Here is a 72,089-nt window from a genome sequence, read left to right on the forward strand (position 1 = left end):
CATTCGAAACTCCTCAGATACTGAAGCAGTCCATATCCAAATAGAGGAAGACCTGGACAATATCCAGACTTGGCTGGCAAGTGGCAAGGAACATTTGCACCATACAAGTGCATGGCAATGACTATCTTCAACAAGAGGGAATCTAACCATTGCCCCTTGACACTCAATGGCATTACCATCACTGAATCCCCCACTATCAACATCCGGGGGGGTTACCATTGAGCAGAAACTGAACTGGGCTAGCCATATAAATACTGTGACTACAAGAGCAGGTCAGAAACTAGGAATCCTATGGTAGTAATACACCTTCTCTCTCCCCAAAACCTGTCCATAATCTACAAGGCACAGGTCAGGACTATGATGGAATACTCTCCCCTTGCCTGGGTGAGTGCAGATCCAACAACACTTAAGAAGCTTGACAACATCCAAAGCAAAGCAGCCTGCTTGATTGGCACCACATCTACAAATATTCACTCCCTCCAGCACTGACAAACAGTAACACCAGTGTGTACTATCTGAAAGATGCACTGCAGGAACTCACCAAGGCTCCTTAGACAGCACCTTCCAAACACACAACCACTACCATCTCAAAGGACAAGGGCAGCAGATACATGGGAACACTACTACCTGGTAGTTCCCCTCCAAGCCACTCACTATCCTGACTTGGAAATATATCACCGTTCATTCACTGTCACTGGGTCAAAATCCTGGAACTCCCTCTCTAACAGCACTGTGGGTGTACCTGCAGCACATGGACTGCAGCGGTTCAAGAAGGCAGCTCACCATCACCTTCTCAAGGGCAATTAGGGATGGGCAATAAATGCTGGCCTAGCCAGCAAAGCCCAATTCCCATGAATGAATATATTAAAAAAGTCCTCCTTACTAATATCTGGGGGCTAGCGCCAAAATTGAGAACTGTCCCACAGACTAGTCAAGCAACAGTCTGATATAGACAAAAATCACTGAAAATGTCCCAAAAATCATCATCACCATCCTTGGGTATGTCCACCAGAGATGATGGCACAGTAGTATACAGTCAGGAGGGAGTTCCCCTGGGAGAGCTCATCATCAACTCTGGACCCCGCGAGGTATCATGGCATCAGGTCAAACATGAGCAATGAAACTTCCTGCTGATTACTACTTACTGCCCTAGCTCATCTGATGAATCAGTACTCCTCCATGTTGACAGCACTTGGAAGAAGCACTCAGGGTGGATAGGGCACAGAATTTACTCTGGGTGGGGGACTTCAACGTCCATCACCAAGCGTGACTCGGTAGCACCACTACTGACTGAGTTGGCTGTGTTCTAAAGGACATAGCTGCTAGACTGGGTCTGCGGCAGGTGGTGAGGGAATTACCAAGTGGGAAGAACATACTTGACTTCGTCCTCACCAATCTACCTGCCCATTACAGTATCAGTAGGAGTGACCATTGCACAGTTCTTGTGGAGACGAAGTCCCATCTTCATATTGAGGATACCCTCCATTGTGTTGTGTGGTACTGCCAGTGTGCTAAATGGGATAGATTTCAAACAGCAACTCAAAACTGGGCATCCATGAGGCTCTGTGGGCCTTCAGCAACAGCAGCATAATTGTATACAACCACAAACTGTAACCTCATGCTCCAGAATATCCCCACTCTACCATTACCATCAAGTTGGGGATCAACCCTGGTTCAAGGAAGGGTGCAGGAAAGCATGCCAGGAGCAGCACCAGGCATACCTAAAAATGAAGTTTCGAGCCAGTGAAACTACAACACAGGACTACTTGCATGCCAAAACAGTGAAAGCAGCATGCGATAGACAGCTAAGCAATCCCACAACCAATGGATCAGATCTAATCTCTGCTGTCCTGCCACACCCATCACGACCTTCCTTCCATCATAAGGTCAGAAGTGGGGATGTTTGCTGATGATTGAACAATGTTCAGCACCATTCGAAATTCCTCAGATACTGAAGCAGCCCATATCCAAATACAGGAAGACCTGGACAATATCCAGACTTGGCTGGCAAATGGCAAGGAACATGATGGTGGACAATTAAACAACTAACTGGAGGAGGAAGCTCTACAATTTTCCCCATCATCAATGAGTGGGGGCAGCATATCAATGCAAAAGATAAGGCTGAAGCATTTGCAACAATCTTCAGCCAGAAGTGCCATATGGTTGATCCATCTCGGCCTCCTCCTAAAGTCCCCAGCATCGCAGATTCCAGTCTCCAGCCAATTTGCTTCATTCCACGTGATATCAAGAAATAGCTGAAGGCACTGGGCACTGCAAAGACTATGGAACCTGACATCATTCCGGCAATAGCACTGAAGACTTTGCTCCAGACCCAGTTGCACTTAGCTAAGCTGTTCCAGTGCAGCTACAACACTAGCATCAACCCAGCTATGTGGAAAATTGCCCAGGTATCTCCTGTCCACAAAAAGCAGGATAAATTACCAACCATCAGTCTACTCTTGATCATCAACAAAGTGATAGAAAGTGTTGTCGACAGTGTTATCAAGTGGCACTTACTCAGCAATAACCTGCCCATGGACACTCAGCTTGGGTTCCACTAGGGCCATTCAGTTCCTGTCCTCATTACAGCCTTAATCCCAATATTGACAAAAGAGCTGAACTCAAGAGCTGAGGTGAGGTGAGAGTGACTGCCCTTGACAACAAGGCATACCAGACACAAGACGCACTGTAGCAACTCACTGAGACTCTTGAGACAGCACCTTTCAAACTCTCGACCATTACCATGTGGAAAGACAAAGGCAGTAGATGCATGGGACACCATGCAGGTTCCTTTCCAAGCCACACACCATCCTGATTTGGAACTATGGGCAGAATATTGCCGCCAGCATGCGGGGGCGGGCCCAACATGCCGATGAGTAAAATGACGAGAGATGACGTCGGGCGTATGTCCCGATGTCATCGCGTGTCATTTCGATAGTTTGTTCGGCGGGCGCACGCCAGAGTCAACTACAAACCCGCCAAACTGTTAACAGCCTATTAAGGCCATTAAAAAAGTAATTTATCATATTCACAATGCTGCCTGTCCAACCTTAAAGTTGGCAGGCAGGCGATGCTCACAAGTGGCCTTCATGTTTTTAAGGAAACCTCATCCACGGGTGGTTTTACAAAATAATTAAATAAATTTTGCTTGTGGACACTGTCACATAAGGGGACATGATTAAATAATTTTTAATTTTATTTAGAAAAAAGTTTTATTATCAACTTTATCTCCCCGAGGCAGCTCCGTGCAGGCCCCGACTCTCCCTCCTCCCCCCGCCGGCTGCTCAGGTGGCGCTGAGCGCTACCAGGCGCATGTTATGCTGGGCGAGCCTTAATTGGCCTCCCTGCGTAAAATGGGGGTGCACAGCCGATTGCGGGCGGTGATCAGCTCCGCGCCCGCCCACGCCCATTCCCAAACAGCCCGCCCGCCATAGGAAAAATTGACCCCTATGTCGCTGTCCCTTCATTGTCACTGGGTCAAAATGCTAGAACTCCCTCCTCACAGCACCTACACCACATGGACTGCAGCAGTTCAAGAAGACAGCTCGCCACCACCTTCTGAAGTGGAAATTAGGGACAGACAACAAAAATGCTGGCCTAGCAGTGATGCCCATGCACCGTGAAAGAATAAAAACAACATTCACCTTGCCAAACTTAATGAAGCCATTAAACCTTTTATGCACTGTATCGAGGTCCTGGCCACAATACTCCTGCTGCTCTTATTAATCAACTAATCATAGCCAGAGAATCACTTGCAATGGCTTCTCTTCCTGTTCCCACAAAGTTACCTCTGGTGAACCTCGAGGATCTATCCTTGGCTCCGTCCTATTTCTCACTTACATACTGTTCCTTGGCAGCATCATCCAAAAACATTGCATTACTTTTCATACGTACGCTAAAGACACCCAACTCCACCTCACCAACACAAAAACAAAATTACCTGGAAAAACTCAGCAGGTCTGGCAGCATCGGCGGAGAAGAAAAGAGTTGACGTTTTGAGTCCTCATGGCCCTTCGACAGACAACTGTTATGACTCCTCCACTGCTGCTAAATTATCAAACTGCTTATAGACATATAGTACTGGATGATCAGAAACTTCCTCCAATTAAATACTGGGAAGACTGAAGCCATTGTTTTTGGTCACTGTTCTGAACTCTGTTTCCTAGCTACAAATTCCATCCCTCTCCCTGGCAACAGTCTGAGATGAAGTCTGTCTGTTTGCAACTGTTATGGTCCCAGTTGATGTTACTCCTGAACAAACCAGATCCCAGAGTGGAACCCAGATCGATAGATCCTAACTTTTATTTTTCGTTAAGAAACGTGGAGAATGGCTACTGAACAGAGTCAGAGGAGTCAGCTGATGAACTTTTAACAAAAGATTAAAACATTTATTAAAGAGGAAAAGATGAACTATATTACAATACTCCTTCACCCACAACTATACGTTTACAGATATATACAGATTTGTAAGGATAACACAAGTTACAAAAGCTATCTTATATCTTATATTCACAATAACTACATGGTTCATGTAAACCAATAGACCTCCTGTGGTTAGGCACACCACACTCTGAAACCAAGTGACAGATGCCACCCCAAACAGATGCAGTGGATCTCTCATCAACTCCCTCCAGGCGCTTTTCACATCGTGAGCTAACTAATCTCACTGACCTCTGTCTTTCACACAAAGGTTTCCAATCTCTGCTCTCAATGAAGCCACTTTGGAATCTTCTCCCAAATGATGCTTTCTCTCAGACACCCTCCACAAGGGTCCACTTTCAGGGTTTTGAACTCTCCTTCCTATGTTCCTCTCCTCTGGATCACCACGCGCATTCAAGCTTTCTTCCACGCACTCTCTCTCATATGCTCATTTGTACCAAGAGAACACCACTGCTTCACATGCCCGTAGTAAATAGTTACAGACCTCCAGCTGTCTCCTTGGATCTTCTGGCTTCTCGCAAGCATGTATTGCTTTAAACCTGAGTCCCGCAGCTTCTCTCTTTAAGCTTGGAGCTTTTCCCTGCTCCTCACTCTTAACTTCACTTAAAAGAACCTGTCCCAGATTCCTGTTTGTTCCCTTTGACTAGAAGGTCTTCTTGGGGCCTTCCTTCTTCTGTTCTTTGGAGAAACCTGTTTCCTCTGCATTTCCCTCTGCTGAGTCCAGCCTCTTTTGGCACCTTCTTCCAACTGAACTCAAACTTCTTTCAGTTTCTCTGTCTCTGTGTGTGTGGGGGTGAGGGGGGGTGGGGTTGTCTCTCTGGACACTGTTGTTAGACAACAGCAGTTTTTTTCTACCTTGTTTTCCCTCCCCTTCAAGAGCCATAAAATCTCATTAAAAGGCAGGCATCTTTTAAAGTGAAACTAAAACTCAGGTTTCATCCTTTTAACCCACAAATACAGAAATACAAATTAAACTTAAAGATATACCTTATTCCTAACACTCATATAAATTACTTAAACTATCTCCATTTCCTAACAGCAACCTTGCTGTCACATTTGATCCCGAGGTGCGCTTCTCACCTTATATTTGTGCCATCCCTAAGCCTGCCTATTTTCACCTCTGTAACATTGCACAACTTCATGCCTGTCTCAACTCTTCTGCTAAAAACCTCACTCATGTTTGTTGTCTCTAGACTCAACTATTCCGATGCGCTCCTGGCTGGCCTCCCACATTCTACTCCATAAATTTGAGCTCATCCAAAACTCTGCTGCCTGTGTTTTAACTTGCAGATGTTCTGTTCCCCTATCACCCCTATACTTGATGACTTACATTGGCTCTTGTTCAAGCAATATCCTGACTTTAAAATTCTTATCCTTGTTTTCAAATTCCTCCATGATATTACTCCTCCCCATCTCTGTAATCTCCTACAGCCCTACAGCTCTTCAATATATCTGTGCTCCTTTAAACCTGGCCTCCGGTGTATTCCCAATTATAATTGCTCTGCCATTGGTGGCCATGCCTTCAGTTGCCTGGGTCCCAGGCTCTGGGATTCCCTCCCTATCATGTTTTCCTTATTTAAAACACTCCTTAAAACCAAGCTTTTTGACCAAGCTTTTGGTCATGTGACCTGATATCTTTTAATGTGAGTAAATGTCATTTGTTTTATAATCATCTTGCGAAGCATCTTGGCAGATTTCATTATGTTAAAGGCACTATCTACATATAGGTTGGGTCAAAACTGGATTAAAACTGCACTGTGGTTGTACCAACACCACATGGAATGTAGTGGTTCAAGAAGTCAGATGACCACCACCTTCTCAAAGGAAGTTGGGGATGCGCAATAAAAGTGCTGGCCTAACCAGCGATGCCTACATCCCATGAAAGAATTAGGTAAATAAATTGTTGTTATTGTTGATGCTCACCGTCTCTGCTAACTGTAGCCAAGCCTGCTTGAGGTCAACAATAGAAGCTGAAGTGACAAGACAAACTGGCCTTATTAAGTAAGAGAATGTGCACAAATACCACAGCCTCATCTGTACCTGAGAAGGGTAAAGAATGCCTTGGTGAAAGCATAGAAGGGTTTCGCAAATCTTTTTATCACCAGATGGATTCAAATCGGTGGTTTACCTAACGCGTGAACACTATTTGAAGATGGAAACACAGGGCAGGACTTCACGTCCCGCAGGAGGGCGCACGCCTGAACTGATCGGGCGTAAAATAGCGCATAATGATGTCGGGCGAGCGCCCCAATGTCATCGCGCACTTGTGAGATATTTCGGTTGACAGGCACACAAGAGAGTTGGCAGCACGCCCGCTGACAATTAAGAGGCCTATTAAGGCCCTTAATCAATTAATTAAAAGCAATTTTTTGCAGCCCGTCCAACCTTAAGGGTGGTAGGCAGGCGAATCAGCCAGGCAACAGGCGGGTTGAAGTTTCCAACAGTAATTTGAAAAAAAGCTAAAATTTTTAGACGTAATTTTTACATATGTCCCTGCTAACGTGAGTGAGCCATTATATGGGGACATGTTTCTCTCATTTTTAAAAATATTTATTTCTTTTTCTACAATCTTCAGCTCCCTGAGACAGCTCCTGGCTTTCAGGGAACTTTCAGCGATTATGCGCAGACTTCTCTGCTTGCCCTCCTCCCACCCTCACCCCAGCAGCGCTGAGGTTCTCAATGCATGTTTCACGCTGGCTGGCCGTTAATTGACCAGCCGGTGTGAAAGCGCGGTCGGGGGCCGATCGCGGGAGGCGGTCCATTTCCCTGCCTCTCTCGGGCCCGCCTGCCCGACAACCGGAAATCCTGCCCACAGTGTAGGAAACCACGGGCCAGCTTAACTTTAGCTGTAGGGAATCTCGGAGATGATAGTAAGGGATGAAGTTTACAGACATTTGTCACAACTGACTTTGATAAAGAGGCAAAATGAATTTAAGAAAGGTTAATCATTGCTGCTGTCTTATCAAATGTAAGTAAAGGGCAGACTTGATGAATAGTATAGCAGTAATAGATAGTTATACTTATAAAACATTTGATGACAGTCCTTTCTGGAGTGGTGCCAAATACTGTATAAAATATGATTGAAAAGGGGAAACTTCTGTCATAAGAAATTGTTGAGTTGGAAGTTACCAATAGCCTACCTTGGAATTTGTCTAAGAATCTCTTCCTCTTCCAGTCCAACAATAAATTTATATTTTCTACATGCACTGGCCCTTCCACTTGGAATCTAGTTTAGTTAATAGCAATTGGACTAAAGTTGAGAAAATGGGGTATACCAGTGAATCCAATGGTGTGGTTCAAAATGGGTGAGAAGACTCAATAACCTCTTAATTGTAAATATCTTTTATCCTTTGCATCATAGTTGCTCATTCTAATTAAAAATAATCTAATATAGAGGAGTGGCATAATTTGCGCATGTTGCTCAGGTGGGGTATATAGAAATTACCTCCAAGCAACACATCCATCCAACCTTTCAAGCGCCATGTGCCCCAAATGTGGCAGAGCCTGCAGATCACACATTGGGTTTATCGACCATTGCAGAAACCATGGAACTGGAGTGGAAACAAGTCACCCTCAATCCCAAGGGGCAGCCTAGGAAGGAGGATAGAATCGGGGTTTGAGCATTTAATATAGTATAAGGTTGAGTGTCATTTGAAAGTTTAACTTTCCAAGTCCAGTTTCGGCACAAGGCAAGCCATGTATAATATTATTGTTCGACATATAATGAACCTCGCTCAAAATTTATTCAAATTGCCTTTGGTGTTTACTTCTTACATGATTGGCTTTCTTGGACCTGTGGCAGGTCTAGTAGATGGGAGTATTGGGTAGGTGTCTGTTTAAAGCATTAGAACACAATAGTAATGAGCAGGAAATGTAGCTAAATGTAGCTAAAGAAAACAGCAGCAATTAAGAAAGGACTGAAGTGCAAATGCTCCTTTTATTCTATCCATGAGGAGCTGAGTTGCATTTTACAAGGGGATGTATTCTTTGCTCCCCTTCGATAGAAAAGTCAACTTCAAGCCTGTTGACTCAGAATCCAGCTGCCCTGCGGTGATAACACTTTGGGAGCAGCCTTAATTGATCCATCTGGAAAGAAGTCCCGCCCTTGAGACCTGTCCACCAATCTGATTGGCTAGCAGTGCCATAGTCCCAGCAGCGTCAGGATCAAGCAGTGGACACGACCAGCACTTTAGGCAGTGCCTGTGGAAGAAGTCATGGAGACTGGACTCAGAGATAAGTTGGTATTTTGGAGGGGCCTGACAGGGAGGCCCCAGCAAGGGTGAGTTAAGGACTTCATTAGAGAGGCTGGGGGAGGGTTAAAGGGGCGACTCTGATCTTGGGGGGCGGGTGGGGTGGTGCCTCTGATGGGCACAGGGGAGACCCTACAGAAGGCATCCCCCTTCTTGCCCTATTGTAGCCCACACAGTGAAGTTGCTGGGCAACCCACTTGCTTCTGCCTTCCCCTGCTGCATATAAAATAGCACCGGGGAGAGAATGAGGCCCTTAAATGGCCATTAATTGGCTGCTTAAGGGCCTCAATAGGCCTAAGGGCAGGCAAGGCTGCTGACTTTTTCCCTGCCAACTGTAACATGGGATAGAGTCAGGGGTGGGTGGGAAGGTGGTAGGAAGGCCTGCTTTATTTTATGAGAATCCCCATCTTCAAATACGTTGGCCAAGGGCCATAAAATCCAGTCCATTGGGTTGCTCCAATGTCATCATCCCAAAGAAATCTAACAAATGTTCCCCATTTTTTTTAGAGGAGCACAACTAATAAAACCCAAGTCATACAAAAGGAAGCTTAATAAATGAAACCACCCACCTGTTTCCAGCACTGACCATGTACTTCAACCTCTACAGCACCCACTGGTCATAGATGACCTCGTGTGTACAGGTGTGCTCCTTCTCCATGGAAGAGACAGAGTGAGCCACAGCCTTTGTGGATTGCTTCCAACCTAGTCTATTGAATGCCCACCTTGGCCAGGCTAAAGAGCTGACCCTCAAGGCCCTGGTTGGGGATGATTCAGGTCTTTTTATGTTGCAATGCATGTAATTGATATTTCTATATTGAACTCAAATAGCATTAATCATATGATTAACAGTAGCGTTTAGGAAAAAACCTGAGTAAAATCCTGATTTGTTTGAGTCAATTGTTTAAAAATTCATTTAAGTCTTGTTAACATAAGTGCAGTTGCAGAGATATTTAGTAATGAGGAAAATTAGTTGACCTTTAATTTTAAGATGTATTTATCTGCAGACTAAAGTATGCATACATGTACATGTAAAAATAATTGTTCAATATATAACACCCAGTAGAGTTCAGTAAATGATCTGTATTTATTGTCAGCCTTACAAGGATGAAACATTTGACAGCAAAAGTACTGAAAGTAATAATTTCCTTGTCCATATCAATCATAAACTAATTAGATTTTTGAAATGTGCACAATACTCTACTTAGATAAAATGTATAAAAACGTGTTATACAGTCAGTAAATTGAAGATCAATAACAGGAGTCATATTGCAACGTTCAAATCACTTTATCAGTTAATGCATTTTCTAAAACTAATCATCTCTTTTTAGTTCTTAGCAGTTACAGTTTATCATATGATTGAATTATGGTAGCAATTAGGCACCATATTTTGCATAATTAAAAAAATACATTTGCCATATCATTCATCACCTGTAACCCAAGAGAACACATATTTTAACTCAATATTTTGTCATCATGTCATTTTAGTTGATAGAAAGTTCTTTCCATGGTTTAATATTTCTAGCAAATTACTGGGAAATCAATTCCACCAGTTACACAAACTGACTCTGTAATATTTGCCATTGATTTAATGGCAAATTTGGTTTGTATAATTTTCAATTGGCTAATAAATATTCAGAATAAACTATTAGGCATGAAGTAAGAATCATATAATTAAGTGATTTTTTTAAAATGAAAATGATCGTTAATGGAGAATAACTATCTTAATTTATTTTGAGGTATTTTGTGTACAAATTGAGATAATGTCTACCATTTACAGAGTGATTCTCCATTGCACCTCAACTTAAAGGTTTGTGAGTCAATAGTAAACATCTTGTCATCTAGTTTGCTTTATAGTTTAGCTCTCAGATAATAATTGCTAAAGACTGTGTCAAAGTTACATTTTTATTCACAACATATTTTACAACAGCGTCTCAAAGGTAATTACATGTGTATTCTTTTGGATATGCAAAACATTAGCATTGTTAAAATAACCTTTCTACTGTGTAATATACATGTCAAATGCTGTTCGATCCTTTTTTCCCATTAACCATCTATGTATATTTCTGTGTAGAGATTGGAAGCCTTGATTTTTAATATATATTTATAGATTATAGATGAATGAATTCATCTTGTTTTTAAAAAGGCAAAATATTTTAAAAGTTCTATAACAAAAAAGGAACAGACTACTTTCTTTAGTACAGTATAACATTAAAATACTCAAAGCAAAAGTGAAATATCTGTCCATCGAAAGAAGCAATATTTCAACATAACACACAATAATTTCTGTTCACACTTTCCCTTTAAATTATTAAGTTATTCAGCCTAACAGGATCAGTCATTACTGCTGATCTAATGAAATTAATTGCACTCACAAATAGTTCACAAGAAGTCACTTTGAAAGAATGGTTTTGATTTCATTCACGTTTGAGATGAACAGTATATGTTTCACTTGATCGCTTGTTGCCAGGGATGTTGAAATTTACTGATTCACAAATAAAGCTTGTACCCAGATCCGGAATCAAGAGTTTTTTGCTGGGATGGTTAGGTAACTGAGCTTTTGTGGCATTTCACCAATTAGAAATATGCAATACAAATATGTGGGCTCAAGTTATTTCTTTCAACCCCTTTGGGTATCTGGATAGTCCACTCAATGACAAAGCAGAAAAGTTGGACCAAAAATTGTAAGACCATACTTTATGCCAGGGCCAAGGCACACCAAGAGTCTTGTCTGAGTGGAACATTAACTCCAGTCTGTGGGATTGCAGTGGCTGAGGTATAAGAATAATCTTCAGGTACGTATTTCAACTGTGAAGGACCACGATTCAAGTCTTCTCGGCTTATCATAGCTGTGGGTGGTGCCTACAGAAATAAAAATCATTATATTTGTTCCAGTAGTGATACAAGAAATAATTTACAATATGTACACATCCCTTACCAACTAAGTTGTGTCCTTTGAATTTTGAAATGTAAGTGCCACCTATTTTATAATTTTAAAAAATTATTCTGTAATCACATACTAGGAGCAGGAGTAGGCCATTTGGCCCTTTAAGCCTGCTGCACCGTTCAATATGATCATGGCTGATCCTCTACCTCAAAGCCATATTGCTGCTTTCTCTCCATACCCCTTGATGCCCCTAATATCCAAAAATGTATTAATTTCTTCCTTGAATATACTCAGTGACCCGGCCTCCACAGATTGACCACCCCCTGAGTGAAGAAATTTTTCCTCATCTCAGTCCTAAATGGCCTGCCCCATATCCTGAGACTGTGGCCCCTGGTTCTAGATTCCCCAACCAGGGGAAATATCCTCCCTGCATCCAGTCTATCTAGCCCTGTTAGAATTTTATACAGTTTTATCACGTTTTCATATTTGTTTTTCTCATTTTCATTAAATCCATAAATGAAATAAAAATCAGTAATTATTTAAGATTTTTAAATTATGCATAAAGAAGCAATGATTACTTATTTTACTGCAACTTCTAAATTACCAATGTACCTGCTTTATGTCTCTGTGTTCTTAGGTTACATGCTTGATTACATTTAATACTAAAACCTTGTTACTTTACCTGAGAAACAGACACTACTGTTTGCCCTGCATATGGAGATGAGGCCAAATCAGATTCAGTTTTGATAGTTGATGCATTTTCAGAGTTTGACATAGAAGATGGGGAGTTGGTTCCTGAAGCTGTGCCTTGAAAATAACAGAATTTGGTAATAATTAAACTTATTTGATGATTGAGATATTGTTTCAATTAATGTAGAGAGAACCGCAGCAACTTCATTAGAAACTTATTGGGTGATCAAATCTGTCAATGCCTGTAGTGCAAAATGGCCTTATAGCGAATTGGCAGTCTGTTTTACACCACATCTTATCCATTGTGGAAAAGCCCTTTCCAGCCAGTGAGTTATTTCTGAATTACACACAGGCAATCAATCTTGCATATAGCAAGACATGACAAACAGCAAATGAGATGAATGATTAACTTAGTGGCATCAGTTGAAGCAGGAATCTTGGACAAGACACCAGCAGAATCCCATGTTTTCATTCAAATAGCGCCCGGGAAGGGAATAATTTCAACAATTCAGCACTCCTATTGGTAATTGCACTGAAGCCTTAGCATAGATTATGTGCTCAACTAGGACTTGCTAGGGATTGGCACAACTTGCTGATTCAAGATACAAAAGTGCTAGCAATTAAGCCAATCTGGTAATGCAACAATTAATCTGTAGAAATGTTTAACTTTTTCTTACCCATCTAAAAGAGTTAACAGTAAAATGTTCTCTGAAGCAGTAGCATGACAATCTTGACCCTATCATAATGTTCGTGAGATTTTTAAACTAATTGCACATAGTGATGGGCTGCTATAGTATTAAACAATCTTGTCACCTCAAGCAAGAAAAGACATTTTACTCATGCCCACCAACAAGGATGAGGGATTCACCTATCTACAAATCCAGGTGTTCAAAATTTACTTGAGGAAATTTGGAACAGTATAACTATGGAGGGGATTATGTGAATCCCACACAAGCGAGAAACATAATACGACTTAATTAGATGGTTTGCAGAATCTCAATTTCCCCTATGGCAAGTTGAGACGCCAAGGTGTGTTTGTGGCATGTCAAGCCTCACGTAGGCCTGTGGCATATTCATACTTGTAATACTTTTGCAAGCCATGAACACTCAGCATGAAATCGTTCTTAATAAAGTCCTCCCCACGTGATAAAGTCAATGGCGCACGAGAATCTTGTGGCATCCAATTCGTGATTGCTTAAAGGTGGCATACAGCATTTGGCTTTGTGTAGCTGTGTGTAAGGTCAGTGGTATTCGTTATCGAACTCTACAGCACAAGGGAGGGGAGCAGAAGAATGGCAGCTTGCATGGAAGTTTGGGACCGGCAAGGATGAGTCAGTGGAGTGGGGTCGGAGACACGGGGCAGAATCTTGCCCTTGTTGGGTGGGCTCGGCGGGCGGGGGTGGTCAGGAAGCCAACCGCTGCCCATGATCGAGGCAGGAACGCGATTTTATGCGGGCAGGCCAATTAAGGCCTGCCCAGTGTGAAACATGAGTGGCAGCGCTCAGCTCTGCCTATGTGGGCGGGGGGAGGAGGGCGAGCGGGGCAAGCGCAAACTTCACACACGCATGCATGTGTGCGCCTGATAAGCTCTCTGAAGCACAGTGCTACCTCAGGGAGATGAAGAGATATATAAAAGAAAATAAAGACATTAGAAATATAATAAAACATGTCCTCTCATGTGACTCTGTTATTAATTAAGTTTTAAAATGTTTATTTCATTGTTATTTGCTTTAGGAAACCTCATCCTGCCCATGGACGATGTTTCCTAAAATGTGCAAAGGCCACTTGACCTTTTCGCCTCCCCGCCAACTGTGAGGTTGGACGGGCAGCGAAAAATTCTATTTAATTGATAATTTAGTGACCTTAATTGTCGGCGGGCACGCTACTGACTCCGGCGTGCGCCCACCGAATGAAACGTTGCATGACTGCATGTTGATGTTAGGAAGCCCGCCTGATGTCAACGCGTCATATTTTATGCTCAAGTGGGTTGGTCGCACGCCTGCCTACCGAGTTAAATATTTCACCCATGGAGGATTGGAAGAAGAATCCGGGGGAAGGAGAGGGAGGGGCAGGAATAGAAAAATGAAATGGGAGGGCCTGGCATCCAGGGGGTGGTGGGAACAGTCAGTCAAGGTAAGAAAATGAGGGGCTTAAAGGGTGGTGTCAGTACTGTTGAAATGTGTGTCTATCTTAGGGTGTTGGCTGACAGAGTTCTTACAGGGCTTTGAAATTCCTACAACATTTCAGTTATCTCTGCTGAGAGTGATCTTGGACATAATCCTTTACAATGGATAGAAGGGAGGCCCAGCTGAGTCTGCAGGTTCAGCCATGTCTTAGAGTGGTGAGTACAACATTGGACACTAACATGAACATTTCATAAAAAATGGACAAAAAAAACACAATATTGTTTCTACCACAATAAAGGAAACTTCTCTAGAAACACAACATTGTTTCTTCCACAATAAAGGAAATGTCTCTAACTCCCCTGTAACCATCAATCTGTGCCAATTATGAAATGTGCCAGTACATTTAGCTCTCTGACTAAGCTAGTCTCAACAAATAACAATGATGCACATATGATAAAAGCAAAACTAATGTAATGTGTAATATTTACAAGTGAAATTTGAGTTTGGAAAACACCCATGCCACCTTTGTGCTTGCAATTCTTATGTTAATTGTAATGTAACTGGGGAGGAAAGTTGTGACAAGTGATGCAGCACTTCCCTGTTTGACCAAGAGGTTCTTTTATAGGCCACCCATACCTGCTGCATTATCAGCTGATGGCGGGCTTCACCAATGAAAAGCTTCCTCGGCCGCTGACCTGGACGTGTTCCCATGCGCACGGCCTGCACTCTAAATCTTAATTATAATTGCGCGGGAAACAGGAAAAAGCAAGAGAGTAGAAGTGGCACACAGCTCTGACTCCGTCATCGGGAATGGTATGCTATTGACAAAACTCCAGGCTATAGCTGGCATGATTGTAATAGAGTTTAGATCACAAGGCCTATCAAAAACAAATTTAATTGCCAGTGGTATACATTGGGCTTTAGATAGGATCTGCTTCCTCATTGTAGTTTGTTACTATCTCTCTAGTCATATCAAAAGATATGAAAATATCCATCCTTGGTTTACTAAATTATCAGATTTGATTTTTTTGAGGCATGTCTGTACCTAGCCCCTTTCTGCATGTTTTATTTAATTTTTCATCTTATAAAAATATTTTATATAATACGCAAACATCTACTTAAATGCTTGACATAGAAATGCAAGTGTTTTTCTCTTTAGTTTATCAAAAGTTCCCAATCCCAACTCTCTTTTCAACACATTAACAAATAGCCGACTGTCTTAGACTCTTTAGTATGATCCAGGAAGATGATGCGAGCCTTAAGGGAAACATGATTCCAGCTGCTTTGCACACATACGAGGTTAGAGGCAACATTAACGTGGAAGCAGGTTCAACTACGTTTATTTTATGACACATTGAATAAAATTGCAAGCAGCCTGAGAACACAAGAGGAATGGAGATTTTGAGACCATTAAGAACAATTAATTTTGGAGCAGGATAAGTATGGCAGAACACTTGGGGGTGGGGGGACACAATTCTGAAAAAAAATGTTGTGGTACAATTTTATTTTATCAGGAGAGAGCCATACAGCAGTGTGGTGGTACAGTGCATGCTGCACCAACATTTGTTACTAGGCACTGCAAAGGCACAATTATCTGGCTACAATCCCCGACATGTCTAAGGAAGCAAGGCACTTTCCCAGTACACAGATCCTGCTGTCCAGCACCATCGGTCTGGTATGGGACTTCAGGCCTTTCCCCTAGTGATAGACTTGATGGGATAGAACAGAGAAATTATTAAAAATAGGAGTATGAGTGACCCTTGTACCTGAGGAAGCTTTGGATTTGGTAACATTCTTAGGTTTTCTTTTTCTTGTCTGGATACTTTCTTTCTTCATGGCCAATGGGCGTGGCACCTGCAGGATATGAACACAACATAACTGGTACTCCAATCCCACATCAAGCACATTACAGGATTTTGTTTTGAATGCTGTGACAACATTAGAAATGCAGGTCCCTTTAAGAATAAATCAGGACAAGCCTCAGAGTGAATCGAAAGCAGGCAATGCTCATTGAAGCCTGTACTTCAGGGCTGGGTTTTTCCCCAGTAGGGGTTTTTTTGCTTCTGTACAGGGGAAGGATCCAGAAGGGAAGTCTGTACTGAACTATAGCAATAGAACAATTGTGATTCACAGAATGTCTTCCGCTGCCGGATTCGGTGAATGGATGTCCACCTATTAGAAATGCTGCACCAAGTACAACATTGAATCAAGATTAAAACTAAATATGCTGTGCTTTTCTTTTAGTTTCAGTGGAATGTGCTCAAAATTGTCACTCCTGGATTGTTTTCTTTTGTGTCCTGAAGATGCCAGGATTTTCAGGCATATTAATGCCACTATCAACACAGATGAGTGACAACTATCATAGTATAGAACTGGTAAATGTAAAATACCTTTAAAATCAAGAAGTGTTAAATTTACAATATATGTTTGCTCACATTCTGAGATGTATTACTGTGTTGAAAATGTTTTATCGATTCTGGGTATAAGCAAGAATGGTTAATGGGTACAGTTGAGGCTCAGTTCTTCCAGCTATAACTATGTCCAACACCTCTTCAAATGCATCAAAATGCAGCAACTTTCATAGCACACTTTGTGTCATTTCCACTTGCGATATTAATAGTTATTGCTACAGTTACTGGACTACAGTAACACATTCTATTAATGTAACAAAGTTTTGAGGAGCTGTTTATTACAATTTTGTATAATTTATGTGGGACAATGACACAATTATACTTGAATAATATTAGCAGATCTAACTAACAAAAGTGCATTCATTTTCAATGCCACTTGAGCAAGGTTTGCCAATAAGAGCATGTGTGTATGAGAAAGGTCAATGTTTGGACAATTTGTTGGAATTACTGGTTGATTTTCTGCCTTCCACTGTAAGTGCTCAATGATTCTACTTTGAGTATAAAATTTCTTAATACTTGATATTAATCTATTTTGAGAATTACATATTGAAATATTCTGTTTTCAACATAAGGCTTAGAGAATAAAGGATATATTTTCTGTGTTATGTCTTCATAATAAGGATGCATATTATTCGATTCAAACATCAAAATAAACCAAGTTGAGATTACATAACACCTTATATACAATGAAACACATAAACCAATTTGTCACCTTCAAAAGAACATGCTTTAAATCTACATTGAAGTCAATTTAAAATTATGGCATTAAGTCTTGCTCTGGGTGACCTGTAGTGAATATGCTCCCTTAGGGAATGAACTCACAGACCTTAGTCAGTGGCAGCACTCTCATCTTTGAGTCATGTGGTTACAGGTTAAAGCTCTGCTTCAAAGTGCGAAGACATCACTTCAATACTGCATTGCCTGTAGTGCTATCTTACAAATGAGATGTTAAGCCAAGGCCTTGCCTGCCTGTTCCAATGGCAATAAAAAATCAATGGCACTTTTGAAGAAGAGCAGAGAGTTCTGATGTCGTAGCTAACATTTACCCCTTCACCACCAAACTAGTAATTTATTCCATTTCAAACAAAAAAAAGGGCTGGAAAAACTCAGCAGGTGTGACAGCATCTGCAGAGAGGAATACAGTTAATGTTTCAAGTCATACAGACTCGAAACATTAACTGTATTCCTCTGCACAGATGCTGTCACACCTGCTGAGTTTTTCCAGCTGTTTTTGTTTTTGTTTCAGATTTCTAGCAACCGCAGTATTTCACTTTTAATTTATTCCATTTGTTTTTTTTTCTGGAAAAATTGAGCTATTGTGTTTAACTACCCAACAGGAGTGACTATACTTCAAAAGTAATTACTTGATGCATCACAAGGACATGCTATAATTAATGTACATGCTATATTGTTCTTTCTTTTTCTACTTATGTTGAAGTTTTGACATATGTATGTCTTCTTCTTGACACTTTCAATATATTTCCTGCTTGCTGTAAGATATCAGATCACATCAGACTATTTCTACCAGCCTGAAACCAATATCAAGTTGTGTATCCTATGCCAAATCTACAAGGGTATGACATTTTTTTTACAAGTACCATCAGTATTGGTACCTCTGTACCTTTTGTTGTAACATAGTAGTATTTTGGCAAAGAGGAGACCACTGGTTCTTCTTTCGAAACCTTCAGTTTCTTTACCAGAGTTCTGAAACTAATAGCTTTCTTTTTTCCCCCTTTCCTAATAGCAATTCATTTAATCTTTTTTTAAAAACCCACCATGGATTTTTGTTCCACTACTGCCACTAATGATCTGATCAAACACCATCTTATAAAAAAGGCTGCCTAAATATCCTTTTCTTTTGTCAACTTTAACTTAAAAGTGTGCCCCATAATCCTTAAATCTTGTGCTTGACAAAAGAGCTTCCCTAGATCTAAATTCATGATAGTCATTCAAATCTGAAAGATTTCTATCAAGTCTTCCTCTCATCCTCCTCCTCTCTAGACAGTAAAGAATATCCATAGACAAATCTTTCCTCATAACTCAGCCTTCTAAGTTCAGCAATCAATCTTGTAATCCGCATTTCTTTAATATGTCATACTTTCTTTCAAAATGGAGATCAAGACTTGACACAGGCCTTCAGATATAACCTCGCTAAGGTCAGATTAAGGAGACTTCAATAACACAATACATGTAAGTGACACCTCTAAGTATACATTTTGTTTGTTTTCTTCACATTACTTCAAACACTAAACCAACAGTTTTAATAACCTATCCCACTGCCCTGTTACCATTAAGAGGTTTGTTATGTAATCTACATTCTTGCTACTTCCACCTAATCTCATGACTTCTCACATTCATGTTGAACTGCATGTAACACTTTGCCGCCTTTTAGTCTAACCTGTCTGGATCCCTTTAGATTATCACATGTTGATTAATCATTGCATTCAGTTTGGTGTCATCCATAAATTCAAGTACTTTAGACAAAACTCTGTCACTTATTTTAATTCTATTAAATTTATGAAAATTAGAAACCACACTGGACTTCATGTCAACTAGTTTCCATTCTGATATCTGACATCCATTATTGTCTACCTTTCAGCTAGCTGCATGCCAAACCAGCCTAATACTTTTGCATCTATGCCATGGGTGCTTGGCTTACGAATCAGTCTGTAATGTGCATCAGTGGATATTATATGAAATTTATATGTACATCTTTATAGTGATTTAAATCTAAATTAATGAAAAATGTTAATCCAAACTCCAGTGAAACTGAATTTATGAAAACCTGCCAAGTAGGTTTGAAAACCGTTCATTGAAAATTATAACTACTTTGTAAACAAATTTCTGTTTCATGTTTTAAACATAGTTCCACGTTGAAATTATTTTGCAATCTATTTTATACTTGTTGATTTTACATGGGACAGCTAACATTTCCCTAAAATCTACAGCTTTGCTTATGGCTACTGGTGAACAATTTCAGATAACTTATTGATCGAAGGTGGAATGAATCCACTGAAACCTACAAAATAATGTTATTTTATTAACCAAATACACAACCAAATGAAATGAATAAACTCAGGGGCAGGCGTGTAGATTAGGATTCAATTGTGTTATGTTTCATAAAATGTGTACCTCATTAATTACATCAAGGAAGCAAACCAACCAAACACTAGGATTTATTTCTAGAAGTAGAGAATTGAAAACTAGGTAAGCTATGGTAATCAATTAAGGAACCTTGGCTAGACCATGTTTGGGAGTACTGTCTATAGCTCTAATCATCATATTACAAAAATGATATACAGGTATTGAGGAAAGTGCATAAAAAATTTTACTAAGAATAATATCAGAAATGTAATGTTATGCCTGTAAGGAAAGGGTGAACTGGCTAGATGTCTTTTCTCTTGAAAAGACTAAGCTGAGGCCTGAACGAAAAGGTCTAAAACGATGGGAAGTTTTGATAGAGTAGACACACTTGTGGGGAAGAGCAAAACTAGAGGACATCAATACAAGATAGTGACCAAGAAATGAAATGGAGAATTCAGAAGGAACTTCTTTCCCCAGAGACTGGTGAGTTTTGATACTCACTTCCACATGGGGTGGCTGAGGTGAATAATAAAGACATATTTAAGAGGAGGCTGGATAAGCATTTAAGAAAGAGGAATTAGAGAGCTTTGCTGATAGAGTTAGATGAGGGAGGGTGGGGATGAGACTCGAGTGGAGTATAAATGTCGGTATGGACTGGTGGAATCAAATAGCCTGTTCCTGTGCTGTATATTCAATGTAATACTGTTCTGAGGGATAATTTCAATATTGGAATAAAACTGCACAGGATGCAGCTAGCCTACTTTTAATTACCTTTAATTGGAAGTAGTCTAATAAACATGATCTCTGATTTTTTTTCTCAATTTTGACTAAGTGGAGAGCAGAAAATGGTTTGAAAGGCATAACAGATTCTACTTAACAAGTTTTAACTATTCCAATTTAAAATAATAGCTAGGGCAATGAAGAAACTTTAATAGAGTGGTTAAACAGAAGGGGGCTTGATAGGGTAGAAGCTGAGAAGTTGTTTCCCCTCGTGGGAGAGTCTAGGACCAGAGGGCATAATCTCAGAGTGAGCGATCACCCATTTAAGACTGGTGAGGAGGAATTTCTTCTCTCAGAATGTAGTGAATCTGTGGAATTCTTTACTGCAGAGGGCTGTAGAGGCTGGGTTGCTAAGTATATTCAAGGCTGGGATAGACAGATTTTTAATCAGTAAGGGAATTAATGGTTATGGGAAAAAAGGCAGGAAAGTGAAGTTGAGGATTAGCAGATCAGCCGTCGTCTCATTGAATAGCAGAGCAGACTCAATGGGCCAAATGGCCTACTTCTACTCCTACCTCTTATAGATACTAACACTGGTGGAATCAGTATCTTTAACCAGTTCACAGCATGAAGTATAATTTCAAAAGTAAAGAACTATTACCCCATGAAGTTTCATATAGAGTCCACATGCATTGCACACTGGCTCCCCTTCAGCATTCCTTCTCCAAAGGGTTGTAGTAGAGGTGTGACAGTTAGTGCAACACAAACCAGCACGTCTGGATGATGACTGTAAAACAAGATATTTGAAGAAGCCATCAATTATGTTACAAAAAGTCAGGTATATATATTATTTGTTATGATCTGTGCATTTATTATATTTCTTAACAATAAGCCATTGCTTCAATGTACTGAAAAAATGATAAAATTATTTTTTTTGATGGGCACAAAGGCTGCAATTTAACATTTCATATTCATGATCTCTCCTCTACTGTCAATTCCATTTAGTGTTACTATGTACATGGCTATATATTGTTTACAAGAATGTTGCCAGGGTTAGAAAAGTGTAGCTACGAGGAGAGATTGGATAGGTTGGGGTTATTTTCCTTAGAACAAAGAAGGCTGAGAGGTGACTTGATTGAGGTGTACAAAATTATGAGGGGAATAGATAGAGTGGACAGGATAAAATTGTTTCCCTTGGTGGAGAATTCTAGAACCAGGGGACATAGATTCAAGATAAATGGCAGAAGGTATAGGGGCGACACGAGGAAGAACTTTTTTACGCAGAGGGTAGTGGGTGTCTGGAATTCGCTGCCCAAGTTGGTGGCAGAGGCAGAAATTCTAAACTCTTTTAAAAAGTACCTGGATCTGCACCTTAAGTGCTGTAAGCTGCAGGGCTATGGGCCGGGTGCAGGAAAGGTGGGATTAGAAAGGGCACCAGGGTGTCCTCAGGCTGGCATGGACAAGATGGGTTGAATGGCCTCCTGTGCTGTAACTTTTCTATGGTTCATATATATACATACATACATGGATATATACATTGTATATATATACATACCTAATGACTTTGTCATAAAAATGAAAGTATTTCACTCCATCTTTCTCATTATGTCATTATCTTTTATTCCATTTTGGCAAAGAAACTTCCCAATTTGTAGGAGTGTTACATTTGAACTTGCATGGTGTAAAGTATTGGAACACAATGCAAGCTAAAATAGGTTGTGCAAAAGAAATAACCCTAGTCACAACTGCGTGTGTTGTTTTCACACAGAGATAAAGGATCAAGGTTCCCCTCTTGCTTATTGAAAGGCACAAGGCTAAAATAATTTATATCGTCAAGGCCTAAGTAGTTTATTCAGAATGGGGAATGGGCCTCTGAAGGGCGCCTCTTCACAACTCTGACCTTGTCAAGGAAGTTGTTGACCCCCAACATTGTGATGTAGTGTTGTTATTTAAGACATAAAAATTATGAGTTTGTTTTGCAGCCCATTCTACATGGAATGGTGATTGAAGACAGAAAGTTAAACATATATTTTTGGAATATACAACATAAATTGTATTTAATCTAGAAGAGAAATAAATAAAGCTGTGCTGGCTTTGATGGAACATTCAGTCACCACCCCAGCCCAACCATCAATTGTCAATTTCTTGTCAGGTTCCACATCCAAAATCAATGAAGTCCCTGATTTACAATCCACACCACCAGTAAATAAATGATCGCAAGTAAAAGGGGAGGGAAAAGTCACACGTGTTTAAACGAAAAGATGATCGGTTGAAATCACGACGGGAATTCAAACGGGGATATGGCGCGTTTAGTTTGGCTCAAGTTTCCCTTATATGGATGGATGTGGAAAAGGCCGCCCTGTCTTGTTCAACTTCACAAAACAGTGGGTTTTATGAGGGATAGAGGGAGCAGCGCCTGGGAGAGTTGCTGCGCTGCTAGGAATATTTCTTGCGGAGCCAAGATCCACCGCGCTGCTTACCAATCTCCTTTGTGGTTTAATGAGCGGTCGGTTCATCCCGTTCATTTTGTGATACAACCCGCACGCGTTGCAGAGATAATGGCCCGTCCCATCCCGTCTCCAGAGCGGAGTAGACATGGACCCACAATTCACACACTCACGGCCCTCAGGGAAATCTTCCAACATCTCTATTGAAAAAAAAGAGGGGGGGCGGCGGGGGTGTAGAGACCAAAGGGAAAATCAGTAACATCTGGTTTGCATAATACAGAGATTTGTGACTGTCGGGAAAAATGCATCCTGTTAAAAAGTGTTCTAAAAAAACAGTTCTACCTCTAATAAATTATATAATTTATTACCTTGCTGGGCCATGGAGTATGTTATATTACATTCACTTCATAGTTGAAAAAACAACTGAGAACGGTTGCCTAACATTTAAAGGAGAACTATTTCATTTAGATGGGAACCCTAACTTCAATTATCGGTTATTATTGAACCTTCTGCCCACAAAATACAAATCATCCGTTTCACTGGCGAGAGATATTTCAGTTACACCTCTAAAAATATTACATTTTACAAAATAAGATTTCCTCTTGAATTTGACGCGTCCCATCAGAACAAACTCTGCAAATTCCTGCATTTACACCTTTATTTCTGTTTAACGGTTTTGCTTTATATTTATATACCCTCTGGACCCTCATTCACCAAAGTTGCCTCGAGTCATTTGAAAAAAAAATGTTAAATAAAATACTTTCTTAGATCTAAAAAGATATTCGTTACGTTCGAGATAGGTTGTATAGAGTTTTTTTCGCCCAACATTTCAATCGTTGAATAATGTTTCGAGGATTGTGGGGAAAAGAGGGATCAGTCATTGGCAAGTGTGACTGTCCAACCCTATTTCTTAATTCCAAAGTGAATGAATTGCAATGTTCCTCCATCAAACCATCTTCTAGACCTGGTACAGTCGAACAATAGTTTTTATGTTAGAGGATGCACATTACACCTTTCTAGGATAAAACGGTGAAACAGGCTGTATGAACATTTTTTAGAAAATGTCTAAATGACAGAGCAGGAATAAGCCTTCGCTTTTACTACTTGCCTGTGAAAAAAGGCGAGTGTTTGGCACAGGGAATTGCAGACAGAAGTCTCGACCACGGGCAGCAACAATGATAATCATCTCTGAAAAGCACTTTTCAGTATTGTTTTTTTCTAAACAAATGCTCAAACGTCCTTGCAAATATGCTTTAAATAATATGCGTGATAATAACTGTATATAATTCACTGTGACCAAGATATACATCTGATGTCAACACTGTAAATATCTGTGTATATCGTGTGGCTGAAACATGTCTGTCTGACAAACCAAGTTAGTGGTTACTTTGGTTGCAGGGAACAATTCTGGGAACGATAAATTTTCCTATGATGAAAATAAAATGGCATCCAAACGTGCCATTGTTGCCCCTACACTGTAAAATACCTTTTGAAAGTGGAAGGCGCAGATAATTACTGTGGAGGAGAAAAGAGGTTTAATTGTGGGGGTTTTTTTGGAGCAGGGTTGGTGATAGAATCCTAATGCTTTGCCAAACTGTCCCGTTTTTCATCAAAGTGTTTTTGGATGTTGACTGGTGGCGACAAGGAGACTGGCTCACAAGACTGATGGAATGCTCATTTGTGTTACAGAACGCTCTGTGATCCACTACTCGATTTATCAATCACACCTATTGCACTCTGGTGACAAATGACAGCCTGTGGACGGAAAACAGGTCAACATTCTGGATTTATTCCCGCAGATGTCAAAACGTGCAGTAAACAAGGCCCCTTCTTTTCAAAAATGTGAAGGAGATAAAAAAAATGTTTTTCCCCTCTCAGTTGCTGTACTTTTTAAAAAAAAAGAGCGAGAAACGGTTTATGGATCAAATCAAGCGACTCAATTACAATAATCTCTCCACCCCCCCCCCCCCCCCCCCCCAAACCTTCTACAGTCCTGAAGCAGCTCTGCTTCAGCAGGAAGCAAAGTTGGCATCAAATTGATTACAAAAGGGATTTCACAGGAATTAACGGTTCACTATGGTTTTATGTGTGTGTGTGAATAACGTTGACATCCAAATAATGTCAGCACACTTGTTAGAAAATTCTGCAGGCAGCAAATTTAAACCTTGATAAGATTGGTACTGGCGGCAAGTGTTGAGATCCCAGTTCATATTGAAGCTAATAGCTCGGGCTTTGTATGGAGTTTCAGAGCATTGCTGTAAGGGGAATCTTCAAAAGTCCGCAGGCAGATCGAAAAGAATCTGACAATATACTTGGTAAGGTAAATTATATTCTGAATCTGCTGATGGTGTGCAACACAATACTCATTATTATACTTAGACCAAAACAACCCAATCCCTCAGTTTGAAGATCTGAATCACTGCACTTAATACAAAATATTGATAGAGAAATCTTATCATAGTGCCTATTTATCATTTAATTAAGATAACATCTATAAGTCTAAATATATTCACTTTTTATATATTATATGTGTATAATGTATATGCATTTCTTCCATCAACTGTCAAAAGTAAAAAGACACTCTCTGGGCAAACCCTTCCATTAATTCTAATCTATGACGCTTTAAAGTTGACGCTGGGTATTAGCAAGTAATGAAGTGTGCTTGATACTTAGAATGGTTGATCAAATTTCACTGTCTCTCTCTCTCTCTTTATCTGTAGTAAATAGGGGGTTGTATCTGTAGATTGTTTTGGAGATGGGGCCAGAGCACTTCTAGACTTTTTAAGGAGTCTGCACTGAGCTAATGTGATCCAGTAAAGTGCTTAATAGGCTTACAAACCATAAATTTCGAATGTTACTTAAACATCCTCAAAACTGTTTAGTGTTAGAAAATGACTCAAAGAGCCCAGGTTAAGGGAATCGCCATTGTTCCATGCTATTGGCCAATGACATAAATTACAGCCTTACATTTTCTACATTGAATATTTGTTGCGATAGAGATTGAGTAAAGCAGGTATGGAGCCAACCAGTCAAATCGATTTTTAATTAGTTCAGCACTCCTTCACGTTCCTAACTGGAACGCCGAATAAAAGGGGGGGAATCGTCATATTCCCATGACAGGGACTTCTCCAGGCCTAAATTACAACCTCTATTCCTTTCAAGGCGCCGGATATAAAAATGTCTTAAAAGTTCCCTTGTTATAAGCACAGCTCCAGAAAGATAATCGCAAGGTGTCATCCCTAAATATCAACTCTATTTCAGAACAGACGCGGTAAGCTTATTTAAATATGAATCACAGATGCTGAAATCTAGCTGGGCAAAAAGGCATGTGAAATAGAATATGCGCTTGGCTATGAAGCCGGGAATAAAGTAAGGTTCGTCTTTTCGTATTGTCCTTGCAATCTCTTGATCAATTTGTGTCCATGAAATATATCACTAACTCTAGGTAAATGCTTGACTAAGGACAAAACACAAAGTCTAAAAGGGCTTTTGGTTAACTGCTAAGAAGTTAAACTGGAGCCCAGTTTTTCCCCCGGGGGAATGCTCAACTGTTAGAAACATAAATATACACCTTTCCCTCTGGAAAGAAGCAGAACTCGTTAGTCTTGGGATGTACAGAAAACAGTGCGAAGCAACACTGGACTCAACAGAGATAGAAAAAATAAATTAGCTGTAGACTGGATTAAATGAAACCATACATTGCAGAAAGATCACAGTGAATGCTATAGAAACTGAAAATACCAATGAGACGACAGACGGTCAGAATTATTCCCTGTCGTGTCGTAAAACTCAATAAAATTTAAAGGCTCGCAGTTAACGCCTGGTTAAGTGAATCGCATTTTATCAGAAATTAATATTCTCTTTCGAGTTTTGGTTTAGCGGTCAGCCACTGTTATTTGTCTATTCAATATCCAAGTGATGAATGCTAGTATGGTAAATTTAGTATGTTGGGTCGCTTGTAGATTACACGGATTACACACGAGACACCTCTATGCAAAATCCGAGTTGTCCACAAATGGTACAAATATTTGAGCAAAAAAAATCCCGAAAAGATTCAATCAATACAATGAGGATTAATAGAGTAAGCTTGATTTTTTTTTTCATTTCTATCCCTTAACAGACTGCAATACAGCAACAATTCCAGTTTTAGTGAAGACATTATTAGTTTCAATTAGAATCTTTTGCTGACTACAGCTGTACACGAAACAAATTAGGTAGACCCAGATGGATAGAATATGGAGCCTTCTTTTAAAACCATCATTAACGAATAATCTGAATTTAAGTCATCACTTGGAAATAGTTACATCATTACCCAATAGCACGTCAGCGGGTGAACGACACGAAGTGGAAGCGATTGCTCACCGGCATTCAGCGGACTGCGGCTATAATCTGCCTGAAACGGGTGCCATTTTAAGAAAGAAATGGCAGTCTGGGGCTATGATAAATCAATTGCTGAATGTAATTTCAAGCTATTACGTACATTGCTGCCCCTGAGGTCATGCGTACTGCTGCAGTTCTCCATTGCTGTCCATATTTGTCATAATCATCAGAGCTTTTGACTGAAACACTCATTTGATCACACGTGGACAAGTCATAGCCTGGCTTAAGCAGATGCACATAACTTGGCGCAAGCAGATAAATATTACTCCCGAATGTTAATTATATTTTGGGGGCGGGGTGGGGGGGGGGGGGGTTACAAGCTAATTTGCTGCCCTTCGGTCCAGTACTTCTATTATTGATGTATTCATGTTAAGCAACATTTGTTACCTTACTGGGTTATTTAGCAGTTTTCCCATTTTGGCACAGTTGAAAATAGATGCCAGCTACCTACCCAGACTGGACCTCCTCCCAGACATAGAGACTTGTCTGGCCTGTAGACTGTGAATCATGCTGCTCTCGAAGGGCCCAGGTGGCCAGGCTGAAGTCATCTCTGGGCCGACATAGGTAGGATACGGGCTGGAGTAGGATCCATTCACCGACCTGACCAGGGCATTGCCGTACTGTTCCCTGCCGCTAGCGCTGATGACTAAGGGGTTGGTGTACGCCGCGTCCCTCCCGGCACCGTGGTTCATGGGGGGACTGTGAGAATAGGAGAAGGTGGTCGAAGGATGAGGGCTGCTGGGGTTGAATCCGGAGCTTTCCGTACCTGGTTGCGACCAGCCTGTGTGATTGCTCAGGTGATGACTCTGATGGGCCGATTCACAGTTTTGGAGATACGGTATGCTGGGCAGCATGGAGGGGACCCTAGTTGTGGGAACATACACAGGTGAGGCCGTTGACGAATGCATGAAATTACTGGAAGCTTCGTGGGGATAGGTCGTTGCCAGACTCTGGTACATTTTCTAAGTGATGTAACGCCCCGACGCGTTGAAAAACGAAAGGCACACAGAAAGGTTTTGAGTTCGGAATATACTCAAATTTTCTTCACTCTGGTATCAGTTCATTGCTGATTTCACCAACAAAGCGATTCTGTCAAAATGATTCACGTTTATCCGCGTTCTTAAGTAAGAAATTCGCCTGAAACAGATAATAAATCAGTTACAAATCATTCAACAGAAAAACTCCAAAGCAAATCTTATATTCACTCGGATGCCGTTCAGAAATACAGGTATCTGGCGACAAGTTCCATTTAACTTTGTGCAACAACCACCTCACTTCATTCCAACGCTTTGGAACATTAACGTGATTTTTTTTCTAAACATAGTTTTTGAATCAAAGACTCGAGTGTAGAAACTGACCTGAAACTGACTTGCGGGGCTGCAGATTGGATAAGAGGAACCTGTCTGAAATCGACAGGTTTTGGCCGGACATCTTGTGCAATTTCATAGAAAATTAGTCGCACGATTCAGAGCATTTAAGGGGGGGGGGGGGGGAGTTTCCAATTCTTATTGATCCAAATGTAGTTCTGGACGGACGCAGCGATTTCCAATATCACAATCAGAAAGCCAAGATGTTCGGTCTAGAGTGTTTCCTCCGCATAACTTGCACAGATAGTTGCGATTGACTGAATCTCCCTCCACAATTACTGGGACAGCTCGCTCCCATCTAAAAGCCAGTCTGGCAGAAAATGTGAAGCAGTTTGCATCCAAGCCGAGCCAGGAGCACTCACCTCTAACTGGAGGCGCCCAATAAAAGTTTCGAGCTGGAGTTTAGTTTCTATTATCTATGATCACACAAATCACAAAACGCTATCGATAACTGCGCTGCCCCGGAGTAATGGCGTTTTAGTCAAAGCTTTACATGCATCCTCTATCTGCGAGATAAGGTAACCTGCCAGATAAGGGCGAGTTGGGGGGGGGGGGGGGGTGTGGTGGGGGGGTGGGGGAAGAAAAACTACAACCGTCGGATTCATTGGCAAGTACTTTGGACGAAATACTTACAAATCGAATCCAGCGTGGTCAGCCGCAGCGGAGAGGAGAAGAAATGCAATATTTGAGAAGAAATCTGGGGTTTTTTTGAAAGCCAAGTTTCCAGAAGGATTGTACAGAGGAGATTGCAATTTGGCTGCACGACGTGAAAACGGTGAAGGAACTGTTGCTCCGGATGGTTCTGATACGGACTGACCTGTCTCCTATCTTGATTGGTGACTTGTTGCAGAAAGCTGCCTGTGTTTTTCTCCGCTTTAACTCTGCCAATTCCCCGAGCTAATTGTAGCTCCGAGATCACGTGAGGCGGGCCCTCCTCCCACTCCTCCTCCACTGTATTTACATAGCAGGACATTGTATGCTTAAAGAGACAGGGGCGCCTATTGGCCTTCATAATCCCATTTCAGGAGAGTTAACAATGTGAAAGCTGGTTAGCCCGATTAGTCATGCGTTTTCCAGCAAATAAGCTTTTTATAATATTCTGAAAACCACTTAAAATTTAAAATAAACAGTAAAACATGCCATGAATAGGACTATTCCTGAAATTAGGTAGTCAACCTTTCAGTTCGCTCTCTGCTATGATGCACTGTCTTTAGGCTCAAGGCTCGGCCTGTGGAAATGGGAATAAACGCTAAGTCAAGCATATCAGGACAATGGCAGTTTTAAGAGGTCATTAATTGTTTTTAAAAAGGCGGCCGGTTTAAGATTAATAGAAGCAACGAATATGGGTTAAAATGCTAATGGTTGCCGATTCAAAGTCTGGAGGATTGGTTTTAATAACTGGAATATCATTATATTTGAGAATGGTTGCTAACTACTGTATTTTCTCCGGATATGCAATGCATTTCAGTTAAGGATGCCCTTCGAACAGAATATGACAAACTGGGCGGTCCATCGGCAGCTCATTGACGCGTCTGAAATTACGATGAAAGGACTTGTTCAAAACTCCTCAAATTTAAATCCCCCAATCTATTTAATGTAGATTTGATTCTTGGCCCTTTTAATTAAATCATAGAGTAAGTGAACAGTGAACGCGCGTGCTTTAAGAGCCAGCGGCCTAGTCAAGCGCCCCTGTAGATACTAATAGACACAGAATGGTCACATTTAGTGGAGCTTTAGAACTCTATTTGCTCTAATATTCAACTTCTAATATAGAGAGAGCTTATATTCAAAAATTCAGTCACTTATTTAGAGCGATCTGAATTAAGTTCACTCGCATTTGATTGACGTGAGTTCTCGTTCATTTTGTAAGGTGTGATCGTATTTAAAAATAGCGTAGAGAATTTTCAAATATAAAATGTGTATCTCTATCTAAAGACACATCACAATTTTATGTGGCTGCTATATATAACAATTGTGATAAAAGTCATGTTGAAAGTATATGTATCTGTCAGTTGTAATATTTCAATATTTAGGTTTTAAAGACACTGCAATGTATATTAAACATTTTCACTAGGTTGCATGCTATTAACTCTTGAACGTATAAGTGCATTTCAAGTTCTTTATCTTAGAGGATAAATTCTTTCTCGTGCAATTAATACGATTGCTTTGGATTGATTTATCCGCACTGATCATGTAAACAGGACAAATATCAGCGCAAAAATGAGCACAAATATTACTACTTTAAAATCAGCAGGTGTTTCTTTAGAACCTGGAGTTGCTAGAATACCAAGAACAGTTTCAAATCGTTATACTAAGTTCTGCAAAAATAAGAAGGGTTGTCACTTATGTCACTTTCTGTGGCATTATTATAGTACGTGTATTGTAAAATTAGATCAGAAAGTACAGACTGTTACTTCACAATTGTTCCTTTATATTTAATTCCTCTTATGATGTGATCATTTTGCCTAACGAACCTGACAATTTCCATTTTTAAAATTTCGTTTGTGGTTACTGTGTTTAACATCTACTATATAGACATATCTAATATGTGTGTGTTTGCATGTGTGTGCTTGTGTATGTGTGTGTGTTTGTGTATGCTTGTGTATGTGTGTGTGTGTGTTTGTGTATGTGTTTGTGCATGCGTGTGCATGTGTTTGTATGTTTGTGTATATGTATTTTTGTGTATGTGTTTGTGCGTGTGTGTATGTTTATGCATGCGTGTGTGCTTGTGTATGTGTGTAAGTGCGTTTGTGCCTGTGTGTGCGTTTATAATATTCCTCACTGAGACACGTTTCAAGCAGGGACAGGAGGTGAAGCAAAGTTAAAATAACTGTGCTGCCCTTGGGTCACGCTGACCCGTTGCTGTTATTCTTCCTTCATCCTCCCTAACCCGGGAAATAGCTTGAACCAAGTCATTTAACTCAGTATCAAGACCTTGTAGGTTTTGTAATGTGACAATTAAAGAGCGCCACGATAATAAAAGCTCATTGCAGGTAAGTGGGATAATCTGCAAATTATTTAACAAGCAGCATCCCATCGACCGAAAAGGACTATTGAATTATAACAAAAATGTTTAATGATACATTTTAAAACGTTGAGGTACACCGATCCAGTGCTGTCCCGTAAGGGCTACATATTGTAGAGACTGCTATAATCAACCCAGAAACAAAACAACGTAATGCACAAGTCATTTTTTTGCCCCACGTCCTTTGATTTCAAGTGCTACTTTGTTGGAGTATACCCCTAAAAGCCCGCCCCCAACCGCTCAGCAATTTCAAGAGGAATCGAAGACATTTACCGCCTTTCCCATTTAAAATGTTTCCATTGTTGATAAATGCACCTCAGACAGTGCAAGAGGTTATCTTAAAACATACGTGTGTAGTGATTTTACTTTACTGAAAGGTTGTCTTCTTAGTCAGACCCTGATAGCAGCCGGGTTTTGCCACAGTAAGTTTAAGACACACCTTGAAATTTCCCCTTCCCATCCACCTACGAACTTGCCAATTTCATGTTAGTTTCAGGAATGCAATGATGTAGTAAAAAATCCTGATCGTAATTCGTTTTACAGTCTTAAATGTTAATTTATTTAAATGTTAATTAACTCTTGTTTTAAATGAAGTGGCCGAACTCAGACCATGCTCACATGCTTATCTAGTCAAAAAGTTAAAATTTGACTAATCTTAATGCTGGTCCTTTAAAAACAAACTCTTTCTGCCGATGCTCTGAGGCATCAGGATAGTTTGATTAATGAACTGGGATATCACGGCAAAATTGTTAAGATGTAATTGTCTCAGAGATGAGCAGTAAATGAACGCATTGTAGTGTGATTGGTTGTGGTGTTTGTTCGTCCTCTGGTTAATAATAACTGGCTCCTGACAACAGACGTAAATTCAATTATATCGAAACAGTAAACAGTAAAATCCCCTTTATTTTAATATAATTTAGATCTCTTCGATGATTGCATTAACTGCGTCTGCTCGGTTTCAGGGCAACAATGTCTTGTGGAGTTTGCTGACTTGTGACATGAGGGGGAGTCTTGCAAGGAGGGGAATCAAGTGAAAATAAAATGTCAGCTTATACTGTTTGTCCTCCACTGATAGTGTAAATAACTTCTTAATTAAATGAGACGGAGAAACAGTATGTGCATGTGTGTGTAACAGCGAGAGAAAAAGAGGATGTTGCTCTGTTCGGAGTTCCTCATTGTAACAGGCAACGCAATGCATTTATTTTTAATAGGATAAACCCGAATGTGTTTACAACGTCCATCTATAACAGGACAACAGGGATGTTTTATATATTAATAAAGTGAAGTAAAACATAAATAAAATAAATCAAAATAAAGTATAACAAAAGCATAAATTGTCATTCCAAACTGAATCAATATCATAGGTCAGGAAGCACGTGAAGAGTCAGTGGTAATTGCAGACAATAAATGACGATTAAATTACTTTTAATATACTCATCACATGATCGCCATTCGAAGATGTGATGTCGTTTGCCTTAACAACTGGTTTTGTTTAAATTGTACATTCTGGATGTATCTTTAGAAATTGATGTATTTTAGATCATAACTGCGGATGACGGGTTTTGATTGATTTAACCGTCTTAAAGAGGAGGAATCGCTTTTTCCAATGTGAAGTGGTAATACTCTGACTGTTTCCTCGTGGCTCCATTTTACATATGAATGCAATATTTGTTTCCCAAAGTTAATGTATATGCTGACAGGATCAGCAGCAGCGAAATATAAATCTGCGTTTCTGATAAATCGCGGTCATCATTGCTGACCTCAATTACTTGACTTTCTCAGTAGTATATAATTGTTTAATTGTGTATAAAGTTCTTGAAATATAAATACCAGTTGATTTGTTAGAGTGTGATAGATGTTATACTTAAAATTGTTTTATGTTTTAAATAGAAATGAAACGGCGTGCTGTCATATTAAAATATTTAATTTTATTCTTTTACAAGGTTTCTGTATATTATTATTGAAATCAACTTATTGTTTCTTTATTATTCTAACAAAACGGTTGCAAATAACTGATCTATCTATTAAGCCTGGTCAATGTGCCCTGATACTCACTTTAGATAAAATCACTGTCAGAATCAAAACACGGCCAGTGTAAATACTTGATGAGAATAATATGAACCATATGGGGAGAGTATGTTTAATAGTAAATGTTTAATGTTTCTGTAGCTGAAACAAAAAAGGTTTGCCTGAACTTACAGTTAAAATAAGCAGAATGTCTACACTATTATAGTCCCGCCGTGTAACTGATCTTCGTCAAATTATTCCCTCCACCGCGACTCAGTGCTCATTCAATTCTCCCACTCTCTGGATGCGCTCTCGGGCGGAGGGCCGCTCCCTGATTCGGGTATTAATCTGTACCAGTGAAATAGTTTAGTTTTGCACTGGTCTTCCACCGCCAACACCCCCGCCCACCCCCACTTGATATAAACAAGTTACAGATTACTACATGAGGTCTTGCTCTCGTAAGGTGTTTGTATGATGAGTAGATCCGGGTGGGTTTCTGTGCAGAAATTCACACTATTGGTAGTTGCATGGACTCCACTCCAGCCGTTTAAGGTTTTTGCAACCTCATCCTTTATCCGCACTTATATTGGTTTTTGTATGAGGTCACATTCTTGGGTTCGCACATTAAACCTAGGTATCCGCATGCGTTCTCATTATTAATGTAGGGTATCTGCATGCAGACTCACTCTGTCAGTGGAGGTCATTCCATACCGGTGTCCTTCATTGTCTAGTCTGTGTGGGATCTCTCTGCCTATTGGGAGTCTGTATTGGGTGCCTTTTTAGGTTCTGGTGGTGTCAGTAGGGATCCTATTCCCAGTACCAGTCTCTGTAGGTGGTCTCCCTCTCTCTCTCTTTGTTGGTTTCCCCGTGCGGGAATCCATCCAAAAGAGGGGGCACCGATAACATAGCACAGGAGAGCCGAGCTTTCTAACTCCAGCCTAATCTCTATCGGGTCTCTTCCATTGGTGCCCACATGCGGGGTGGGGAATCTCACTCTTTGTACCAGTGCCTAAATTGAATCCCAGCTTCCGCACTGTTGACGTTATGGAGTTTGTCCTTATTTTAGAGTATTTTTAAAATCCTTTCATGGCACGTGGGCATCTGTCTATATGGACGTATGGGATCTCACTATTGTTATCTCTATGGTGCCTTTTTTGGCGTATTGGTGACTTACTGCACTGCTGTCACAATGGACGCCCTAATCTTATGGTTGTTGCCTTCATGGCGTATGTTTTTTCGCGTGATGGTCAGGGTTTCTCTATATCGAAGTCTCTATGGGGTCACCAATTCTAGTACATGGATCCAGGGTTGAAATGGGTTCTGTATGGCGTCTTAATCTGTATTGGTGTCAGTCTCTATAAGGGCATATCATATTTCTGCCTCAATAGGGTTTATCTCTCTTTATTTGGGACTTATTGGTGTCTTCCCTCTATGTTGTATAAGATCTGTATAAGGTATCCTTCTGTATTTGTGTTTGTATAGGATCATGTTGTGGTTGGATTTTTCTCTGATTTATTGCTAATTCAGGGTGTATTTGGAGCCAGCTGTTGGCTGAAGATCTGAAGCCCATTTCCACCAGGAAAACAATATTTTCGATAACCGTCCACCGCTCTTTAATTTGTCTGCAACTGGATCCTGTAATCTGCATCATATTAATCAAGTAAAATGTTACCAGGTTATCAAAGTCACTAATGCATATTCAAGAGGTCTGCACAACATATACACTTTCCAATAGAGTCAAAGAAACAGGTCCTATCAACCAGCAAGGTCTCACAGATGTAAGGAGCAATTGACAGAAGGCATTCAAAGCCTCATTTGACAACCCTCAGCTTTATACACAGAAATTAAATGTAATTCTAATAATGTGATGCCAGTGTAAAATGTCAATTACCTTATTCTGTGTGAATGCCCAATTCTCAGGTAGCTATCATTATGAATTCATCATGTGACACGCTATTACACCCATCAGCGTGACTTCAAGCCAGGCATGAGGATGGTTTCTTCATAATCAGGGAAAATTATGCTACTAAGTCTTCCACTTAACAGAATGAGATAACAGATATAATGAAGCCCATGCAAGTGTAAGACATATCATTGTGCGGACTATAACTATTTACAAGTATCATTTTAGGTGCTTGGATAAATCTAGTGAAGATATCAAATAAAATTAAACCAATAATTTTAGAATCGTTGCAGCTTGTTGCATTCCACAGAAGATCTCATTGAAGAAAGGTATGCTGCTCCAGAAGCTGATGAAGATAATCGTATGGATAAGAGGGTGGAGCACCTCCACCATCTCCATAGCAAAGGGGAGAAGGTATACCAGGACTGCCAGCAATCAGGGAAACTTCTAGCACATTACTTTCAATAAGTAAAGGTTGACACAGTAAATAAAACCACTTCATATCTACCCACGTTCAATTTACAATGTTTCTTACTTTCAAAGAGTTCAGGCCATTTTCTTCATAAGACGGGAGTTCAAAGGAACCCAAAGCTCTGTTTTATCTTAAAACTTTGCAATGATACACAGAAATGAACTTAGAATGCAATCTGCTTAAAATATATATTTACTTTCCTTAATGCTGTGTCCACCATTTGTGCCATCTAGTTTATTAGGCTGCACTCCCAGTCCACTAGCTTTATAAGGTGCTCCCTCAGTGAGATGAGATTTGAGTGGCAGCTGGCTGGATTGGTTCTATTGGTGTCTTAGAGGCATAAGTTCCTTGGGATGTTTTATTACATTAGGTATGCTATATGAATGCAAGTTATTGTTGTGTAAGGAATCAGGCTGAATGCCACTGCCTGGAGAGACAACAATATCTGCAACCAATCCTTACAACTCGCTGATGCTGGACATTGGCTTAACTTTGTTTCTGGTAGACATTATTGCAGAAAAAATTGTTTCAGTCAGGTTTTAGAAATACTGTACTAATATGGCATTCATGCTAGTCTTCCAAGCATGGTGTGAAAGTTGCCACACTGGACGCCAACAATGTCTTCTTCCTGATGTCTTGTTGCTGCAGAAATTTCCTCTACTGTCACTCTCTTCAGGTTTGGCAAGTCATGAGAAATTTCCTGCAATGCGTTACTGATGCTGGTGGTGCCCTCTTCCCATTTGTCCACTTTTCTGCATAAGTGTAAGCATCATCCCTGTTGCCTTCACTTGAGATTGATTCTCCCTAATTTAAACTATTTTGAAGACCAGCACATTGAAATTTAGATCTCCAAGTTCCTCATCCAAAGAAAATAGTGTGGAGAAATGACAGTCTCCCTTTCTTTCACATCCAGGTCTTCATTCTCATTCATGCTCATTGTTCATTCAGTTAACACCTTCTGGCTACCCGCTTCTTCCAGAGTAGTTGGCTCTGCACTGATGCTGGAGCAAACAAGGTGCCATGATAGACGTGTTAATGAAGTGACAGTAGGTGAAGTTCTGACCACACCAGCAGATTCTGCTTTGGATATGCCTAGATGGTCATTGGAATGGTTGATTCTTCCTAAAAGTCATCCCCAATGACAGGGTCTCCTGGATGGAGTATCAAGAAGTAGGGGGCATGGTCTCAGGATAACTAGAATATAAAAGCAGGGATGTGCTGCTGAGGCTTTATAAGGCTCTGGTCAGACTGGAATTCATTGTCACAGAAGGCTGTGAAGGCCAGGTCATTGAGTGTATTTAAGACCACGATAGATAGGTTCTTGATTGGTAAGGGGATCAAAGGTTACGGGGAGAAGGCAGGAGAATGGGGTTGAGAAACTTATCAGCCATGATTGAATGGTGGAGCAGACTTGATGGGCCGAATGGCATAATTTCTGCTCCTCTGTCTTATGGTCTTATAGTCTTAACATTTAAGAAGTATTTGGATGAGCACTTGCGATCCCATGGCATACAAGGCTATGGGCCTAGTGCTGGAAAATGGGATCAGAATAGTTGGGTACTTGTTTGACCGGCACAGACTCGATGGGCCAAAGGGCCTTTTACTGGGCTGTCGACCTCTATGATTCTATGATAAGGAGAAATTCAGGATAAGGAGCAATTTCTTCAATCAGCGGGGTGTAAATCTTTGGAATTCCAAACCCCAGAGGGTCATTGAATCTTTGAGCATATTCAAAGCTGAGAACTTAGGACACTAATGGAATTAAGGGAAACGTAGATTGAACAGGAAAGTAGACTTGAGGGTGAGGTTCAGCCATGATCTTATTAAATGGCGGAGAAGTGTGAAGGACTATTTTGCCTACCCCTCCACCTATTTCTTAGGCTCTAATGTCACTGTGTTTCATGCTTGGTGGGGGAGGGAGGGGGGGGGGGGGGGGTGGTGGTTTGGGGGGGTGGGACTGCGGACATTTAAGGTTTGGATGGGGCACCAGTAATGAAAGCTACTTTTTCCTATATGCTTTCAAGCTTCTTGTTTGTTGTTGCCTACTCCTACACTTATTTCTTAGGCTCTAATGTTCTTATGATGTAAATTACAGAAGAGTCTATTTAGCTATATTTACACTAACATTCCCTTGAAGAAATAGTTGTTTCATGCTAAGGCAATGTGAAACCATAAATAAACAGATATACTACATATGATGAGCATTTCCCAGTTTTTACTAACTTTGTTGCCACCTCATGTCCAATCTCACCATTTTGCACAGCCTCTCCTGACTCTGCCTGATTTACAATACTCCTGGCTCGTGCAAAATCCTGACTTATGTCTTGTGGAAGTTGGGCAGATTTTGGGGAATCAAGTGAGTTATTCGCTGCAGAATTCCCAGTCTCTGACCTACTCTTGTAGCTGCAGTATTTATCTGACTGGTCCAGTTAAGTTTCTGGATGTTGGTGCTGAGGGATTCATCGATGGTAATGCTGTTGAACATGATAGCAAGATGGTTAGATTCTCTCCAACTGGAGACTTGTGACACTTGTGTGGCACAAATGTAACTTGCCACAGCCCAGGCCTGAATGTTGTCCAGGCCTTTCTGTATGTGGGCAAAACTGCTTCCATATCTGAGGAGTTTTGAATGATACTGAACACTAAACTATCATCAGTGAACATCCCCATTTCTGGCTTTATGATAGAGGAGAGGTCATTGATGAAGCAGCTGAAGATGGTTGGGTCTAGGACACTGCCCTGAGGAACTCCTGCAGTGATGTCCTGGAGCTGAGATGATTGGCCTCCAACAACCACAAACATCTTCCTTTGTGCTAGGTATGACTCCAGCCAGTGGAGAGCTTTCCTCCTGATTCCCAGTTTTGCTAGGGCTCCTTGATGCCACACATTCAAATGCTGCTTTGCTGTTAAGGGCCATCACTCTCACCTCACCTTTTGAATTGAGCTTTCTGTCCATGTTTGCACCAAGGCACATTGTGGTCAGGAGTTGAGTGGTCCTGATAGAACCCAAACTGAGGATGGGTGAGCAGGTTATTGATGAGTAGGTGCCACTTGATAGCACAGTTGATGACCCTTACTACCGCTTTGCAGATGATTAAGAGTAGACTGATGGGGTGGTAATGAGATTTGTCCTGTTTTTTTGTGGGCACACATACCTGGGCAATTTTCCACATTGTTGAGCAGGTGCCTGTAGCTGTAATGGAACAGCTTGGCTATGGGTGTGACTAGTTCTGGAGCACAAGTCTATAATACTACAGCTGGAGTGTTTTCAGGACCCATAGTCTTTGCTGTACCCAGTGCTTAAAGCCATTTCTTGATATCATGTGGAATGAATAGAATTGGTTGAAGACTGGCATCTATGATGTTGAGGACCACAGGAGGAGGCTGAAATGAAATATCCACTCACCACCTCTGGTTGAAGATGGTTGCCAATGCTCTAACCTTGTCTCTTGCAGTCACGTGCTCATAAAGGTGTGGATGGGGCCTCCCCCTCTGGTTAGTTGTTTAAAGGTCCACCACAATTCGCAATTGGTCATGGCAGGACAGCAGAGCTTTTATCTGATATGTTAGTTGTGGGATTGCTTTGTTCCATTTATCACATGCTGTTTCTGCTGGTTAGTGTGCAGGTAATGTGTTGTAATTTCACCAGGCTGGCTCCTCATTTGTAGGTATGCCTGGTGCTGCTCCATTTATGCTCTCCTGCACTCCTCACTGATCAATAGTGGCTAGATGCTGATTGTAAAATGAAGGACATATCAGGCCACGAGTTTACAGATTGTGGTTGAATACAATTGTGCTGCTGATGATGGTCCAACATGCCATATGGAGTCCCAATTTTGATCTTCTAATTCTGTTCTCTCTCCCATTTAGCATAATGGTAGTGCCAAGCAAACCTGCTGGTTGGCTTCCTGCCCATTGTTTCTAAGAATTGATCCCTTCTAACCTACCTTTAATTTGCAGCACACAAGAACACAAGAAATAGGAGCAGGGTTAGACCATTTGGCCTGCTGAGCCTGCTTCACCATTCAATACTATCATGGCTGATCTTGAGCTTCAACTCCAATTTCCCACCCACTCTCAATATCTCTTAATTCCCAAAGAGAATAAAAATCTGACCATCCCAGCCTTAAACGTATTCACTGATGGAGCATCCTCAACCCTCTGGAGTAGAGAATTCCAAAGATTTACAACACTTTGAGTGAAGTAATTTCTCCTCATCTCAGTCCTAAATGATCGGCCCCTTATCCTGAGACTGTGTGCCTGTGCTTTAGATTCCCTGACCAGCAGAAACAATCTCTCAGCATCTATCCTATGAAGCCCCCTCAGAATGTTGCATGTTTCAATGGCCTTGGCTCTCATTCTTCTAAACATCAGAGAATATAAGCCCATTTTACTCAGCCTCTCATCGTAGGACAACAACCCTCATCCCAGGGGCCAAGTTAATGAATCTCATGTTAGTGTACTGTATTCACTGTACTGCCTCCTGTACAACTATATCATTTCTTAGATGTGGAGATGAAAACTGCACACAGCATTCTAGGTGTGATCTCACCAAAACCTCATACAAGTATCGCAAGACTTTATTCTTGCACTCCGATCCTCTTGCAATAAAGACCACATGCCATTTGCCTTCCTAATTGCTTGCTGCACCTGCATGCTAACTTTCTGCATTCCTTGTATGAGCACACCCAAGTCTCTTTGAACATTAACACTTACAAGTTTCACACCTTTTTTTTAAAAAAAGTCTGCTTTTCTATTCCTACGACCAAAATGAATAGCTTTACACTTCCATTATTCTCCATCTGCCACCTTGTTGCCCATTCACTTAACTTGTCCATGTCTCTTTACAGCCTCTCTGTGTCCTCCCCACAGCTTGCCTGTCCACTTCGCTTGGTATCATCAGCAAACTTAAATACATTAGTCTCCGTCTCTTCAGTAAATCAGTAATATAGATTGTAAATAGCTGAGGCCCCAGCACTGATCATTGCAGCACTTCACGATTCACTGCCTGCCAAATTTTAAAAAAGGCCTCATTTATACCCACTCTCTGCTTTCTATTCATGGAGGCATCTGATAATCTGTTGCTAACCTCTAGGCCCTCCAAGGCTCTTGCGTCTTGAGACATCTGATACTTTCTGCTGCTGGGAAACTGATGATACCTTTAATTGGGTACTAACCACATTAGAAGCTGTATTAGCATTCCAACCCCACTCTACATAGCAAATAAGAGGCTGATGTAGAAAGTGTAGTGAGTTAGCAATGTGGACAAGTAGTCTTGCTTGGCTGCTAAACTATCAATGGGAGGAGAACGCAGCCCCCAGTGCCTGTGCGGATTCTTACTCTCAGCACCTATTCTTTCTGGTCTTTTGCTGTCTGTTTTGGTAGCTTCATCGGGTATTTCTCTCCCTCTTTCTCTGTGTAATGGTGTTTTATGAAGTCTTAACCTCTGTCCTGATGTCAATATACAGTCTCCATCTGTTTGCTGGAGATGTATGAGGCCTTTTTGCATTCGTGTCACTTTCTGTACTGTTTTCACTGTGGAATCTCTCTTCTAATAGTGTATGAATCTCACAATCTGTTCTATCCTGTTTCGGAATCTTTCTATGTGTGGCATTTCTATGTTTTTTTGTCTATATACAGATGTCAAGTGGGATATCCTTATCCTTCTGTCTGAATGGAGTCTCACTTTTATTGGTATTTCTACCCATCTGCAGAAATAGAACCACTTCTATTTGTATTGGTAACTGCACGATATCTCAAATGAAAACAAAAATACCTGGAAAAACTCAGCAGGTCTGGCAGCATCTGCGGAGAGGAACACAGTTAACGTTTCGAGTCCCTATGACTCTTCGACAGAACTAAGTAAAAATAGATTTTTACTATTTTTCCTTAGTTCTGTTGAAGAGTCATTCGGACTCGAAACGTTAACTGTGTTCCTCTCTGCAGATGCTGCCAGACCTGCTGAGTTTTTCCAGGTATTTTTGATTTTGTTTTGGATTTCCAGCATCTGCAGTTTTTTGCTTTTATGCACGATATCTCTTTGAGTATTGATGTATGAATGGAGTCTTATCATTTTGACCTTTCGACGGAGTGTTACTGTCTGCATTGGATGATATTTGGGATCTATTTGCATTAGAACATGTATGAGATCTCTTTCTCCCTGTACTGGTATCCACGGGTCACTGTTCTACTGTCTCGTTGCGAGTTGTCTCACAGCGTAATTAGTGTAGTTATGTATTATATTATGATCTAACCTTTGACTCAGTGAGCGCCTTCCCACCTTGGAGCTTAAGAAATGTAGCGTTCACAGCCCGAAGTAAGTGGAGACTGGAACTCCAACTCTTAATTCTGCCCTGGCAGACTCGCCCTATAAATATCCTCATACTCATGAACGTTCCCCAGCCTCTTTGTATGAGATTGAGTCTCCTCCCGCTTTATAGGTCTAGCTACTACAATGGTTACAGCAATGGAAGAAACCTTCACATTATGGTCTGTTAATCTCAAATCCTTCTTTAATGATATTCCTATTCTCCAGTTGGAAGGTGTAAACATAGAACAATGACTTGTTGGTACCGATTAATGTGTGGCGTTTTTGCCTTGCTGTTTATTTGTACCCCCAGTCTCTGTCCTGGTGTCTGTACGGGGTTTTCATTCTCTGTGCTGTATCTTTAAGATAAACTGGCTGTACAGATACTATGTTAGGAGATCTCCACATCTTCCCGCTGTATCAACTGGATAACTATTCCCCCTGTAGCGAAACAAACGCATCAAATAAATAAATTCATCAAATGCGACGGAAACAAATACTTTGGACAACTCAAGCAGATTTCAAAAATAAAAGGCTTCTTTTAGTGACTTCAATCCGTTTGATTTCGAAGCTGTAAACTAATATCTCTGAAACAATTCAGATTCCAAAGACTGTTACAAGTCTGTAACATCTCTCAGCTGGTTTAAGTTCTGAAGCCGTCAGTTATCTTTGAACAGGAAGAGATTTTATATATATATATATATATTTAAAATCCAATGCATTTACGTTACGATCTGTTTAATCCTTCGGATATTCGGGGCGAGGACCCAAGTGTACCCTTAAAGGATCCCTGTTGGATTCTACAGGCCGTGTTTGCGGACACTGCAACCCCCATGAATTCACTGACTCCGCAGATCCTCCCAATTCCCATAGCTTGTCCATGTAAGTTTTAGAGAGTTCCTTTGTCTCTCTCTTACGGAAGGGGATTGTCTTCTGGAAGATGATTTCTGGAAAACTCATCCACTTTCGCTTTTCTCATTCAAGCTTTCAACGCGACTTCCAAAAAAACAGGCTCGCAAACCTTCAGCTGTATATTGAAGCTTTACCGTCGGGTTCTGATCAGGAACACATGCAATTCTTCGCCTGTTTTATTTTAGTATAACGGATTGACTTATTGCTTACTGTCCGATATTAGCGAATTCAAACTGTTAGCTCTATTGATGAATGCACCGCAGCTTCTAAGCATCTCTAGGAACCCACGGGGGGGGGGGGGGGGGGGGACCGGACATTTAAATAAAGTAACTGTTGTTAAAAAAAGCCGGGTTAACTCAAAGAGACTCTGCAATATGAGCACCGCGGTAACACAATTTGTGTTAGGTAGAATTAAGTTGCGCAAGCGTTTTTAATTGGAAATGTCAAATGTCGTAGCTAGGAGTCCGTTCGTTTCAACTTGACACATTTAGCAATATTTTTATTACTGGCAAAAATCAAAATAGCATCGAACTAAATAGCGCTCAAAAACTGGGAAAAGCCCCTCAATGGGCGCCTAAGAGTCAGTTTTAAAATCGAGCTTCCGTGCGCAAATATCTGAGTGCAAGCGTATATTGGGGTCAAAAATTATCCTTTTGTGATCCTTTTGCAAGGCGTTTCACAGGAGTGACCGAGCGGGTGTTAGAGGACACGTACGAAAAGAGTGTTTGAAATTAAGTTAAGCACGACCAACAGTAAGTATGCCTCTTTAAGAATCATCCTTATCCTCTTTAAGGATGCGCTAGTGACTGCCCATTTCACTTGAAGTTTTATACGTACACATATCGTCATTTACTAATGTATGGCTTGGGACGATTCACGACATTTAAATGCAAGTTGTTGTTGTACATACATCTGCACAGATGCATTTAACCCCGCTGCAACTGTCAAAATAAAAACTTTATCGAGTGGTTGCAGTTTTCAAATCATTTTGGTGTCACGCACACACCCGTTGTTGGCTAATTGTTTGCAGACACCCGTTCAGTTTGAACTGCCTGGAAATATCGAAACATGTCTGACAACTTCATGGGCGTCTTATGAAAGCCCAGTGCCGATCCTCAGATGAATTGTCACTTGTGTTATGGGCCGAATGGCCTCTTCTGCACTCTGTGATTCTGTGATTGTCTGAATCATTTCCACGATATTTTGTCAACAGTGGAAGATGTGGACGGGGAGCTTGGGGCTGATTCATGGCTTTGTCGGTGGAGTACTATCCATATATTCCATTGGGCGCCAAGGGAAACGGCACATTGGATCATGCAATCAATCCATCAGAAAATAAACCAGATTCAACAGATAATCCAAATGCTCTCATGCACAAGTGGCAAGAGAGACTCGATTTGGAAGGCGTTTTGGGAAGAGTGCATCAAAACAATTGGCACAAGAGTTGAGCCCAATCTAATTGTTGGCAACGATTTACATGAAACACGGGGTCTGAAACACTGGCGACCCCCACCGTTAGAGTCACCGTTTTCCTTTAGCATCCTACAAATAAACTTGCCCGGCGAAAACAAAATTATTACGGCTTCAAAAATATTTGCCTCAAATTTACAAGCTTCGTCTGACTCCATTTTACTCGATAGTAAAACTCCGCCGAGGAAGATGAGGGTTAGTATATAAAAAGGGAGAAGGGTTGATCATTATTTTAAAAATATGTATTCCCCAGCGCTTTGCCCATCTCACAGACTTGGAGGCGCCCCCAGGACCCGATCCTGTACCATTCTCCTCCGCGTCCTTTCATTCGTTCAGATATTGACTAATAAAAGCTATAGACGTGTGGGAGCTGAGACATTTGAGAGTTTGATATAGCAACTCGCCACTGAAAAGCAAAGCTTCCAGTCACCTTTTGAAAAGGGATGCGCCGGTCACTGACAATTCAAAACTTCAAGGAATGCATTTACGATAATCGTTTAAATTCTATTAAAATAAATATGACCCATAAAGTAGATGTAATTGCAACAACGACCTTAACGATCGCAGTGAGCTACCGCATTTCAGGAAATATGAAGTGTGCACCATGGCAGTTAGAAATGCCTTCCAATTTCATCTTAAATAGAATCCGCAATCAAAGCGAGCAAAACAAGTCACATCTCTCTCTGCTCTCTTAGAGACGCTCGGGGTAAAGCACGGGGTTTTCACTAAAAACAATGTTGCATTTCTGGCAACATTGAAAGAAGCAATTTGGAAAGAGGAATTGAGAAAATTGTCTTGGAGACACAGCCGTAGATTTCCCCGTTTCCCAAGTGATGTTAGAGGTAAAGGGTGGAGAGCAGGCTTTTACTTAGCGAGGAGAAATGTAACTTTCGCGGGAACGTTGAGGATGCTGGTTCCCCATCAGCTTCCTGTGTTAATACGAGAATTTCGTTACAAAAATGCCAGAAAAGGCTCAGCGTTTGAACAGAATAATTCGTCATGAAAATGCAAACGGATTAATTTGGAAACATCCACATTGTTCTCATGTGGATCCAATGTCAATCTGAAAGATAGCTCGTTTGAACGACCAATACATGCTATATTTAGTGACGAGTGCTCCAATACACTGCTAATATTCACCCACTTCATTACAGCGGCTATGTACACTTCGGGGGTTACCATTGTTAAGGTTCTCCGTATGTTGTCCTGCTTATTGCACCAGCACTGCGATTCCCACAGGAATATCAGGGAAACGCCTTTCTAGAATTTTTAAAAAAAATATATCAAGACGGGATCATAATTTACACAAATGTAACGAGATTCCCATCCGACAATCAATTTTGGTGATATTAATATCCAAAATTAAATATAAAATATACATATAGCTTGAGAAAAGTCGGATGTGATACCAGGTTTGTGTTGTCGCTTTAATTCAGAATGATTATGGATTATCTATATTAATATTTATTTCATGTAAACCTTTCAAATCCCACTCTTTGTTTTGATTTCGGAGTTTCAGCTGATTTATGAAGCTGCCACGAAATTGAAAAAACCAAATGGGATAGGCGACAATCTGGATCCTGTATTATGCTGCGGGTACGCATTTATTAAATTGTACTAGGTTTCCTGCATAAATTACTATTTAAACAGCAATAAAACCGCCCAATTATTACAACACTCGAGATGGTGATGACTGTGTTGAAGTAGAGCGGGGCAGCAACCCCCCCCCTGTGTTACCTGTTAACCAGGTTAATGTGGGAATTATCGTCAATTTGGAAAAGTTAACTAAAATTGCATGCACGTTTCATTCAGTTCGCCTCCGGAGAATCCACAACCAGCAGATACCTTCGCCACAATGCGTTTAAACCCATCTTGCTCGGTGTTTGGGATGGTGCGTGTGCGTTGCAAAGTTGCCTTTTTGAAACAAAAAATAGAGGTCACCTAAAATGCATAGGCCTCTGTTAAATAGTTACCAGATCCTAATAATCTGGCTAAACGACAGCAAATCAGCATAAAGTAAATGAAAGCGAATAGTCCCACCTTCTAGCCTTAAAGCTGAGTGTCCTTGCAATAAAACTAAAAGGGGACTTTAATAATTTTTTTTGTATTCAACATTGAGAAGCATAAATAGCGTTTTACTATCAAACATGAACAGAATTCGCAATCAGTAATTCAGGTATGCAGTACTGGGAGAAGAATATTCCGAGAACAGTTTACTGAACCTACTTGGAAACCATTGACTATTCACATGGTCGGGTTCGCCGCTGACTTGACAAATATGGCCTACATTTGTTTTTATTGTTGAGGAATATGCTCAAACACCCGATAAAATGGCAATAAAACTTTAAACAAATATCACCGAAATTCCATACCAATGCACCAATAACTGGGTTGCTAGAAACGCGATTTTTAAAAATTTGAGCCAATTCGTTGTTACAATAATTAAACATGATTTTGTCAACAAAATTATATGTCCAGAAATGTCGTGCAGATGGTACATTAACAAATACTAAGGGATACGACAGTCTTACGGCCCATGGTTCATACAGTACTTCATGCCCCCTCCCCCCGTACCCCCCCCCCGCCCCCCACCCCGCCAACGCCCCCCAAACGGTCTCGAAGCCAAATATCGTATTTTTAACAACGTGCAGTTTTTAGATAGGAATGTGCCATTTTCATCCGGGGTCAGTCTGTTCACCTTCATCCAGCGGGGCCCGGGCAGCTTCTGAGGGCGCAGTTATACTCTCACTGCTGCATCCATGCGAAAGTGGTTTGGATGCGCTGAAAGGATGAATGTGGCAGCATTGCCCGGGAGTTGAATCGCAATCTGACTTCCAGCGTCCACTTAAAGCATGCAGGCACCTTTCTTGGTTGCCCATATGGAAGCTCAGTTTGAGGCAAAACCCCCCACCCCCCCAGTATAACTCAGATCTGCCTGCTAAAACCATCATACCACCGGAAGCTGTTTTATCACTGGAACCTGAGGGTGCACTGACACTGTACATGGTGAACTGAGAGCAAACCGCTCTCAAGTCGTAGGGCAGTTAGTTAATTCACAACGGCCTTCTCAAGGCTCCAGCTCCTCATGACGAGGCCGGTGTTAATCCCCAGTTATGTTGTGTTAGCATGGTGGTGGGAGAGGACAGATACATTTGAAACCCGAACTGTTCCACACCACGTCGAGGAACCTGCAAGGTTTCGTTTATCCCAGTGCAGCTGGGAATTAAGTCGCCGATCCGATCCTATGTTTACACATCGACTTTAAAGTCAGCGGCCATCTCAGCAGTGCGGGTAACACACAAGAGTAATTCGACGGCGAAGCTAAAGTTAGCACACGGAAAATTCTCTCACAATCCCTTTAGCTAAAGAAAACAAAAATGTTCTATGCCACATCAATTAATTTAGCGATTAAAATTTAATCTATTTATCTTACTGTTCTGTTATCAATTATATCAACTGGTTTTAGCTGGTTCAAAAACAAAGGAGATTTAGAAAAAAACTCGAGTAGTGAAGATGTCTAATTCTGAGCTTCTTTCACCCAACACAATGTCACCCATTAATAATATATTTGCAAGATCCCAATATTCAAGATATTGTGTCCACGTGACTTACTTACATAATAACTTGACTCCAATCAGTGTTTGGGCCATTTTAGGTTTATTTCACACAGTTAAACGCGTTTTTCAACGAGGCTGCAAATGTCTCGTGCAGTTATATTACCACATTCACATCAATATAAAATAGTTTGGGTTGAACATCAGCAGAAAAGCGGCAGTATAAATTGGGAATCTAATTATCCAAGGTATTAATTACGTTACAGAAAAAAATGATTATCTAAAATAGTTTAATTTCTCTTGAGTGTTGCAAAAGTAAGTGGTGCTGAACGCCTTCTGAGAGACTATCTCATGCACTTGGAGTTTGCACCAGTTTCAGTATGACTCCAATGCGGTAACAAGCCACCATTTCAAAGTACCAAGGGTCCATTGCACTCCCTGTAAACTTGTGTAACTTTGTAAGGACTAAGAAAGTGTCAACATCACGCACCTTACCCTCCGGCAAACATTAAAACCTAACAGCTCGGATAGCAGTGCTAAAGCATGCATGTGCTGCACTACTGATGCTGCACATTGCTGCTGGCCAGCGAGTATTACAGGGCTCTGAATATTGCATTACATAACACAAAAAAGCCTCAGGTCATCAATTGCATTTTTGGAAGATTTAACTCCAATGCAAATTTCAGTTTTATGAACTATTCTTTACAATTTACTTTATTATCCCAAATAGGTAGGAGGCAATTGAGCAGTGAACAAAAAAGATAGTTGGTAGCTGGAACTCTCTTCCCCCAAAAGGCTTTGGATGCTGGACCAATTAAAACTTTCACGACTGATATTGATAAATTAGTGTTAGGTAATGATATCAAAAGGTATGGAGCAAAGGTGAGGAAATGGGTTTGAGCACAGATCAGTCACAATCTGACAGACTGGAGGGGCTACATAGCCTACTCCTGTTGCTATAAGATATAATTTCCCCTGTTTGCAGGGACCTGGAAGTGTTAGTTGTACTTTGAAAGTTTCAAAAATAGATTTCAGTGCTAGGCTAAATATTTTTAGGCTGAATTATTCTGTTCTTTCAAAGTTAAGTATTCATTTTGCGTCAGCACATGGCCAAAAACTAGTTTGCATCAATGGAAAAGCTGTTACCTGAATGCAAGCTGAATATGTTGTAAAAGATTGGAGACTTTATGTGACACCAGATCATGTTATTGGGATAATTTGGTTGCTAGGGAAGGTTCCTATATATTGCTCATATTGACCAAAGTGCATATTGATTTGTGCTTAATTCTCACCATGCTTTATGATGCTATTTTAATAATTAGCAAAGTACAAGATGTGATTCAATAAAATGTAAACATTCCAACAGACTACAGGCTATGCATGTGCAAATCGCTTTACAGCATAAACAACAGATCTGCAGTTAAATTTACTAATCATTTGCATTCTTAGTAACATATTGGATTATTTACAAAATATTTCAATCTGTCCTATTACATTTAATAACTGCAAAAGTAATACCTATTCTGAGACCAATTGATAACAAAGATAAAAGGCTTTTTGTGTCATAGAAATCAATCTGTATCTAAATGAACAGATTAAGATAATTCAATATAGGGTAAATTCAAATAAAAAAATTGCCATAACTGGCATGCATCCATACAATGTTTAGCATTTGATTCTCAATAACTTTCCTATTCATGCTATTTGTATGCATGTGTATATGTTTTCTAAAATTATACTGTAAAAACCTTATACTTATGAAGGATGTCAGTTGTGGAGCATTGAAGGCTTCCTTCCTTTGGAGCCTCAAATCTTCCCATGTGATAGGAGGACTTGAGAGAGTAGGTGGACCAAATGTCTATAAAACCTGAGAGAAAAAAATCCTAAATTTCAACTGTGAAAAAGCATCCCCGAGTTCACCTGTGTGAATTTACCTTTCTCCCCACACTATCTGCTTTCAAGAGCTCTGTTAGTGAAATTATACATTTCTGCTCAATTAAGGCATTTGGTTTGTAAATGAATGCTGATTAATACTAATTGCAAACTGAACTGATCCCAGTAATTTCTAGAAATATTCTTACAACCAGTAAAGATAGAGATAAATAGAGAGTGTTCCATTCCATCAGTCTGTGTGGGATTAGAATCCATTCCCCATCTTTCTACCTCTTTTCCTGAAGGTGCTAATTCATCTAGGAAATAATTCTATGAGCAACAAGCTTTTCAGTACTTGGTGCAAGTGGTCAGTCTCCACATCTGAGTGGAGATATTTGATCAGGCTGTTCGATCACAGTCCCTAACTGATTTTCACAGTGTAGAAAGCTAACTCAGCATAAATAATGCAAGCAGCTTAATACAGTACTGGGTGAGCTTGCTGTGTGCTCCACAAATTTTGTTGTCTAATTTAAGTACTGAATTGATAGTTTCAAAATTTCTTAATAGGATTCTTTCTTTTAGCTTTAAATGCACAAAGTAAAATTGAAATCCTAAGAAAGTGAACTGTTTTACAATACCTAACTGGTACTATTTGTCCAAAGCTGGTTCATTTCTTGCAATATAAAAATATATCCAACATGCTATTTTAATTATCCTGAACATAATGACACTAGGAATAAAATACAACTTTGCCAAGGGCTTGATATTGTGATAATATTGTACTATGAATTCTGAATGTCTGCTGGAACTTGCACACATATTAACTGCCAAGAATTATTTTTCAAGAGTGGATATCCACGTATATATCATTGCACTGTGTCAAAGAGTTTGATATCTGAATATTGTGCCATTGATTGATCTGCTGCATCAATAGTATTGCACGATGTAGGGCAGCTTGATGGGTCAATAACACTGTACAATTCTATTCATTTATTTTATACTTCAGTAGCTTGGCACAGTGGTTGGGAATTTGATAGATGTGTACCATTGTAATTTGCAGAGGAGTTTAGTATCTCATATACTTGCACAATGTTAAGAAGGTTAATGTTCAATTTTAAAGAACATCTTATTCACCCTGCAATTATAGAAATTAGCAATTCTATGCTGAACATTTTCTTAACTTTTTTTAGAATTTACTTTTAAATGTTAATCTAAATGGTAATTAAATTCGAACAAGTCTTTTAAAGTATTTGGAGTTCATAAGAGTTCATTCTGCCCATATCTGTTTAGTTGGTTGGCAGTACAGAACTTGAAAAAAAAGACATTTCTTGTTGAAGCTTTTTGTCTTGCACTCATCAGGACAATTTGCAAGAAAACACTAATGTCTGGGGAAACAGCATATTTACACTGTATGAAAAGAGAGGGCTGATTGGTTAGTAAGTGGATTCTGAAGTAATATTTTATTCGTAAAATACCCTCAAGCACAAATAAATATTTTCACAACATGTAGGACATACATAATAATGTCAAAGTGTGGGTCGTTGCCCTTCATATTAGTTAACAGAAACTCTGTCTAAGAAGAAGAAAATGAATTGCCAAGTACTTCACTCCCTCCAGTAGTTTTTTCAGAATAATTCTGATTCAGGGTCAATGCCCAAACCTGCCTTTCTCTTTAACAGGATACTAATAACCTTCTGCGTATTTGCACCATTTTCTATTTATTTTAGATTATCAGCATTTGCAATTCTTCTTGTTTCACAAATATCTGTATGTTTTATTTGTGTTTAATATTATTTGACCCTCAAAGTTTTCATTGTTTCACTGGTCATGACAGTGAAAAACAAAACCTCTAAGTTTCCAGTGTGTTGACTTTATGTGAGGTGTGCATTCTGTCAGCCTGCTGGCAGTCGCTGGACAACTCCCACTGATAAACTTGACAATTACTTAGTAACACAACTGAATAGTGAGACAAATTGAATGGAGATTGGGTTTGCAAACAGAACACATGAAAAGTTAACAGCGTGATTGTGTGTGCACTGAGCTAACCCAGCACCTCCAGCTGCAGAGCCAGTACTGAGAACATTTTAGGAGATCAGTTTAGGAGTTCCTGCACACCTAGGAGTGGAACACAATGTATGGAGACAAGTTGAATTTTATGGCACTTTCTCTAATTTTCAATTGGAATATTTTGTAATGTACTTTTACAAATTTTATGAATGGAGTGTATTTCTGAAAAAAAATCCTAATTTGCTGCTATGCAGAATCAGTATTAGGATAAACCTCAGGATTCTGTGACAATGCAATTGAATAGGCTAATAATAAAGAACAAAAAATGTTTAAATGTAATGTGTTCAAGCTGTATCTCTCAAATCAAACATAGGATTCTAATTTAAAAGTAAACAATCATTAAATTGATGTAGTTGAATAACATTGTGTATGCCAAATTTTCATAATATTGTTATGAATATTGGAGGATTGGGGAAATGCTGGTGTAGTGGTAATTTCACTGAACTAGTAATCCAGAGACCCAGACTAAAGCTCTGTGGAAACTGGGTTCAAATCCCACGAAGTCAGCTGGTGGAATTTGAATTCAATTAATAAATCTGGAATATAAAGCTAGTCTCAGTAATAGTGACCATGAAACTATCATTGATTGTCATAAAAACCCCTCTGGTCCACTAATGTCCTTTAGGGAAGGAAATCTGCCATCCTTACCTGGCTTACATGTGACTCCAGACTCACAGCAATGTGGTTGACTCTTAAATGCCCTCTGAAATGGCCTAGCAAACCACTCAGTTCTCAAGGGCAGTTAGGGATGAGCAATAAATGCTGGCCTTGCCAGCAACACTCACATCTCATGAAAGAATTAAAAAACGATATAAAGATCAATATTTGTCATGACTGTCTAAGACAGTGCACTGTCATTTATAGAGATATGGAAAAGTGTGCAATTTGGTGTAAGATTTTGTCTGCACATACTGACAACTTGGGAATCATCATGTGTTCTTGTGGTTGCAGAAATCTTTCAAGTTTCTCTGAAAGAAAATCTTTTGACTGAAATGGAATATTTTAAAACAGTATTGCATATTCCATTTTTAAATGCTGCTAAAATTGGTTCATTTACCTGGATTTCCAGTTTGACCAACCCGCCTATAGCTACTGGAGGAGTGAAGGACTTCGCAATTCATTTTCTTCTTCTTAGACAGAGTCTCTGTTAAATAATATGAAGGGCAACGATCCACATTTTGACGTTATTAAATCATTACTTAAGGTACATATGATCACAGGGACTGATATATCACAATAATGAGCCTGTATTGAAAAATATATCTAATGATTTCAAAATGTATAAGACTCATATAAATGCAGTCAATTCTAGGTTTGCAAGATAAAATGATCGTTTTTCATTTCATGCCTTCTTTAGACCTGAGACTGCTTGTGCTGAAATTGGATCTTAGAAGTAAAAATAATCAGTTTCTTGATGCTAGAAAATATGAACTTTGATTCATATGGTCATGAAAGCATTTTTGTTTTTCTTTTTATAATTTTAATATTGAAAGCTCATTTAACTCAGAGAAAAGGCTGGCAGATTAGTAGCTCAGGTATTCGTTTCACTTCGCTAAATACCTGTTTTTGTGCGGTGGATAGGTCAACACTTTTTCAAAGTTGACGTACTGCTGCAAGTTAGAGTCTATGTCATGCACCCGCTTCAAGTCAGTTGACAAAAATGGCAGGAAAACACATATGCAAGTGAAAGTGCAGTGGCAATTAGCTATGAACATGCATTAAAGAGATTGCAACAAAATGTCAGTAAGCAGCTAAGTATATAAGGAGAACAAATTACCACTAGTGCAAATAAAATCAGAATAAGGTACAGGTTTGCTGGATACCTTTATTCATCCTTTGAACAGTAGCAGGCTTTTAGAATGTTTCTAACTTACTAATATTTCAACGTCCTATGACTCACTGAGAGGCGGTACTGAATTGTAAACCCTTCTTACCTGTGTTCTTTTTTCTACAAGATTTATCAGTTCTCAACTAAAATGCCAGCAACTTCCTACCATAAGTAAAAACAAAGAACTTTTTAAGTATGACCCATTAGAAACACACTCATTCTAAGCCAAAACATGAAAAAACATTGACATTAACATTGTTCTTGCAGAAGAGAAATGATATGGAAGTAGATAGTTGTAAAAGGCTAAAAGAATAAGACTTTTTTGGCAAAAAATAGGAACTTTTCAAAATGTTAAATCTATTTTATGTGTAATTTTAAAGATTGATTAAAGAGAACTTTATAATTATATAGAATCAATTAATGGAGCCTGCATTTTCAGTGACATGTGCATAAAGGGTTAATTTAGTTAATTTACACAAGCTTGCTAGACTACTGGTTTGCTGCCAGGATTTCAGAGAATGTGGAGGTTTCCAGAGAAGGAGTCTGAATAATCTTTAACAGGGAGAGTTAGGCTCCTGTCTGCCCAGAGCATGTTTTTAATCTCTGTGCTTTGTTTTACCTTGTCAGACGCCTATCTCTGAATTTGGACTGAGCTTCTGTATCCCAGTAGAACTCACTTCAGTAAATGAGACAAATTGGCTGAAGAAGTAAGGACAAATGTGCAGCAATTCCTGTGAAAAATATCCTTTGTGAATGACCTGTTCCAAAAGTGATTTGCTTGTATTATTTGTTTAAGTGAAATGGAAAGTTTTGCCTTTGGCTCACCCTGAGTTTCAGCGATGTAAAGCTTTGAAAAGGGCTATGGGACTTCTGAAGGAACATACAGGCCAACTGCAGTTCAGCAGGCACGTCACCATTTTTTATGGATTATAAACTTACCTGATAAAGTCACAAATACCTTGAAACTCAGTATTAAGCTCCTATGTCGCCTAGTGCACTTTGTACAATGTTGTCCACATGAATGCATTGTGCAATTTTAACTGGTGTCAAAACGTATATTCACAGTCAACTTTCTTCTTCTAAAAAAAATTGTTGCTCTGCTTTTTTTATTTACTAATTCACGGTATATGGGCATTGCTGGCTAGGCCAGCATTTATTGCCCATCCCTAATTGCCCTTGAGAAGGTGGTAGTGAGCCGCCTTCTTGAACCACTGCAGGCCATGTGGTGCAGGTAAACCCACAGTGCTATTAGGGAGGGAGTTCCAGGATTTTGATCCAGCAGCAGTAAAGGAGTGGCAATATAGTTTCAAATTAGATTGGTGTGTGGCTTGGATGTAACTTGAAGAAGGCAGTATTCCAATCTTTCTCCAATGGATTTTTACTTTCTATCTCTTTTCGGCTTCTCTACATCATGCACTACTCCTTGGTCAAAAGGGCAGAGTAGCTATTCACTGTCAACTTTCTGCCAATACAGCTCTTGAGCCAGTCACAATTAATTACCCTTGCACCCCTATTGGGAAGTGATTTGCTTCTATTTTGAACAAAAGCAAAATACTGCAGATGATGGAAACCTGGAATTAAGAGTTGGAAAACATTCAGCAGGTCAGACACCATCTGTGGAGAGAGAAGAACAGAGTTAATGTTTTAGGTTGATGACCTTTCACCAGTGCTTCTAACTTGATACCTCTTTCTGAGCTATGAGCAGGATCCTCTTCAAAGAATTGAGGGTAAACTGTACCAAGTGACACATGTCTGGGCACACACTCTTTCTAAATTTTAAACAATATATCGTGTATAACTGGCAGAAGTCATGTGACCAGTTTATGTTTGCTTATACAAAATATCATATTTTATTACATAAATAATGTGTTGCATTAACAGAACACTCAATGGGATTGAGTATTCTGATGTTGATTGAATTTATTCCACTCAAAAGCATGTTTATAAAAACACTTGTGACTTTGTAATTCATGCTTTATTCGACATTCCTCATTGGCACAAGAAATTTTATGTTCTGCAATTACGCACTGAAAATCTTTTGTTTAATACAAAAAGAAGCTCCTTTATAACTCAATGATATGTAATTCAGTCAGCATGCTGTGAGATTGGAGCCTTGGTTTGTGCTGTGTCAGCTGTGGGTAATATCAAAAATGGTTTTACATAATAGATTATTATAATATGAAATCCATTGCCATGGGTGGCTATTGAAGCCAGGTCAACCACACCTTTTAAGAAGAAACTGAAGAAATATATAGCTAGCACTGACAAGGATGCACTGAAAGTTCCATGATTTTATTCAAGTCAGCCACAATCCCCATATTTGATTGCCAGCTAGTGACCGCTGCTTTGAATTGCCCATTCTTTGTGATGCTTCCTGTAGTTCAATACCCAGTGACACTAATTTTTGGAGTCACGTATGAGGCATCATAGAGTACTGCAGCACAGAAATATGCCTTGACGCACACCAAATTTGTGTTGGTATTTTTCTCCACATAAACCACCTAGACAAATGCCACTTTTCTGCCAATCCTCATTCCCATTTTTTCAAAGTCCCTTGCAAAGTAATTTATGGGGTCTTTCAGCTAAAGTGCTTGGCAAAGAATTCTACATTCCAATTATCGTTTGTGTAAGTAATTTTCTTACTATCCTGTGATGTTTGTGCTTAACGTTTATGATTTTTTATGAAAGGACATTTTATTAAAAAGAAGTATTATATAAAAAACCTGCCAGTCCTGGATGTATTGCCCTCTGGTGTAGAATAAGGAATAAAGGAACTTCTGTGTGTGTGTATTCTTAATTGTTAAGAAGTGACAAAACACTTCATATCCTCCTTCCTTAATTCTTTTAATTCTCTTAAGTGCATGTCCTGTTATTACTGCCTTGCTGAACAATCTATTACTATTTACGTGTTGCTAGTCCTTCTAATTTTGAAATTCTCAATCAGGTCACCAGTCAATATTCTCAGCTCCAGTGAAGAACCTCCAGTTTCTCAAGACTGCCCTCATTGTTAAATAGTTACTTGAGTAAGGCACTGAAGAAGGGGTTGACACCCATGGAACCAAACAAACTTATTAATACAGGAAAAAAATGTCTTCCTATCAGGACTATTTTCACTCCTTTGCTGATGATTTAACATTGAAATTAGTGGTAGATTCATGCTCTTAATTAGACTAACATCATTTCCTGAAACCTTTCCAAATCTCACTGTACAGGAAAGGGAATAATTTTGTTCTAAATAACCTACCGGGAGCTTCTCCACTGATGGGAATTTTTTTTGAAAAATCTTTTCAGAAACATTTTTTTTATTCATTTGCAAGTGTATACCATTCAAAACCCTTTTCAAACGATATTTATTTTACTTTGCCTAAATATATAAGCTGACACTCCAGAGAAGCACTGAGGGTGTGCTGTACTGTTGGAGGTGTGCTGTACTGTTGGAGGTGCCATCTTTACTTGAAATGTTAAACCAAAGACTTGTCTGACCTCTCAGTTGGATGTAAAAGATCCCATGGCATTGTTTCAAAGAAGAGCAGGAGATTATCCCAAAGGACGGGCCAATATTTATCCCTCAACCAACATCACATAGACAGATTTTCTGGGCATGATCTTTTTGCTGTCTGTAGAGATTGCTATGCACAAATGGCTGCTGTGTTTCCTACATTACAACAGTGGCTATACTTCAAAAAAGTACTTTATAGATGTTAAAGCACTTTGGGAGATCTTATGTCTGAAAAAAGCACTATATAAATGCAAGCTTTCTTTTTTCTTTTAACAATGTCATCAATTCCCTCTTTTATTTAGATAAGTGACATAAATGTGTTTTACTATATGGACAGAAAAACAAAAGGGCTTTACACATTCATTCTAGGGTCCTTGTGTTATTTTCCAGCATTTTACTCCCCATGTTGCAAAGAAGCCAGTTTTAATGGTAAAAGGGTTAACTTTTGGATTTACGAAATGACTTCTTGGCGTGGTTCTGTATAACAAAAGCCCTGTAGCACAAGCTACACTATGACTCAATGGCTCCACAAACTAACCCTAACTGATAGCAGCAGCTGTACAATCTCTCACAGACTCCACACGCTGTCCCTAACTGACAAGAACTTCAAATATAATCAAGATCTCACAGTGTCTGTGCACTGCATACAGCTTGGGCCCACATATTACAACACCATGTAATAAAGCTCCTTATAATAAATGCCAAATGGAGTCAAACACAAATCTACAGCAGTGACAGTAAACAATTAAATTCAAATAGACTCACACAATTAAATTAATGTAGAAATGAATTACTAATTTGCCATTCAACCATTGTTGAATTTGCAGGCAAGCCTGAGAAATTTCTTAACTGCCCAGTAAGTCCCAGGTTCTGACAGCAGCATAATTAGCATAAACAAGGCATAAACTTTAAATGAATGAGGAAAAAATAGTTCTTACCCAGTTGTAAAAGTAACACGCAAAACACCATGGTTATATCAAAATACTTTTTAAAATGATAAATTAAAGTTGAGGCATTAAAGATTGGCCAATATAGATGCTTAACACATTTTATCACGGAATAAAGCCTTATGCGACTTATTTCACTGGCTACAAGATTGTTACCTTTCAGCCTCGGGTTCTGGCTATCAGAAAATGCTGGAGACAAAAGAACATGAGGTTAAGCATATTAGAAAGAACTAAAAACAATATGCTACGGGCAAGCAAAATGATACCACGATGAAAAGGTTTTTCCTAGGTCAGCAATCTCAAGTATGGACTTTCACATTCCTCAAACTATCCAAAGGCTTATTAATGGTGTACAATTTAGAATGGAGGTCAAGTGAATGAAGGGCCAAGGTAGCAGCTATAATATTGGTAAAACTGCATCGTCTTCCTAAACTTGATGGCACAGAGCACTTGCCATAAGAGAACAATTAAATCAAACTGAGCACTGGAAGTAACTCAAGGGACAGCAGAAACAAAAACTAAAATACCTGGAATTTTTGCTTTTGGTTTTGTTTCAGATTTCCAGCATCCACTGTATTTTGCTTTTATCAAGGGACAGCTGAATGTGAAAACTCAACAGCTAGAGGGCATAGATTTAAGATGATTAGCAAAGGAACCAGCAGAAACATGAGGTAAAACTTTTTTAAACAATGAGTGGTTTGGATTTGGAATACACTGCCTGCTGAGGTTGTAGATATAGATTCAACAGTCACCTTCAAAAGGGAATTGGATAAATATTTGAAGGAGAAAGAAGTGCAGGGATATGGGGAAAGAGCAGGAGAGTGTGATGAACTGGGTTGCTCTTCGAAAGAGCTGAAGCAATATGAAAAATCCTGAGAGAATGAATAAGCTCCATGCATTTCCTAAATATTCCACCATGAGCTCTCCAGATATCCTAGAGCTTTTAGGTATCGATATCTGTAGCCCTTAAAAGATCAAATCTGGAATCAGTTTCGGGCAATGGAATTAAACAAAACAAAAAGTATACAAAATGATAAAGGGAACACAAAGATTAATAACATCAGAATGAAAATCAGGAGAAAATAATTAAAAGAAAGTTTTATGATGAGAAAGAAATGATTAATGATTCAAAGCATTTTAGGTGGGAGCTGAATAGTTGCAAATCAAATCATTTAAACAACAGTGCAAAGTGTAAATTTCCACTCATAGATAAATGATGCACAAGAAGAGGAAATATCTTAACAAAGCTACGAAACAACCACTGATACTAGCTCAGTCAACAAGAGCATAAAAAATTAATTTGTTTTGTTAATATTAACATATATTTGTTCCAAGGAAAAATCTAAAAACTGACTCCAAATGCAATAAAAGACCACACTCATGACAAGCAAAATAAACAGAGATAAGATTGCTATGATAATAGAGGATACACTTGGCTGATCGAGATGCCTTAATCATCATTTTATTATTTGTATGTTATGAAGTAATATTCATTAGTGGAATAAAGATACACAAGTCAAATACATTGGTGCAGTATATTAATATTCCAACTAACCATATCATAGATTGATTGAATGAGGTTTATGCCTGTGACTGTCTGGTTGTAATTTTGGTATTACTGTGAGAATGAAGTCACGAATGTGTACAGTTCCTCACAGCAACAAAATGAGAGAAATGAACAGACAAATTTCCTCTATCCAACCTTGCACACCTTAGGCTAAAAATTCGATTGAAAGTAACATAACCGTCATGCTGCCTGCTTATTTCCATAATTGTGGCTGCAGCCCTAAGTTAAACGCACTGTCGAGTGGCTGCACAGCAGCAAGGGTCACATGTTTGCGCAAGGCGAGCACCCAGTTAAAGCCAGTCTGCAATTATTAAAACCAGGGTGCTTCTCATGAACGAGAGATGCATTCTTGATGCAACTTCTCATTCTGTTGGCTTGGAAGCCCATCATGAGCAGGAAGAAACATGAGTAAAGGGGCAGCAAAGCCAGAGAGCGTGCCCTTCTGTTCTTGGATGCAGTTCAGAGGCTTTTTTCAGAAAGGTGAAAGGAGGAGGGAGCTGATTTATCTGCAGGTAGTCAGGTAGCCCCTCAAGGCAAGCAATGCAAAGGCAGATGGAATAGATAGCCCCTGAGGCCAATGCCAGGAGCCTGGCCCTGAGGAGCTGGATACAGTGCTGAAGAAGTTCCATGGCCTGACATGAGTGGCATGGGAGATGGTGGCGTAGTGGTAATGTCACTGAGCTAGTAATCCAGACCCCCAGGCTAATGCTCTGGGGGCACGGGGCCAAATTCCAGCACAGCAGCGGGTAGAATTTCAGTTCAGTTAAAAACCTGGAATTGAAAGCTAGTCATCTCAGCAATGATGACCATGAAGCCATTGTCAATTGTTGTAAAATCCCATATGTTTCACTAATGCTCTTTGGGGAAGGAAATCTGTTATTCTGGCCTGGCCTGGCCTATACAGGATCCCAGATCCACAGCGATGTGGTTGATTGTTATGTGTCACCAAAATGGCCTAGCTAGCAACTCAGTTCAACGGCAATTAGGATGAGCAACAAATGCTGGCCTTGCCAATGATGCCCATATCTAGATCAGTGAATGTATCTTCAAATGAGAATGTGTTTTCAAGTGACCGCGCCAACAATTTCACACACTGCTCAATGCACCCAATCACTCACTCATCAACTATCTCTAGCAACTAGGACTCATGTCTAACATTCACTCATTCTTTCTTTTATTTGTTCATGGCATGTGGGCATCACTGGCTTTCATTGCCCTGAGAAGGTGATGGTGAGCTGCTGCAGTCCATGTGGTGTAGCTACACTCACAGTGCTGTTAGGGAGAGAGTTCCAGGATTTTGACCTGGCGACAGTGAAGGAACGGTGATATAGCTCCAAATCAGGATGGTTTGTGGCTTGGAGAGGAACTTGCAGGTGATATTGTTCCCATGCATCTGTCCTTAACCTTCTAGGTAGAGTTTGCGGGTTTGGAAGGTGCTGTCGAAGGAGCCTTGGTGAGTTGCTGCAGTGCATCTTGTAGATGTACACACTGTTGCCACTGTGCATCAGTGGTGGAGTGGGTGAATTTTGAAGGTAGTGGATGGGGTGCCATTCAAGCAGACTGCTTTGTCCTGGATGATGTCAAGCTTCTTGAGTGTTTTGTAGCTGCACTCATCCAGGCAAGTGGAGATTATTCTATCATGCTCCTGACTTGTGCCTTGTAGATTGTCGACAGGTTTTAGGGAACCAGGAGATGAGTTACTCTCTGCAGAATTGCTCTTGCAACCACAGTATTTAGTATATAGTTGGTCCATTTTAGTTTCTGGTCAATGGTAAACCACAGGATGCTGGTAGTGGGGGATTTAGCAATGGTAATGCCATTGAATGTCAAGGGAAGATGGTTATATTCTCTCATGTTGGAGATGGTCATTGTCTTGCCACTTGTCAGCCCAAGCCCAAATAATGTCCAAGTCTTGCTGCATTTGGACATGGACTTCTTCAGTATCTGAGAAGTTGCAAATGGTGCTGAACATTGTGCAATCATCAGCGAACATCCCCACTTTTGACCTTATGGAAGGAAGGTAATTGACGAAGCAGCTGAAGATAGTTGGGTCCAGGACACTACCCTGAGGAACTCCTGCAGCAATGTCCCAGGACTGAGAAGATTAACCTCCAACAACCACAACTATCTTCCTTTGTGTTAACTATGACTTCAAACAGTGGAGAGTTTTGCACCGATTTCCTTTGACTTCAGTTTTGCTGGGGCCCCTTGATATCACACATGGTCAAATGGTGCCTTGATGTCAAGGGCAGTCACTTGCACTTTTCCTCCTGAGTTCAGCTCTTTTGTTCCTGTTTGAACCAAGGCTGTAATGAGATCTGGAGCTGAGTGGCTCTGGCAGAACCCAAACTGAGTGTCAGTATGCAGGTTATTGCTGAGTAAGTGCCACTTGATATCACTGTCGACAACATTTTCCATTACTTTGCAAAAGTACTGAAATATGATAATCTGCACAATTATAACTTTGAATCCTTTCACCTGATGGGGCGGTAATTGGCTGGGTTGGATTTGTCCTGCTTTTTTTGGCAGGACATACCTGGGTAATTTTCCACATTGTTGGGTTGATTCCAGTGTTGTAGCTGTACTGGAACAACTTGGGTAGGGGTGTGGCTAGTTCTGGAACACAAGTCATTCGTACTAATGCCAGAACATTGTCAGGGCCCATAGCCTTTGCAGTATCTAGTGTGTTCAGTCATTTCTTAATATCATGTGGAGTGAATTGAATTGGCTGAAGACTGGCATCTGTGATGCTGGGGACCTCAGGAGGAGGCTGAGATGGATCATCCACTGGACACGTGGCTGAAGAATGCTGCAAATGCTTTAGCCTTCCCTTTTGCACTGATGTGCTGGGTTCCCCCGTCATTGAGGATGGGGATATTTGTGGACCCTCCTTCTCCAGTGAGTCATTTAATTGTCTGCCACCATTCACGACTGGATGTAGCAGGACTGTAGAGCTTAGATCTGATCCCATGATTGTGGGATTGCTTTGCTCTGTCTATCCCATGCTGTTTCTGCTGTTTGGCATGTGAGTAATATGTTGCATCTTCTCCAGCTTGACACCTCATTTTTAGTTATGCCTGGTGCTGCTCCTGGCTTGCCCTCCTGTACTCTTCATTGAACCGGACTTGATCCCCTGGCTTGATGGTATTGGTAGAGTGGACGATATGCCAGGCCGTGAGGTTACAGATTGTGGTTGAGTACAATTCTGCTGCTGTTGATGGCCCACAGCACCTCATGGATGCCCCATTTTGAGTTGCTAGATTTGTTCAAAATCTATCCCATTTAGCACGTTGATAGTGCTGCACAACATGATGGAGGGTATTCTCAGTGTGAAGTTGGGACTTCTTCTCCACAAGGACAGTGCGGTGGTCACTCCTACCAATACTTTCATGGACAGATGCATCTGTGACAGGCAAGTTGGTGAGGATGAGGTCAAGTAGGTTTTCCCCCCTTTGTTGGTTCCCTCACCACTTCCCAGAGACCCAGTCTAGCAACTGTGTCCTTGAGAACTCGGCTGTTCAATCAGCAGTAGTGCTACTGAGTCACTCTTGGTGATGGATATTGATGTCCCCCACCCAGAGCACACTCTGTGCCCTTGCCACCATCAGTGCTTCTTCCAAGTGATGTTCAACATGGAGGAGATCTGATTCATCAGCTGAGGGGGTGCGGTAGGTGGTAACCAGCAGAGGTTTCCTTGCCCATGTTTGACCTGATGCCATGAGAATTCAAGAGGTCCAGAGCCAATGTTGAGGACTCCCAGGGAAACTCTTTCACGGGACTGTATACTACTGTGCTGCCACCTCTGGTGGGTCTGTCCCCTTAGTGGGATATGGCATATGCATGGTGATGGTGGTGTCTGGATCATTGTCCATCAGGTATGATTCCGTGAGCATGACTATGTTAGGCTGATGCTTGGATTGTCTGTGGGATAGCTCTCTGAAGTTTGGTGCAAGCCCCCACATAATAGTAAGGAGGACTTTGCAGGGTCATCATGGCTGGGCTTGCTGCTGTCATTTCCATTGCCTAGATCGATGCTAGGTGGTCCAACAGACTTTTAGCAGTTTTATACAACTAAATGGCTTGCTAGGCCATTTCAAAGGGCATTTAAGAGTCAACCATTTTGCTGTGGGTCTGGAGTCAAATTATGGGCCAGACCAGGTAAGGACAGCAGATTCCCTTCCCTAAAGGACATTAGTGAACACCAAATGGGTTTTTATGACAGTCGACAATGACTTCTCTTATTAACTTAATTTAAATTCCACCAGCTCCTGTGGTGGGATTTGAACTTATGTGCCCATAGCATTAGCCTGGCCAATGATATTACCACTATGCCACCGTCTCCCCCATACGCACTCTTAATACTGTTGCAAGCCTCATACCCACATCTTCCTATTGACTCCCCTCATTTGAATAGCTTCCTGTACAATGTTGTCAAGGTCAGTTCGTTCATCCACCTTGCAGCCCCCACTTTAATTCATACAAGTTGCACCTCATACATGTTGGATAATTGCAAAGGCTGAAGCTCCTCCACTTCTACCTTCTGCCTCACTCACAGTCACACCTTCCAGTCCCTGACCACTGACCAAATCAGAAGACCCTAATCTAAGGAATGTGGATGCCTCCGGGTCCACAGTGCCCAGATAACTTTTCTCCTGCTTGATGTGTCACCGTGTCTGCAGCTCAGCCTCCAGCTTGATGACTCTGTGCCGAATCTCCTCAAGCCACAGCGACATACTACAGACATGTTTGCCCTGGATCACATTAGCATCCAGGAGCCCCTGCACTCTGCAGTCTCAACACATTGCCTGCCCTGTCATCTTTATTGTGTGTTAATTTATTTATTTTTCTTAATTAAGTTTTAATTAATAAGCACTATTATTCCCAATAACCTTTACTACTGCCAGTAAACATCACATCTAATAAAGTCTTACAATCACTAGTAAATTAAATGAGATTTGATGATAAATGAACAAAATATTCACCAATCAATCTCTTATCTGTATTCCTGCGATGTCACACTTTGAATTCTCTCAGAACACAGCCACTCAGGTCTAAAGCCACAAACTGGACTGTATTGGACAGCTCTTCTAGGTGCTGCTAAATGCCTGTGGGTCCTCTTTCCGCCTGCTCTTCTAGCCGCTGCTGACTGCCTCCAGCTCCTCTCTTATCCCATTCAATTTTACTATGCAAGGTCAGAAAGGTAAAATAATTTACAGTATCTATCTTATACTCTAACATTCAGGGTTAATATGAGTTACATGTGAATTAACAAGTCAACTGTGATGAAACACACCACACTGCACATAAATGGCAAATGCATCCAAGAGAGATCCCACGGATTTCTCAGCAACTGACACAAAGTCAGTAAACACTCTGAGCCAACCAATCTTATTGAAACTCTATCTCTCTCATGAGGGCTTCCAGTTTTCACCCTCAAAGATCTAACCTCCAATTTCCTTACAAAAGACTCGGACAGCCTCAATGGCTGCGCACCTCGCAGGGCTTCAATCTTGTCTCCTGATACTCTGTTCCCCTGGATTCCTGAGTCTGCACTCCAGCACCAACTCACAAACACAACTTCATCTCTTCAGCCATGCCGAACAGAACACTACTGCTCCAAATGGTTACCTTTGCCCCAATGGCTTACAGCATGGAATCACCAACCTTCTACTGTCTTCTTCACTCTCCAGGGCATCTCCCAAGCCCAAATTACTTAAATTCTGCCAACTGCAGCCCTTTAGCTGCTTGGAGTTTCTTTCTCTGAACCTCTCTCTTTCTTCTTAACTGGGACCTCTCCCTGTCCCCTCCCCCTGTCCCTTGCTTGGGACTTCCTCTGGGACCTCTCCCTGCCCCCTCTCCCTGTCCCCTGCATGGGACTCCCTCTGGGAACTCTCCCTGTCCCCCGTCTGGGACATCCTCTGGAGCCTCTCCCTGTCCCCTGCCTGGGACCCCCTCTGGGACCTCTCCCTATCCCTCTCCCTGTCCCCTGTCTGGGCTGGGATTCTTCTCTGATTATGGTGCCCTGGGTTGCATGACCAGTGTTTTTGTGCCATTTTTTTTAAGCAGACTCACTGTGCCTGTCTTCATCCCAAGAACTACAAAATTCCAGATTGTGCATGCATCACCAGCTCCCAGTTTTGCATGTTGGGACTTGGAATTCCTGGACACTGCTCACCAGTAAAGCCATTCTGGACTTCATAACAATACCCTGTTGTCATGTGATTTTACATCACTGATGATGTAGACTTCTATTTACATATTTAACATTAATCCTTTACACTACAGACCTGTGGGAGAGGAAGAACATGAATTAGATCTGACAAGGTGAAAGGATTCAATGTTATAATTGTGCAGATTATCATATTTCAGTGGCTGCTGACATGAAGCCAACATGAGTGAGTGCTATGTGCTGTGTGGCTGTGCAATATCTATTTCTGTGACCAGGTGTCTGGAGAGCCCTATCTCTCCATCTCCAATGGCCATGCTTTCCAACACTCTGCTGCTTTCCAGTGTGTTGCCCTCCACAGTATTCATGTTGGCAATGACTGGGGGGCAACTCCCAGTTCTCAGACTCTCCCTGATGTTCTGTGTTCACTTTTCCTAGAAGGAGAAGAAGAAGACAGTTAGGAGTGTGAGAAACGGAATATGTTAAGATGTAGTGACAACATTTGTGACTGTGACTGTGAGGAATAGGTGTGAGATGGTAGTAAGACAAGGGTGAGTGTCGGTAGAGCTGTTCAGATACCAATTTAAGGAAATTCCTTGAGAGAGAAGGATGGGTGGAGCTGCCAGGTGCGTTGGTCTGAGGAGAGCCATGAAGACAAGGCTGGTTAAGTAAGAGAGGGTGCTAACACTTGAATGCAGCATGCTACCTTTACTGCCCTGTTGGGGTCATTGAACATCTTGCGCCACTGTATATGAGCATGGAAACATATTTTTGCTGCTCACCCCATCAGCAACACCCAGCCATGCCTGCTTGTTTCAGAGGCTGGTATCTTCCTCCAGTCCACAAGGAAGAATATTCCTCTGCGGGCCTTTATTGCTAAAAGCGTGATCTCCGGGGGTGCCTCTGAGAACCGGGGCGGTTGCCTTCCTTCATTGAAAGTCCATTGGTACAGTTGCTTACTCTCTCCCAAAAATTGCAGAATGCTTCCAGTCTGTCTCTTGCCGGGGTGCCTTTAAATGCTGAGGCTTCGACAATTAGGTACGGGTCGACATCATACCTGCTCGCTCCAGTTGGCCAAGAAACCTGAAGTGCAGTGCTGAATTAAAGAGCCACAGGCTCCAGCTTGTTGGCCTTCCCCACTGTGTGTGGGTCCAAAAGTTAAAATTCAGCCTAAGTGTCAGAAGATGTGAGGAGCTCAATTCTGTTCTGTCCTGATATTCCCACACACCTTACTTCCAGCAGGTTTCACTGGACAACAAATATGAGTGAGCATCTTTGCTAACTTTTCTTCTTTGGAAAAGAGTTAGTGGATCCAATTATAACCAATTATAATCCATGCACCCCCCTCACCTAATCCTCACCCATCTGAGATCAACTTAATAGCACAGACTATTTTTCTGGTCTACATGATTCAGTTACTGATTGTGTAAATCTGTTGAACCATCAGATGAGCATAATGATATTTTAATGTTAAAAGCAGTAATATGCTTTAAAATTATTAAGGTATGGTATTGAGAAACCTAAAAGGCAGCAGGTTTTTAAAACCGTCCACCTAGTATGTTTATTTTTTTGACCTATTAAATTACATAATTAATACATTTTATTAGCAATTGTTAAAAATTATACATTAGCAAAAATTACACTGGCATTATTGACACTAAATAACATGAGTTTGAATATGAATTTATAGTAATGCTAATTAGTGTTATTCTTTTAATATGCTTCCTGTTCAAGCATCACGTCTATGTTCGTTGGCTCACAACAGCTCACGGTCCACAACACCTCTTTTTTAAAATTCTAATCCACGTGTTCAAACCCCCCCATGGCCCCTCCCTATCTCTGTAACTACTACCTCAGGCCTACAACCCCCTGAGAACTCTACGTTTCTCCAACTCTTGTATTTTATGCACTCCCCACTGCTTTCACCTGGCTATTGGTGACCTTGCTTCAGCTGCCTAGACACTAGGCTCTTGAATTCCCTTCCTAAGCCTCGCTGCCTCTCCACCTCTCTCTTCTCTGTTAAGACTCTGCTTAAATCCTACTACTTTGACATATCATTTGATCATCTGTTCCAATGTCTCCTTCTGGTTAGGTGCAGATTTTTCCATGATTATGCTCCTGTGAAGTGCCTTGGGACCTTTTAACCCCATAAAGATGCTATATAAATGTCCGTAGGTGTTACACATGTTCTCAATTTTGTTGCAGAAGTGTCAATATTTTCCTTGAACTGTTAATAGTTTACAATATCGGTACTGGTGTTTAAAAAATTGACGTGGACACCATACACGTTCTGGAATATTCTATTTACTATGAAACAAAGTCTTCCATTGTTCTATTTGCAGCACAACAAACATCGTTTTTATTTATAGTTTCCTTATCAAAGCAGAAATACAAAAATGTGTCTCGTAAAACAAAACAGTGAACTGTCAAACCTGATCAAGGAAAAGCTTTGAGGAGTCAAAATTAGACCTTACTGTGTTCAATTTTAGGGAATCAATGTCTTGCGCTCCAAGGACTACTCAGAGAAATTGGATCTTCGTCAGCTAAAAGTCTCTCGTATGAGATGAGCCTCAGTGGTTTGTCAGAGCTCAAATATTGTTTCTGAGGGAGAAGCAGCCTCCTGAAGCAATGGTGACAGTCATGGTGAAGGAGCTCACCTGCACCTACAGAGGAAAAGGCCTGGGTGGCACCAGGCAGGGGCCAAAGATCAACTACAGTACTTGTTGACGTCCTGCATTCTTACAATAGGCGTCCTGATCCTCATCCTTAATGGGAAAAATCTAAAGGAGACCCTATAATTGGCTCTTGAGGCCAAGTCTACAACCATAAAACTTTAAAAACTAGTAAAAATACTTTAAAATAAGGTTATCCCTTAAAATGTCCTTAAGGGTACTTTAACACCTTTAAATAATATTTTAAAAACCTTAAGAAAACTTCAAAAAATTATTTTAAATAACACCAATAAAAGCCTTACTAAACTATGAAGAGATTTGATAGAGTTGTTCAAAATCATAAGGTGACTGGATAGAGTAGATAGGGAGAAACTGTTCCTGCTCATAAAAGATTTGAAAATGAGAGGGCACACTTTTAAAGTGATTTGCAAAAGAAGCAAATATGATGTGAAAGAAAACAATATTGAACCTGTCTGTCAGAGGATTGCATTATGAGAAAAGCTGGGAGAAACTTCCCTTTTCAACCATGCAAAGAGGCGTCTGAGGTGTGATCTCATAAAGATATATAAGATAATGGGCTGGATTTTTCTCTGGTTGCCTGGTTTCAGGTGGCTGAGTGGCTGAAGGAGGAAAATTGAGGTTTTGAGAGCTATCTCCAATATACCACTGCTTCTCAGAACCATCTTCAGGCCTTGACTATATTGGCCACAGCAGGATGTATTATTCATAGTATGGTCTGACCACAGCATCATTCAGCTTGCATATAGCTCTGTTTCTGACTTGTAATCAACACGAAGTAAATATTTTATGACTTTAAACGCTAATTTTTAAATTAGTAAAATGTCCCAAGGCACTTCACAAGAGTATTATCAAATCAAATTGGGCAGAACCTTCTGATCCTGCCAGCAGTGGGAAGCTTGGTGGGCGGACGAATTTAATTTGGCAGGAGGCCAAAAATCAGTTTCCTGACAGCCAGATGAACTTTAGCAATTGAGATCTTGGGACTTTAAAGGCATGTTCAACTTCCCAAATGGCAATGTCAGGAAGCCTTTTTGCATGTCTTCACTTGTCATGCCTGTTCATTAAAGGCCACCTTGCAGTAATTAAGTCCTCCCTCAAAATTAAATTCCCCGCCAGTGAGAAATTAGAATGTTCACATTCACGACTATGCGTAATTGGCGTGCATTGGGTGAGATAGACTTCTTCCATGATTAACAGTGAGTTGTTGCTACATTGTCCTCTTTGGGGAGGCGTCTGTAAGTGCCAGCTTGAGGCTGAGCGGCGGCAGTGCAAGTTGCATAGTTAATGGGCAAGGATTGGAGGAAGAGTTAGTGGGGAAAGGCGGAGCAGTGGTGGGGCAAAAGTGGAAGGAGTAGTGCAGGCTATCAGGTGCCCTTTAAATCTGGCGGCCAGACCTTTGACCCCGTGAGATAATGGCTGGGATGGCGACTTCCTGCCTGACCCCCCTGCCGTGAGATTGGGTGAGCTCTTCACCCTTGCATTTGTAATGAGCAGAACAGCGCAAGATTGTGTGCGGTCAACTATCCTACCCCACAGTGGGAATCACTCTCACTTCCGCTCCCGCCATCAAACCTAGACTCCTGAAGGGAAGATTCTGGCCCAAATCATTTTCTTCTTCTTTGTGGTTTCTCCCATTTTACTTGGAGTTGCTGCAATGCTGGTTGTCATCTAAAGCCATACAAAGAGGTATTAGGATAGGTGACTAAAAGCTTAGTTAAACAGGTTTGAATTAAGGAGCATTGTACAGGAGGTGAGAGAGAGTTGGAGAGGTGGAGAAGTTTAAGAAAGAAATTTTAAAGCTTAGGGCGTAGTAAGCTGAAAGCATGGCTGCTAATGGTGGAGCAATTAAAACCAGTGATGTGCAAGAGGTAAGAATTCGAGGAGCACAGAGACCTTGGAGGGTCTTACGGCTGGAGAAAGTTAAATTTGAAACCAATTGACCTACCTGTTAGGCATATGGAAGGAAAACCTGTAAAAACTTGTAATTTAGCTGCACAAAAGAAATGCCCACTACCACAACCAATTCTAAATACCCAGACACACAAACAATATAGTGCAGCTGCTGGAAATTTAAAATAAATAGAAGAAAATGCTGGAAACACTCAACAGACAAGCAGCAGCATCTCTGAAGAGAAACAGAGTGATGGCCCTTCATCAGAACTCAATGCTCTACATTTGATCCACATTAAGGCCAGGAATTTCCGACTCCGCCATAGCGAGTCATTCAAATGTCTATTGACTTTGGCAGGAGAGGAAGATTCCTCATTGACAACAGGGGCTGGAAAATTCCGGCCTAAGTCTTTTCAACAGTTTTGAAGTTGAATTACTTTGGACTCATGCCTGCCAAGAAGAAATCACCACAAAACAATATCAAACATTCATTTTATCCTTTTTCCACCCCCTGGTTGTTTTGCTATCATGATTACAATGTAATTTCTAGGCAAAGTAAGACATCTTCAACCTTTCCTGTCTTGGATGCCCTCAAAATAAAGCTCCAACAGAGGATTGAAGGGCTAGATGTAGCAGTGATGAGTTCCCTTCACTGATGCAATAATCATTGGAATACATTTCGCAGGTTCATACAAGCCATGGACAATTACTAAGCAATATTTTATCACTATCATAACAACAAATAAAAGGAATGAATGATATTTTCAACTCATTTTTCAGAATGGATATTTATTTTAAGTCCAATTAACAAACTTAGATTCAATTTTGCATTAGCAGAAGAGAGTTAATACATTGTTAGGGTACTTTTTAGTGTGGGTGAAAGACAGTAAATTCATTTCTAATGATGTAGGCTCAAGTGTCTCAAGTATCTATGGTGCAGGCTTCTGCCTCTTTTTTTCCAAACTATGATCGAGAAATTCTTTCTGATACAATCTATCTCAGCCTTCTGGATCACAATTCTTCCACCCCTTAAAAAAACATCTAAATTGGTTTGTTGTGGTCTGTACATTGTACATGCATCAATGGAGATGACTGAATGAAGACTACTGCT

The 72,089-nt window shown here is 40.5% G+C and overlaps 1 protein-coding gene and 1 long non-coding RNA gene across 5 annotated transcripts; both read right to left on the reverse strand.

Moving 5' to 3' along the window:
- Window positions 1-9,755: 9,755 nt before the first annotated feature.
- gata5 (GATA binding protein 5) lies at window positions 9,756-29,695 on the reverse strand. Of its 3 annotated transcripts, none has more exons than XM_041204813.1 (7): window positions 29,433-29,695; window positions 27,884-28,569; window positions 23,086-23,252; window positions 21,267-21,392; window positions 16,157-16,244; window positions 12,257-12,381; window positions 9,756-11,549 (listed from the first exon to the last, which is right to left on the reverse strand). In XM_041204813.1, the coding sequence occupies exons 2-7, from the start codon at window positions 28,389-28,391 to the stop codon at window positions 11,385-11,387; spliced, it is 1,179 nt and encodes a 392-aa protein (XP_041060747.1). In that variant the 5' UTR covers window positions 28,392-28,569; window positions 29,433-29,695; the 3' UTR covers window positions 9,756-11,384. The 3 variants fall into 3 exon arrangements, with proteins under 3 accessions (XP_041060747.1, XP_041060748.1, XP_041060749.1); XM_041204814.1 differs by lacking the exon at window positions 29,433-29,695 and adding an exon at window positions 28,791-29,219; XM_041204815.1 differs by lacking the exons at window positions 27,884-28,569; window positions 29,433-29,695 and adding an exon at window positions 27,415-27,487.
- A 13,000-nt stretch (window positions 29,696-42,695) lies between these two features.
- Window positions 42,696-47,963, reverse strand: LOC121286748. Of its 2 annotated transcripts, XR_005945044.1 has the most exons (4): window positions 47,594-47,963; window positions 46,741-46,809; window positions 46,075-46,155; window positions 42,696-42,954 (listed from the first exon to the last, which is right to left on the reverse strand). It is a non-coding gene; the product is annotated as an uncharacterized LOC121286748 (long non-coding RNA). The 2 variants fall into 2 exon arrangements; XR_005945043.1 differs by lacking the exon at window positions 46,075-46,155.
- Window positions 47,964-72,089: the final 24,126 nt, after the last annotated feature.

This window comes from Carcharodon carcharias, chromosome 14 (genome assembly GCF_017639515.1).
Source record: "Carcharodon carcharias isolate sCarCar2 chromosome 14, sCarCar2.pri, whole genome shotgun sequence".
Classification (NCBI taxonomy): domain Eukaryota; kingdom Metazoa; phylum Chordata; class Chondrichthyes; order Lamniformes; family Lamnidae; genus Carcharodon; species Carcharodon carcharias.

Excerpts from the sequence above, each read along its gene's own strand:
- gata5 (XM_041204813.1), bottom strand. The coding sequence starts at position 28,391 with ATGTACCAGAGTCTGGCAACGACCTATCCCCACGAAGCTTCCAGTAAT. Across the intron at positions 23,253-27,883 it reads TGGGAGGAGGTCCAGTCTGG|AGATGTTGGAAGATTTCCCT; the intron begins GTAGGTAGCTGG and ends TTTTTTCAATAG. Across the intron at positions 12,382-16,156 it reads CAAATCCAAAGCTTCCTCAG|GCACAGCTTCAGGAACCAAC; the intron begins GTACAAGGGTCA and ends GTTATTTTCAAG.